Source organism: Miscanthus floridulus, chromosome 16 (assembly GCF_019320115.1).
Source record: "Miscanthus floridulus cultivar M001 chromosome 16, ASM1932011v1, whole genome shotgun sequence".
Classification (NCBI taxonomy): Eukaryota; Viridiplantae; Streptophyta; class Magnoliopsida; order Poales; family Poaceae; genus Miscanthus; species Miscanthus floridulus.
The window spans coordinates 20,751,636-20,821,634 of NC_089595.1; the positions used below are offsets into that span (position 1 = coordinate 20,751,636).

The 69,999-nt window shown below is 45.9% G+C and overlaps 5 protein-coding genes and 1 pseudogene across 10 annotated transcripts in view; 4 read left to right on the top strand and 2 right to left on the bottom strand.

The window, feature by feature from the left end:
- Positions 1 to 23,001: 23,001 nt before the first annotated feature.
- On the bottom strand, positions 23,002 to 27,271 carry LOC136512564 (uncharacterized). Of its 3 annotated transcripts, none has more exons than XM_066506536.1 (12): positions 27,105 to 27,271; positions 26,756 to 26,826; positions 26,168 to 26,296; positions 25,944 to 26,068; positions 25,534 to 25,655; positions 25,350 to 25,432; positions 25,013 to 25,111; positions 24,626 to 24,739; positions 23,780 to 23,968; positions 23,608 to 23,702; positions 23,418 to 23,515; positions 23,002 to 23,188 (listed from the first exon to the last, which is right to left on the bottom strand). In XM_066506536.1, exons 2-12 carry the CDS (start codon positions 26,756 to 26,758, stop codon positions 23,058 to 23,060), a joined length of 1,188 nt encoding a protein of 395 aa, XP_066362633.1. In that variant the 5' UTR covers positions 26,759 to 26,826; positions 27,105 to 27,271; the 3' UTR covers positions 23,002 to 23,057. The 3 variants fall into 3 exon arrangements, with proteins under 3 accessions (XP_066362633.1, XP_066362631.1, XP_066362632.1); XM_066506534.1 differs by having other exon boundaries at positions 23,780 to 23,971; XM_066506535.1 differs by having other exon boundaries at positions 23,780 to 23,971; positions 26,950 to 27,271.
- A 1,755-nt stretch (positions 27,272 to 29,026) lies between these two features.
- On the bottom strand, positions 29,027 to 33,798 carry LOC136512710 (eyes absent homolog). Of its 2 annotated transcripts, XM_066506695.1 has the most exons (7): positions 33,598 to 33,798; positions 33,430 to 33,506; positions 32,047 to 32,296; positions 31,531 to 31,698; positions 30,668 to 30,761; positions 29,813 to 29,968; positions 29,027 to 29,569 (listed from the first exon to the last, which is right to left on the bottom strand). In XM_066506695.1, exons 3-7 carry the CDS (start codon positions 32,287 to 32,289, stop codon positions 29,319 to 29,321), a joined length of 912 nt encoding a protein of 303 aa, XP_066362792.1. In that variant the 5' UTR covers positions 32,290 to 32,296; positions 33,430 to 33,506; positions 33,598 to 33,798; the 3' UTR covers positions 29,027 to 29,318. The 2 variants fall into 2 exon arrangements, with proteins under 2 accessions (XP_066362792.1, XP_066362791.1); XM_066506694.1 differs by having other exon boundaries at positions 33,430 to 33,798.
- A 1,476-nt stretch (positions 33,799 to 35,274) lies between these two features.
- Positions 35,275 to 36,725, top strand: LOC136510387 (probable pectinesterase/pectinesterase inhibitor 58; annotated as a pseudogene).
- Positions 36,726 to 38,398: 1,673 nt separating this feature from the next.
- LOC136514389 (uncharacterized) lies at positions 38,399 to 53,343 on the top strand. 3 transcript variants are annotated; one of them, XM_066508355.1, is made up of 6 exons: positions 38,399 to 38,946; positions 39,038 to 39,271; positions 39,576 to 39,612; positions 40,121 to 40,273; positions 40,789 to 40,856; positions 53,241 to 53,343. In XM_066508355.1, the coding sequence occupies exons 3-6, from the start codon at positions 39,576 to 39,578 to the stop codon at positions 53,292 to 53,294; spliced, it is 312 nt and encodes a 103-aa protein (XP_066364452.1). In that variant the 5' UTR covers positions 38,399 to 38,946; positions 39,038 to 39,271; the 3' UTR covers positions 53,295 to 53,343. The 3 variants fall into 3 exon arrangements, 2 of the variants coding, with proteins under 2 accessions (XP_066364452.1, XP_066364451.1); XM_066508354.1 differs by having other exon boundaries at positions 39,038 to 39,612; XR_010773632.1 differs by lacking the exons at positions 40,789 to 40,856; positions 53,241 to 53,343 and having other exon boundaries at positions 39,043 to 40,473.
- A 3,242-nt stretch (positions 53,344 to 56,585) lies between these two features.
- Positions 56,586 to 59,691, top strand: LOC136513854 (cysteine-rich receptor-like protein kinase 2). The gene is made up of 6 exons (XM_066507830.1): positions 56,586 to 57,473; positions 57,744 to 57,860; positions 57,942 to 58,292; positions 58,401 to 58,635; positions 58,750 to 58,903; positions 59,011 to 59,691. Exons 1-6 carry the CDS (start codon positions 56,663 to 56,665, stop codon positions 59,353 to 59,355), a joined length of 2,013 nt encoding a protein of 670 aa, XP_066363927.1. The 5' UTR covers positions 56,586 to 56,662; the 3' UTR covers positions 59,356 to 59,691.
- Positions 59,692 to 64,401: 4,710 nt separating this feature from the next.
- The window catches only part of LOC136510388 (UDP-glucosyltransferase UGT13248-like), an 8,033-nt gene continuing 2,435 nt past the window's right edge, over positions 64,402 to 69,999 (top strand). The window contains exons 1-3 of the mRNA XM_066504854.1: positions 64,402 to 64,443; positions 64,753 to 64,996; positions 65,113 to 65,771. Of these exons, the coding sequence (XP_066360951.1) occupies positions 64,402 to 64,443; positions 64,753 to 64,996; positions 65,113 to 65,771 (945 nt within the window). The remainder of the gene's footprint in view (positions 64,444 to 64,752; positions 64,997 to 65,112; positions 65,772 to 69,999) is intronic.

Here is a 69,999-nt window from a genome sequence, read left to right on the forward strand (position 1 = left end):
CCTCACCATTGAGGATGTGACATGCCATCTGCAGGCAGTGGACGAGCGCCTGGAGCAGGCGACAGCAACGAAGGATAGCGGCAAACTGCTGCTGATAGAAGAGGAGTGGGCTGCTCGGAGGAACTCCGGGAAGGCAGCCTCCTCCAGCCGCGGTGGTGATGGCAAGCGCCGCGGCAAGGCTTCTTCAGAGAAGAAGCAGGTCGACCCCAACACCTGTCGGCACTGCGGGAAGACGGACCATTGGGCACGGGAGTGCCCAAATCGCAAGCAGGAGAAGAAGGCTGAGGCTCATCTAGCGCAAGCTGATGATGATGATGATGAGACCATTATCCTAATGGCGACGTTCTATGCACTGCACGACATTGAGGCTAAGGAGAAGGAAGATGTGACGACGGTGGAAGGACCTGGGAAGGCCCTAAAGGCTGTCAACCTCGACGAACCACGCGTCCAAGTCCACCTCGGACGTGTGGGCGCCGACCAGGAGCAGCGGTGGTATCTGGACTCTGGTATCAACAACCACATGATGGGCTCTAAGGCATCTTTCTCCGAGCTCGACGATGATGTTACCGGTACGGTGAAGTTTGGTGATGGCTCAAGGGTGGCAATCTAAGGGCACGACACCATCATCTTCAGGTGCCAGAACAGGGAGCACCACGCGCTAACGGATGTATATTACATCCCGTAGCTGTGTTCCAGCATCATCAGCATTGGTCAGCGGGATAAGTGCGGTAGCAAGGTATTGATCAAGGATGGAGTCCTTAGGATTAGGGACCGGGAGCAGCGACTTCTTGCCAAGGTGAAGAGGTTCCAGAACCAGTTGTATCCGCTTGACCTAAAGGTAGAGCAGCTGGTGTGCCTGGCGGCAAGGCACACCGAGGAACCGTGGATGTGGCATGCTCGGTTTGGACATCTCGGCTTCAACGTGCTTGGTCGGCTAAAGAAGATGGTCCGAGGGCTACCCCACATCAAGCACGGAAGCGAGCTGTGTGACAACTACCTAGCCGAGAAGCATAGGAAGCTACCATTCCCAAAGGCGGCCAAGTATCGCGCGAAGGAAGCTCTCGAGCTCATCCACGACGACCTCTGTGGGCCGATCACGCCAGCTACAAACAGTGGTCGATGGTACTTCCTCCTGCTCATGGATGATTACAATCGCTACATATGGCTACAACTCCTGACGAGCAAGGACAAAATAGCAACGGCGATCAAGAAGTTCAAGATGCGCGTGGAGGCCGAGAGCGGCAAGAAGCTCCACGTGCTGAGGACTGATTGCGGCAGTGAATTCACTTCGGTGGAGTTCACTGCGTACTGTGCGGATCTAGGTGTGGTGTGACACCACACCGTGCTGTACTCGCCACAACAGAATGGCATGGTGGAGAGGCGGAACCAGATGGTGGTCGGCATGGCTCGATCCATGATGAAGGCCAAAGGCATGCCGACAAGGTTCTAGGGTGAGGCAGTGAACACGGCGGTGTTTATCCTCAACCGTGCTCCGACCAAGGCTCTAACGGGCAAGACGTCGTTCGAAGCTTGGTATGGACGCAAGCCGAGCATGTCCTTCCACCAGACATTTGGCTACATCGGCCATGTCAGGAAGATAAAGTGGATCATCACCAAGCTAGAGGACAAGAGCACACCGATAGTGTTCCTGGGCTACGCGAAGGGTACCAAGGCATACCGGCTCTACAACCCACACGGAGACACGCAATGTCGTGTTTAATGAGAAGGTGGCTTGGGACTGGAATAGTCCGAGCATGGGGGAAAGCTGGCGGCTTCACCAGCACCTTCATCGTCGAGCACCTAGTCATCCACGGTGGTACAGACGCTAGGGAAGATGTGCCGAGCACTCCAGGAGGAGTACCGAGCACTCCAGCGATAGAGCCGAGCACTCCTAGGGCAGTGCTGAGCACTTCAGGAGGGATGCCGAGCATGCCATGAGTGGTGCCGGGAGGTTCTACAGTGGTGGCGACCACTCCAGGGCCAGTGCCAAGCACTCCCGTAGTGGAGCCAAGAGGTCTTGTAGTGGTGCCGACCACTCTAAGACTGAGGCTGAGCACTCCTACAGTGGTGCCGAGCACTGCAGAAGTAGTGACGAGCTATCCAAAAGTAGTGTCGAGCACTACAACCAGGGTGCCAAGCACTCTGGCAGAACAAGGAACTCCATCAACATTGATCAAGTTCGCCTCACCTCCAAGTGACATCACTGAGTTTGTGGATGCCTTCTATGAAGGTGAGAAGGTATGGTTCCATAGGCTGGATGACATCGTCGGTGGCATTAGGCCCTAAGGTTTGGCTAGTCGGCTGCTCAATGATCAAGAGCTACTGCTCGTCAGTGTAGAGGAACCACCCACGTTCGCGCTGGCCGAGCACAATAGAAACTGGCGATGGGTGATGCTGGAGGACATGAAGGCGATCAAGGAAAACAAGACATGGCAGCTCGTCAATCCACCTCCAGGATGCCAGTCGATTAGCCTAAAGTGTGTGTACAAGGTCAAGCGGGATGAGCTCGGTGCCATTGTCAAGCACAAGGTGCGTCTCGTCGCTCGAGGCTTTGTTCAGCACGAGGGCATCAACTTCAAGGAAGTCTTTGCGCCAATAGCGCGCATAGAGTCTATCTACTTGCTACTAGCCTTGGCAGCAGCAAAGGATTGGCATGTTCATCACTTGGACATTAAATTGACCTTCCTTAATAGCGAACTAGCGGAGACGGTCTTCATCAGACAACCTCGAGGTTTCACCGTCAAGGGAGAGGAGCACAGGGTGCTTCGACTGTGCAAGGCGCTCTATGGGCTGCGGTAGGGCCCACGAGCATGGAACGCCAAGCTTGACGCCACACTAGGCGAGCTTCCAGTGGTGCGCAACCGAGCATGCGCTCTACACCCGACGATGGGGGAAGGAGGAGCTCATCGTTGGCGTGTATGTGGATGACTTGATCATCATTGGGGCGCGCATGGAGGACATCAACAGCTTCAAGCGTGAGATGGCGGCTCATTTTTGAATGAGTGATCTCGGCGCACTCTTCTACTACCTCGGCATCGAGGTGAGACAGGGTAATGGGGAACTCACGCTCAGTCAGAGCGCGTATGCCTCGAAGCTATTGGAGCGGAGCGACATGGCTGAGTGCAAGCCATGCGTGACTCCGATGGAGAAGCGGTTGAAGCTGATGTAGGCCAGTACCACAGTGAAGGTGGATGCAACACTCTATCGGAGCATCGTCGGTGGCCTACGCTACCTAGTCCACATGAGGCCAGACATTACGTTCGTCGTGGGCTACATCAGTTGCTTCATGGAGGATACTAGAGAGGATCACTGGGCTGCGGTGAAGCGGCTACTATGCTACATCAATGAGACTGTAGATCAGGGGATCATCTTCCCCAAGACCGGTGGGAGTAGGCTGTAGCTCACTGTGTTCAGCGATGCAGACATGGCGGGGGACATCAACGGACGGCGGAGCACCTCTAGAGTGCTCATCTTCCTTGGGTCGGCTCTAATTTCATGGCCGTCGCTGAAATAGAAGGTGGTAGTGTTGTCTACGTGTGAGGCAGAGTATGTAGCAGCAGCCACAACGGCGTGCCAAGTTGTGTGGCTACGCCGGCTGCTGGGTGAGCTAACTGGTGTGGAAGCTCACCCACCAGCCCTGATGGTGGACAACCAGCCCGCCATCGCCCTCGTGAAGAATCTGGTTCTGCACGATCGGAGTAAACACATCGACGTGAAGTTCGACTTCCTCAGGGACTGTGTTGATGGAGGGCAAATCGTGTAACACCCTCGGTGTTATATTGTACTATTTTTTCCAAAACACCTCATGAGCATCATACTTGTGTGTAATATGGGGTATAAATCAATATACGACACTTGAAACGTTCATCTGAAACAAGAAACAAATGCTACATTTCATGTCGCTTTATAGCGTTTAGGGTTCTAAGTGAATTTTTATCGAACAAAAATGCTATCGAACATTTATGCAAAACTTTGATAAAGTTCATAGTACGAACTTTGTAGGCGATGATAAAATATGTGCGGTCGAGGATGGGGTTTGCTAGCTAGTGTATTGAGTGGCTCGGGAATGGAATTCGACGCGAAACCGTTTGAAGTTTAGGCATTTCGCGTAAGTCTAAAAATGGGTCGACGAAGCCATGTTCAACAATTTTCATAGAACGATCAGGTTAAGAAGTGGCTAGATGTTTTGGCTTAGTTTAATAGCCCTATGTACCCTCTTGAGGATAGAAGAGCTGGTTTAGCTACGGGATCATCGGGTAGGATTTTTCAACATCTTTAAAAAGCATGCAAGTCACATTTTTTGAACGGAGCGAGCACTGGTCGCGGTCACCGCCTCTGTTTGGCCTGGCACCGCTGCTGGCCGCCCAGCGTGCGCTACCGCGATGGCCGTGTCCTCATAGCCGCGCTTGTGCAAGCATGCCCGCACGCATGGCCCTTACGCTGCTGGCCACGACCGTCGGCCACCACGTGCTGGCGCGCAGCTCGTACCGCTGCTGCTATCGTGCCATGTTCTAGACGCCTGCTCGTGCCCTGCCCACGCACCGGCCGAACTTGCCGCTGGGTCCCACATTGCAGCTCACGCTGTCGTTGCTGTCCGACACACCACGCACACATACGCACGCACACGCACTACGCCAGTGGACCTAGCTGCTCTGCCTCACCATCGCGTCACACGGCACCCCGGTCGTGCTGTGCGTCGTCCATCGCTGCTGCGCGGTACTGCTTCCATTGACCCAGCATGGCTACACACGCATGGGACGACTTCCTAACTTTGCCATGGCATTCGTGTCCGTTGCCACGCTACGCCACTGTCTTCCCTGACCTGCCATCCTCTGTGGCGCTCAGTGTCGAGCCAAGCCGTGCCTAACTTCCCTGTTCCCCAGTCATCATATCATCAGGATTGCTCCTCCGATTTCACCATAGTGGAGCCACTATAGTGCAATTAACTCCGCCCTCGGCTCCGCTGTGTAGTCAGCTACCCAACCGACCCCACCTTGCAGCGAACCTTGCCTTGCCAAGCCCCAATTTGGAGCTGTCGCTCCGCCGAGTCCTTAAGACTGGACGGGCATACGCCATCGGCAAGCCACATATCCAAAGCGTCTCATGGCAATTCCTTGCGCTGCTAGCCTCATCTCCACCTGCTAAGCACCCTGCGCACCTCAGCTGAAGCGCTATCATAGCCCAGCCTTCCCTAACGCGGTCGTGCCATCACCGTGCGCCACCGCACTGTCATGCGCACGTGGCCAGCTTGGCTCGGGCCATCTCCAAATGAACCACCGCCTCGAGGGGTTCTGTGGTGAGTCACTTGAGCTCACTAGCTACCCATTTTGCCCCGGCTTTGCTGATATTCACCAGAATGCCACCGCCGTGACTTCAGGGTCTCTGCCACCATGGTCTGACCTCGCTGCTACGTCCTGGCTCATGCTTCCTTTGCCCGGCGCTTCATGTTCGCTCCTAGGTAAGCATCGGTCCCATAGTTACGGCGGGGAGGGGCTGTGCTCGCCGGCGTAGCCACCCGGTGCCAGCGCCGGTGCGCGCGTGGGTGCCCGGGGGGTGTCCCTGTCATGAAGGTAGGAAGTTCCGGGGGTGTAGCTATAAGATGTTAGACTAGCAGAACAGTGCGCTTAGCTCTCGCGGGATTACAGAGTAGTCCGAGGGTGTTTTGCATGTTGACCAGCGCACGCGGGTCCTCCCCGCCGTGGGCCATCGTCTGGCTGGGCCACGTCATGCGCGCGCGCGTGTTGCGCCAGGTTGGGCCGAGCCGCTCGAGTTGGGCCGCGAGATAGGAATCAATTTTCATTTTCCAGTAAATTCGTGAATGTTTATTCAATATTAGTTTGAGCTGAACTTTAATAAATTGTAGTAAATCGTGTAGATGTCCAAAAATAGTGAAACTAAGTTTATTAGACTCACAAAAATACCATCCACCTGTTAGTGTAGTTAGATTATAGTTAGCTATGACAATGGTAGGTTCATAAATTCAAACTAGATAGCTTAGTATTATGTAGCTTAATCTTTGTAGGAATTTTTGTGGTAAATTGGTGTTAGCTATAGCTATGAAAATTTTACAGTAGGCTCACTAGATTATTATGTACTTGCTGTAAATTTTGTAGCCCTAAAGTAGGTTGCTAAATAAAGTAGCTATTATCCTTGCTTTATCGTATATATAGTAAATCAGCATTAGGAGTGAGAATGCATGTAGTTGCTATAATAATCTATGCCATGCTTCATACTTGTTAGTGGTAACAGTAGGTAGTTTGATAGAACTCACTTAGAACTTTGATAGATGTATTCTTATTTTAAGAGTTGCTGGTGCCGTAATATTAAGTGTTACATTATCATTTCATGCATATAGATCACGAGTTGGTAGAGTTCGTGTCGGTGGATGAATAGGAGTACGAGGAGGTCATCGAGGAGTACGAGGAGGAGATCCTCGTGTAGGAGGGAGCCCCCGAGCCTTTTGGTGCTGACCTCACTGACCCATCGCCTGCCCAAGGCAAGCCCTGGTGTATAACCCCTATTTTAATGATCACTGAATATATATCTATGATGTGCATTTATGTTACAAGCATTTTATGGAAACTACATGCATGAATATATCTACCTATGAGTCCTACTAGTACAAGTCGAGTAGCTGCTATGCTCAGGATTTCGGTAGCGTGGGTAACCTGTCGTTACTCACAAATAGGTGATAATTATGATCACTCATGATAAGTGATGGAAAGGAAAAATGGCGATCGGGTAGGGATATGGTTTGGTTACTAGTGGGTGTAAGGGGTTGTGTCATGCGGCAAATAGGGCATAGCTCGGTTACACTTTTTCTCTATCTGTGTCAATTAAGGACCGGTCATTGCATAAGGCATAGTGGACAAGTCACAGATTTATTATCCCGAGCATATACTTGGGTATGGGCGCAGGGAAGACTCGTTGCTCTCTTGTCGTGGATCTGGCTCTTCCTGGACCGACTGATTGGAGACGGAGATAGTGGAGGTCCTTGCACTGCACTGAGTCTGGGACTCAGGAGTGGGGGCTTGGAGTCCAAGTTTGGATGGGGACCTGGACATCCAGGACAGGAGGGTGATGGGTTAGTCTTGCTTGTGCCTGGGGTGCAAGCGGGGCGTGTGTTTTCGGGGTACCCAGCTGGGGGCATTGATTCGTGAATCGCCAGGCGATCCAGTACGGCTTGTTTCGTGTCTAGCACCGTAGTAAGAACTGAAAGATGAAAGGTGATGAAATGAAACTGATTGCTCAACTCTTGCTTGAAAGTAGAATAGGTGCTTATATAGACTGGATAGATAATAACTTAATGCGGTTGATAATAATAACATAAATAAGGACTCACTATTAATATTGCTTTCTGCTAAAAGAAAATCCATCAACCATAAAGCTTATTATATTCCTTGGAGTCGGGAAATTATTTTCACTAGTCGGATAAGTCTTGCGAGTATATTGTGTACTCATTATTTATTTACCCCTGTTGCAGGTGATGCATGAGAAGTACCTTTGTGTGGAGGATTCTTTTGGTGGGTGAAAGGATCAAGATGCCCAAGAGGGAGGGGGTGAATTGGGCTAATTCTAAATTCTCTTGCAATAATCAAATCCTACGGATAGCCCAATTAACCCCTTGTGCCTAGAAAAGTGTTTCTATCAAACTAATGCACAACGAACTCACAATCTATGTTCCAAACTTACTCTAGCAAGCAATTCTATGGATGTAAAACAAGTATTGAATTGCTCAAGGTAAATACTCAAAGTAAGTGCTCAAAGTAAATAGAGAGAGAAAGAAACGCGGCGATGTTTTGCCGAGGTATCGGAGAGTCGCCACTCCCCACTAGTCCTCGTTGGAGCACCCACGCAAGGGTGTAGCTCCCCCTTGATCCGCATAAGGATCAAGTGCTCTCTACGGGTTGATTCTTCGACACTCTGTCACGGCGAATCACCCAAAGCCGCTCACAACTTGAGTTGGGTCACCCACAAGCTCCGCCGGGTGAACACCAAACTCCCAATCACCACCAAGCCGTCTAGGTGATGGCGATCACCAAGAGTAACAAGCACGAACTCTCACTTGACCACGCGAAGCCTAATGAGAAGATGGATGCACACTTTGCTACTCTTGATTTACTAGTGAGGCTACTCTCTTGGATTCTCAAATCACAAACACCTCACTAGGACCTTGCTCTTCTTGGCACTCACAAACATGTTTCTCAGCTATTGGAATGAGCAAAAGTTTCTCCACTCACGAGTGGAGCTTCTATTTATAAGGCAGCCTGAAAAACGAACCGTTTGAGCTTCTGCGGGGTGACCGGACGCTCCGATCGTTTTGACCGGACGCTCCGGTCAGTTCAACCTGCGCAACAGTTTTCACGTGATGACCGGACGCTGTTAGGGTCCGGTCAGCAATGATCAAACGCGTCCGGTCGCTCTTGGATGCTTACTGTACTCGACCAGACGCTGGATACTCAGGGTCCAGTCAGTATCGACCGAACGCGTCCGGTCGCACTTTCTCAAGTCTGGACCCTTACTGGAGTCGACCGGACGCTGGCTCTCAGCGTCCGGTCACAATGACCTTCCAGCGTCCGATCACACCAGACTTGATCTCCTCGATCAAATGAACTGACCGAATCCTGCGGCCAGCGTTCGATCGCACCGGAGCCAGCGTCCGGTCAGTATTTGACCCTCCATTCACTTCCAACTTTCGAACATATGTGAATGAAGTTTGCTCCAAAGGATCTTAGGCATTCATAGGAGCTACCTAGAGCTAGTTTAAACAAGTGTGCACCACACCTAACTCACTAGACTCAACTAGGTCAAGCTACCCGTTCATACCCTCCTTCATAGTATGGCCAAAGGAAAAACAAAGTCCTAAACTACTCTAAGTGTCTCTCAACTCCAGTTGACACTTAGAACTAGTTATCCTTAACCTTATCGTCCATCCTTTGAAAACCGAAACGATTCTCATCGTAGGGGCATGACAACCTCGATTGCCCAGTCGATCTCCATTACCATGACCTAACTTAATTGCCTCTGCAAAACACACGTTAGTCATAGTAATCTTGTATTGACATTAATCACCAAAATCCAACTAGGGGCCTAGATGCTTTCAATCTCCCCCTTTTTGGTGATTGATGACAATACCACCTCGAGTATGTTATGGAGTGAGGTTTTTGACGGGCTTGGTTCATATAAGCTTTTGTCGATAAGAACAAACGAGTTAGGCAAGCTTATATGATCCAAGCCAACATAATGTACTCAAAGGATATGAATTAAGCATGAGTACTAATAACAAAGCTCATTTGCTTCGAAGTATAAACGCGGAAGCAAAAGGCAAATGAGCATTACACAAGTGATATGACATATAGATAATGCAAAGTAGAAATCACACATGTCAAATATCACAATCACGTAGATAGCACTATCACATATATATAATAGTATGCATGAAAGTAAACACACGAATGCATAAGTAATAGTGTATCACACAAATAAAACTCCAAATGTATATAATAAGCTAATACTATATAACTAGCTCCCCCTAAAACTCGCTCCCCCTGAGTCTACATACTCAAACCCTCTCCCCCTTTGGTGTCAAACACCAAAACCTAAGGGTCGGTCGGCGGGGCTGCAGCGGACGAGTCGGCGGCGGCGCAAGCTAGGGCTCGGAGGATAGGTCACGGCACGATATGAAAAAGGATGCGGTGGTACGGTTAAATAGTCCCGCAAAACACGACAGAAAAGGAAATGGAAAAGAGTCCTGAAAACGAGCGAGATCCACTGACCAGACGCTCCGGTGGTAGCGACCGGACGCTACCACCCAGCGTCCAGTCGATTCCAGAGAGGTCCAAATCCTCTGGAATCGGGACCGGACGCATCCTGTGGTCTATGACCGGACGCAGGCAGGGTCCAGTCAGTACAACTTGGTCTTCCTTCGATCGACCGGACGCTGATCCCTTCCTGACCGGACGCACAGATGTAGCGTCCGATCACTCCTTCACCAGCAGTTCACCTCCTGTGAACTGACCGGACGCTAGACAGCAGCGTCCGGTGCAGCGTCCGGTGCACCTTTTCCAGTAAATCTTCAAACTTCCTTCGCGCTGCCTGTTCCCAATCAAGTCCCAACTTGAATAAGATCCAAATAAACACCAATTGGGACTGATGTGAGTGACCTCTCTCAAACCCTCAAAATTTTCAAAATATTTTGCCTTAGGCTATAATTCTTTTTAAGAAAATAGGCAATAAGAGGGCAAATGGAACAAAACGACAAAACAACATTCATGCATATGCAATACTTGTAAGTAAATCTAGTTGCTTGTCAAGTTTGATCCAAGGTTAAGCTTCTTCACACGCTTTTCGGCGGTTATCTTAACCATGTTAGACAAGCCCTATATGCATTGCCACAAATTAAGCATGTTGTATATTACAATGAATGCAAGGGACAACACAAGCTCAATTTTTAGTGAAGTTACTAAAATCAAGTACATTGAGCTCATTTCGCAATCTACAAAATGTAGCCTCATGTAGCGGTTTAGTGAAGATATCCGCTAATTTATCTTCGAATCTTACACCTTCTAGTGATATATCATTTTTAGCCACATAATCTCTTAGAAAGTGATGGCGGATATCTATATGCTTGGTGCGAGAGTGTTGAACCGGATTATTTGCAAGTTTTACCGCACTTTCATTGTCGCACAAAAGAGGTACTTTCTCTAGAGCTACTCCATAGTCTAGCAAAGTTTGTTTCATGTATAATATTTGTGCACAACAAGCACCCACGGCAATGTATTCCGCTTCGGCGGTGGACAAAGCCACACTATTTTGTTTCTTGGAGGACCAAGACACAAGTGATCTACCAAGCAAATGGCACCCTCCGGATGTGCTCTTTCTATCTACTTTGCATCCGGCGTAATCCGAATCAGAATAGCTAATGAATTCAAATAAGGCTCCTTTGGGATACCAAAGGCCAATGCTTGGTGTGTGCTTAAGATACCTAAGGATTCTTTTTACGGCAATTAAATGTGTTTCCTTAGGACTAGCTTAAAATCTAGCACACATGCACACACTAAACATGATGTCGGGCCTAGATGCGATTAAATATAACAAGCTACCAATCATAGAACGGTAGAGAGTTTGATCAACCGAGTTACCTCCCTCATCTAGGTCGAGATGTCCATTGGTAGGCATTGGTGTCTTGATTGGCTTACATTCATCCATCTTGAATCTCTTGAGAAGATCTTTTGTGTATTTCTCTTGAGAGATGAAGATGCCTTCTTTCATTTGCTTGACTTGAAAACCAAGAAAGAATGTAAGCTCACCAATCATTGACATCTCGAACTCCTTCGACATCAATTCACCAAATTCTTTGCATGAGTCTTCATTTGTTGATCCAAAGATGATATCATCAACATATACTTGACAAATGAAGATATGCCCATCAAGCTTCTTGGTGAATAGTGTGGTGTCGACCTTCCCAATGGTGAAGCCCTTTTCAATGAGGAAGTCCCGAAGGCGCTCATACCAAGCTCTTGGGGCTTGCTTAAGCCCATATAGTGCCTTAGACAACCTATAAACATGATTAGGATATCTAGGGTCTTCAAACCCGGGAGGTTGATCAACATAGACTAGTTCATTAATAAAGCCATTTAAGAATGCACTTTTCACATCCATTTGATATAGTTTCATTTCATGATGTGATGTATATGCAAGAAGGATACGGATGGCTTCTAATCTTGCAACTGGTGCAAAGGTCTCTCCAAAATCCAAACCTTTAACTTGAGAGAACCCCTTTGCAACTAGTCTTGTCTTGTTCCTCACAACAACACCTTGATCATCTTACTTGTTACAGAACACCCACTTCGTTCCAATGACTCTTGCACCTTTTGGTCGCTCTTCAAGAGTCCAAACTTCATTGCAAGTGAAGTTGTTCAACTCTTTATGCATGGCATTGATCCAATCCAGATCTTTAAGAGCTTCTTCTATCTTGGTAGGCTCATAGCAAGAGACAAAAGAGTGATGAGCAATAAATGACGTAAGTTTTTGAGATCGAGTCATCACACCCTTTGTTGGACTCCCTATGATGAGATCTTATGGATGATCTTGTAGAAGAGATGTATTTCTTCTATTGACCACTTGAGGAGGAGGTTGTGGAGCATCAACATCTTGTGCTTGTACCACCATTTGCTCTTGAGAGATATGAGTATCTTCATTTTCTACTCTCCCATCTTTTTTACCATCTTGTGGTACATTTGATGAAGAAGGTTGGTTAATGACTTGTACATCATCTTCATCATCTTTTGGCTTGATGTCTCCTACCGGAATATTCTTCATAGCCTCCCTCAATGGTTCATCACCTACATCATCAAGATTCTCATGTGCTCCTTGGGAGCCGTTAGATTCATCAAATTCCACATCATATGTTTCTTCAACCAAGCCGGTGGCATGATTAAATACTCTATATGCTTTGGACTTCAATGAGTAACCAACAAGAAAACCTATATCACAACGTCTTTGAAACTTCCCTAGGTGTTGCCGCTTCTTATAGATGTAGCACTTGCAACCAAACACCCTAAAGAAGGAGACGTCCGGCTTCTTCCCATTGAGCAACTCATACGGTGTCTTGACAAGGAACTTTTGAAGAAATAGGCGGTTGGATGCATAATATGCGGTGTTGATTGCTTCCGCCCATAGAGCTTCGGGGGTGTTGTACTCATCTAGTATTGTCCTTGCAAGAGTGATCAAGGTCCGATTCTTCCTCTCAACTACACTATTTTGTTGAGGAGTATAGGTTGCGGAGACTTCATGTTTGATTCCAACTTCATCACAATAAGCTTCTATGTTTGTGTTGTCAAACTCTTTGCCATTGTCACTTCTTATCTTCTTGAGCTTCACTTCAAATTCATTTTGAGCTCTCTTAGCAAACTTCTTGAAACAAGATGCAACTTCGGATTTGTCATGAAGGAAGAACACCCATGTATACCTTGAATAGTCATCCACAATCACAAGACAATAGAGATTTCCTCCCAAACTCTTGTATGTTGTTGGTCCAAATAAATCCATGTGTAGGAGTTCTAGCACTCTTGTGGTTGACATGAAAGCTTTGGTTGGATGAGTGTTTGCAACTTGCTTGCCGACTTGACATGCACTACAAAGCTTGTCCTTCTCAAACTTCACATCCTTCAACCCTCTCACCAAATCATTCTTCATAAGCTTCTTGAGTGAGCTCATTCCAACATGAGCAAGTCTTCTATACCATAGCCACCCAAGTATTGTTTTGGTAAATAGGCAAGTCTTCAAGTTTGCATCTTCAGAGGTGAAGTCAACTAGATATAAGTTGTTGTATCTAAATCCATTGAATATCACTTGATTATCATCTACCTTGGATACAACAACCTCCTTCTCAGTGAATAAGCATTGGAAGCCAAGATCACACAATTGCTCAACGGATAGCAAGTTGAAGCTTAATGAAGCAACATAGAGCACATTGGAGATGGAATGATCATTTGATATTGCCACTTTGCCCAATCCTTTAACTTTGCCCTTTGAATTATCTCCAAATGTTATTTTCTCTTGTCCATCTACCTCTTCATCTAGTGAGGTGAACATACGAGGATCACCGGTCATATGTTGAGTGCAACCACTATCAATAACCCAATAACTTCCACCGGTCTTGTAGTTCACCTACACACAAGAGATTCAAGCTTTAGGGATCCAAACTTGTTGAGGTCCCTTCACCTTCTCAATAAGTGACTTAGCCACCCAAATCTTTTTAGGCCTACTCTTGTTAGGGAGTCCTAAGAACATGACTTTCATCTTTCCACTAGAATCTTTTCTAAGCATGTAGTGAGCATTGAAAGCAAAGGGTCTAGCATGCTTAGGCAAGGGTTGTGGTGGTGGAGTTTGACACTCATGAGCAAAGTGGCCTTCTTGTCCACACTCAAAACATCTCTTTGGCTTTGGCTTTGGCTTTGATTGTTGGTGTTGAGCTTGAGCCTTCTTCTTCTCTACACTTGCCATATATCCAATGCCACTTCTATCCATCTTCATGACGGTATTCATGAGTAGCTCACTTTGGAGATGCTTGCCTCTAGCAAACTTGCTCAATCCCACCTTGAGATGCTCTTTCTCCATCTTGAGCTTCTTGTTCTCTTCCTTGAGAATATCATTGTTCTTCTCTTCCTTGAGTTTCTTATTTTCTTCTTTGAGCTTCTCATTCTCAAGGATCAACTCTTTGTCATGATCAAGAGTTTCTAGCACAATGGTGTTGTGACTTTTCATCTCTTCAAGATCTTTCATGAGCTTCTCATTGTCACTCTTGAGCTTGACATACTCATCATAGTCATTGCACTCAACCACTTGCTTGCCTTTGCTACTAGATCCATGCTTAATGCTCTCATCAATTAAATCATCACATGAGGTAGCTATATCAATCTTAACAACATGGTTAGTAGCATCATGTGGCTCATTTGGTAAGAATTCTTGTGCAATAACAAGGGTATCATAATTGATCTTTAGAGTTGTATATTCATCTTTTAGCTTGTTGTGACTAGTGATAAGCTCATTGTGCACCCACTCAAGTTTATCATGTTTATCTTTAAGCTCTTTCTTAGAAGATTTGAGCTCCTTGAGTTTGGATGATATGGAATCATTTGTTTCTTTGAGCTCATCATTAGCCTTTTTTAATGTATCACACTTAGCTAAAAGTGAATCATTTTTAGCATCAAGTTTTTCATTTGTAGCTCTACTCTTTCTAATGATCTTAGTGTATTTTCTTAATATTTTGATAAGATCATCATATGTAGGTGAGTCATCATCGCTATCGCTATCATCATCACTAGCTTGCTCATCATCACTACTATCATCACTCTTAGTTACCTTGCGTTCATCCTTGGCCATAAGGCATAGGTGTGTAGAGGATGATGGCGATGGTGGCGGTGAGGATGCACGATCAATAGCAATGGCGGCCACCTTCTCATTGTCACTCTCATCATCGGATGATCCACTTGATGAATCAATGTCCGTGAGCCAATCACCGACAATGTACGCCTTGCCACTCTTCTTCTTCTTGTAGAAGTCTCTCTTTTTGCCATCTCTCTTCTTGTATGGCTTGTTTTTTTTCTTTTCATCTTCATCACTTGAATCATCTTTCTTGCCCTTGTTCTTGAACTTGTCTTTCTTGGGCTTTGTGCATTGATGAGCTAGGTGGCCAAGTTCACCATAATTGTAGCAATCAATCTCGGAGATTGGCTTTCTTCTTGAGCTGGTGAAGAACTTCTTCTTCTTGCCGTCAAACTTGATGCCACTCTTGTTTAGCCTTTTTAGCATCTTGGTGGTCTTCTTCACCATGAGAGCAAGGCTTTCTTCATCACTTTCATCACATGAGCTCTTATACTCAAGTCTTGCTTTGCCCTTATCTTGGCTAGCTTTGAATGCTAAGTCCTTCTCTTTCTTCTTTGTAGAGGATGAGCCATCTTGTGGCGTGATGTGCATGTACATCTCATGAGCATTGATCTTTCCCAAGATTTGTGTCGGTGTAGCGGTGGAAAGATCACCTTGATGTAGCACGGTCATAATGTGCCCGTATTTGTCAATGGGGAGGACACTCAAGATTTTTCTCACAACGTCGGATGGTGACATTTGAGTAAGTCCAAGCCCATTGACTTCCTCTACAAGAACATTTAAACGAGAATACATCTCATTAGCACTTTCTTTGGGAAACTTCTCAAAAGAATTTAGTTTCTTAATTACAAGATGATAGCGTTCCTCACGCTCACTCTTGGTTCCCTCATGGAGCGCACAAACGTCCGACCATAGTGCATGGGCGTCTTTGTGGTTCCTTACACGATTGAACACATCTTTGCAAAGGCCTCTAAAGATGGTGTTGCGAGCCTTTGCATTCCATTTTTCATAGTTTACTTCATCACCTTGAAGTTGTGTGGCATTCTTAGGTGTTGGGAACCCTTGAGAGGCGGCTCTAAGTATTCCAACGTCTAGAGCTTCTAGGTATGCCTCCATGCGATTTTTCCAATATAGAAAATCATCTCCCTCAAAGATAGGAGGAGGTCCATCCCCATGAGACATCTTGCTCTAAGCGATTAGGCTTAAAAACGTGAGCACGAGGCTCTGATACCAATTGAAAGGATCAAGATGCCCAAGAGGGGGGGTGAATTGGGCTAATTCTAAATTCTCTTGCAATAATCAAATCCTACGGATAGCCCAATTAACCCCTTGTGCCTAGAAAAGTGTTTCTATCAAACTAATGCACAACGAACTCACAATCTATGTTCCAAACTTACTCTAGCAAGCAATTCTATGGATGTAAAACAAGTATTGAATTGCTCAAGGTAAATACTCAAAGTAAGTGCTCAAAGTAAATAGAGAGAGAAAGAAACGCGGCGATGTTTTGCCGAGGTATCGGAGAGTCACCACTCCCCACTAGTCCTCGTTGGAGCACCCGCGCAAGGGTATAGCTCCCCCTTGATCCGCGCAAGAATCAGTGCTCTCTACGGGTTGATTCTTCAACACTCTGTTAGTGTAGTTAGATTATAGTTAGCTATGACAATGGTAGGTTCATAAATTCAAACTAGATAGCTTAGTATTATGTAGCTTAATCTTTGTAGGAATTTTTGTGGTAAATTGGTGTTAGCTATAGCTATGAAAATTTTACAGTAGGCTCACTAGATTATTATGTACTTGCTGTAAATTTTGTAGCCCTAAAGTAGGTTGCTAAATAAAGTAGCTATTATCCTTGCTTTATCGTATATAGTAAATCAGCATTAGGAGTGAGAATGCATGTAGTTGCTATAATAATCTATGCCATGCTTCATACTTGTTAGTGGTAACAGTAGGTAGTTTGATAGAACTCACTTAGAACTTTGATAGATGTATTCTTATTTTAAGAGTTGCTGGTGCCGTAATATTAAGTGTTACATTATCATTTCATGCATATAGATCATGAGTTGGTAGAGTTCGTGTCGGTGGATGAATAGGAGTACGAGGAGGTCATCGAGGAGTACGAGGAGGAGATCCTTGTGTAGGAGGGAGCCCCCGAGCCTTTTGGTGCTGACCTCACTGACCCATCGCCTGCCCAAGGCAAGCCCTGGTGCATAACCCCTATTTTAATGATCACTGAATATATATCTATGATGTGCATTTACGTTACAAGCATTTTATGGAAACTACATGCATGAATATATCTACCTATGAGTCCTACTAGTGCAAGTCGAGTAGCTGCTATGCTCAGGATTTCGGTAGCGTGGGTAACCTGTCGTTACTCACAAATAGGTGATAATTATGATCACTCATGATAAGTGATGGAAAGGAAAAATGGCGATCGGGTAGGGATATGGTTTGGTTACTAGTGGGTGTAAGGGGTTGTGTCATGCGGCAAATAGGGCATAGCTCGGTTACACTTTTTCTCTATCTGTGTCAATTAAGGACCGGTCATTGCATAAGGCATAGTGGACAAGTCACAGATTTATTATCCCGAGCATATACTTGGGTATGGGCGTAGGGAAGACTTGTTACTCTCTTGTCGTGGATCTGGCTCTTCCTGGACCGACTGATTGGAGACGGAGATAGTGGAGGTCCTTGCACTGCACTGAGTCTGGGACTCAGGAGTGGGGGCTTGGAGTCCAAGTTTGGATGGGGACCTGGACATCCAGGACAGGAGGGTGATGGGTTAGTCTTGCTTGTGCCTGGGGTGCAAGCGGGGCGTGTGTTTTCGGGGTACCTAGCTGGGGGCATTGATTCGTGAATCGCCAGGCGATCCAGTACGGCTTGTTTCGTGTCTAGCACCGTAGTAAGAACTGAAAGATGAAAGGTGATGAAATGAAACTGATTGCTCAACTCTTGCTTGAAAGTAGAATAGGTGCTTATATAGACTGGATAGATAATAACTTAATGCGGTTGATAATAATAACATAAATAAGGACTCACTATTAATATTGCTTTCTGCTAAAAGAAAATCCATCAACCATAAAGCTTATTATATTCCTTGGAGTCGGGAAATTATTTTCACTAGTCGGATAAGTCTTGCGAGTATATTGTGTACTCATTATTTATTTACCCCTGTTGCAGGTGATGCATGAGAAGTACCTTTGTGTGGAGGATTCTTTTGGTGGGTGAAAGGATCAAGATGCCCAAGAGGGGGGGGGGTGAATTGGGCTAATTCTAAATTCTCTTGCAATAATCAAATCCTACGGATAGCCCAATTAACCCCTTGTGCCTAGAAAAGTATTTCTATCAAACTAATGCACAACGAACTCGCAATCTATGTTCCAAACTTACTCTAGCAAGCAATTCTATGGATGTAAAACAAGTATTGAATTGTTCAAGGTAAATACTCAAAGTAAGTGCTCAAAGTAAATAGAGAGAGAAAGAAACGCGGCGATGTTTTGCCGAGGTATCGGAGAGTCGCCACTCCCCACTAGTCCTCGTTGGAGCACCCACGCAAGGGTGTAGCTCCCCCTTGATCCGCGTAAGGATCAAGTGCTCTCTACGGGTTGATTCTTCGACACTCTGTCACGGCGAATCACCCAAAGCCGCTCACAACTTGAGTTGGGTCACCCACAAGCTCCGCCGGGTGAACACCAAACTCCCAATCACCACCAAGCCGTCTAGGTGATGGCGATCACCAAGAGTAACAAGCACGAACTCTCACTTGACCACGCGAAGTCTAATGAGAAGATGGATGCACACTTTGCTACTCTTGATTTACTAGTGAGGCTACTCTCTTGGATTCTCAAATCACAAACACCTCACTAGGACCTTGCTCTTCTTGGCACTCACAAACATGTTTCTCAGTTGTTGGAATGAGTAAAAGTTTCTCCACTCATGAGTGGAGCTTCTATTTATAAGGCAGCCTGAAAAACGAACCGTTATGAGCTTCTGCGGGGTGATCGGACGCTCCGATCGTTTTGACCGGACGCTCCGGTCAGTTCAACCCGCGCAATAGTTTTCACGTGATGACTGGACGCTGTCAGGGTCTGGTCAGCAATGATCGGACGTGTCCGGTCGCTCTTGGATGCTTACTGTACTCGACCGGACGCTGGATACTCAGGGTCCGGTCAGTATCGACCGGACGCGTCCGGTCGCACTTTCTCAAGTCTGGACCCTTACTGGAGTCGACCGGATGCTGGCTCTCAGCGTCCGGTCACAATGACCTTCCAGCGTCCGGTCACACCAGACTTGATCTCCTCGGTCAAATGAACTGACCGGACCCTGCGGCCAGCGTCCGATCGCACCGGAGCCAGCGTCCGGTCAGTATTTGACCCTCCATTCACTTCCAACTTTCGAACATATGTGAATGAAGTTTGCTCCAAAGGATCTTAGGCATTCATAGGAGCTACCTAGAGCTAGTTTAAACAAGTGTGCACCACACCTAACTCACTAGACTCAACTAGGTCAAGCTACCCGTTCATACCCCCCTTCATAGTACGGCCAAAGGAAAAACAAAGTCCTAAACTACTCTAAGTGTCTCTCAACTCCAGTTGACACTTAGAACTAGTTATCCTTAACCTTGTCGTCCATCATTTGAAAACCGAAACGATTCCCATCGTAGGGGCATGACAACCTCGATTGCCCAGTCGATCTCCATTACCATGACCTAACTTAATTGCCTCTGCAAAACACACGTTAGTCATAGTAATCTTGTATTGACATTAATCACCAAAATCCAACTAGAGGCCTAGATGCTTTCAGTGGGCTCAGACGGATCCTCGTTTTTATCGCTAGATGTTTATTTTAAATTCCGTTGTTTATCATTCCGCACTCTGACATTTGGTACTGTAATAATATAATTTTTAAGAAACTCTGATGTATGAAATGGACAAGTATTGTAACTCGTTCTCATTATTGGATCCTTGGAAAAAATGTGGATCTTTCGGGTTCTCCCTTGGGGTGTGCCCGACGGATACCGCCCGCTGTAGCTTGCTTTCGGGGTGCTTAGTGTCTGGTGGAAGACGAGCACCTCCATAAGCGTGTTATTTCGGGCGGTTCTGCCATAGATCGTCATCGATTTCGTTGAAACTGGTCGGCAACTCGCGGATGTCCTCACCAAGCCGCTCGGACGTCTTCGACTCACGGAGCTGAAGGAGATGATCGGCATGGAAGGGGTACAAAGGATAGCAGTAGGATTAGGGGAAGAATTGTTAGATAATCTACTGTTTTCTTGTATGAACACACATCAAGGGAAGACGGCGTCGAAAAGGCTCCCTGTTGTGGTACTGTAGCCGTTGTAGAGGCAGGCGCCGAACAGCTCACATGTCGTACTGTAGCCACATGCAGGGACAGGCGCAGAAGTCAGTCCTGCTACGTTATCTAGTCACTGTTACAGTAGGGCAGCTGTACTAGGACTACATGGATAGAGTTGTATATATAGTTTGTCACTGCAACTCAACAAAGATGAGTTCAGATTTGCCATCTCCTATACAGGGCTCCGGCCAACGCTGGTGCCTGTACTGTGTGTGTGTATGCTCTGTTCTCCCTCTTCTTCAACCTCTAGCCATAGTATGTGTGGTCGGACAACGCTTGTTCGTGGTCGGCTTAACTAGTGGGTGCTCAGCAACACTAGCGGGTGCTAGACAAGACTGGTGAGTGATCAACTTACCTAAGCCGGTGATTCTGTGGGCTAAAGGACAACACAGCTGTTTTAAGGCTAGCGGTGGTTTTGCTCGAAGGTTTGTTGAGGTAGAAGAAATTAATCGTGCATATATATAACATCCTGGTTCCTGAAAGGGAGTAGCCACGCTTTATCACTTGATTCATGTAACTTTCAATCAAGAACGAGGCATGCATAGATTAAAACAGAGATTGTGGTCACCCAGTTCAAGCATGGCGTCACAAAGAGCAGACAACAGGGCAGGGGTGAGCAAAAAAACACCAGTAGTTCGTAGCAGTGTAGACTGACATGTGATGTGATTCTTGGTTCCTGTTGAATTCTAAGCAGTGTATGTGTAGCCCAAGGTCGTACTGGAGGAGGACTGCATTTGTGGTGACAGAGAAGATATCACGCAGGATCAGTATAAACAGCACATTTATACTGTCACTCATTTCTGCCCATCGAGGAACAAGCTGCGGATCGGATGATGGAGCAGATCATGATACCAGCGCTTGCCAATGCAAGCTTCTCCCTGATCGCCAATGGTGAGGCATCGACAAGAAGAGGTAGTCTAGATAGAGAGACGTAACCAAAGTTAACCCGGATCATTCATATTTCCCAGATTCGGTGGCCCACGTCAATTTGACAGCTGGTATTGTTGGTTAAGGCTTCTTTCTTTGTTTCTTCTACTGCTAGTTTTTTTTTTTCATTCCTTTTTTTCCTGCCATAAAATCTACTACTAATTCTCTTTTAATAAATAAATTGTTATTTCCCTATTTGTTCAGAACTTCAGATCCTTTTTGTTTCCAATAAATACTTGTGGTTCGCTTCTACTCCAGGACAGTACATCAAAATTCATTGTGAAAAAAAACATGTCAAAACATAGACTAATTTTGTTGCATCGATGGCTTCGAATTTAGTGCGAAAAAGAATGCTACCGGAACAAACAGATGGAACAACAGTCATCATCCAATGGAACATTACGGACTAGAACATGTTTTTCAGTGGGTTCAGAGGACACTTTTACGTTTCTTTCTGTTCATAAAAACCAAAGTGTACATTTAATTTGTTTCCCCAAGCAATGATTAATTATCAAACAAAACATATTTTTGTTGTAATAGTACAAGTGAACAATGTTTTTTTTAAAGGACAAGTTAACAATGTTACAAGCTAATGGAAACATGTATGTTAACTGTTTTTTTTTTTTTTGCGAGGTGTGTGTTAACTGTTATAATGAGTTAGAACAAAATCAATAACAAACTAACTAGTGGAACATTTTGTGACTTAGTGGAATATATATTGAACTAGTTTCTCTTTCAAGTTGAAACAGTTTTCTATTGAAGCTAATTTTTTGTTTATTTAAGCCGGAACATCTTTTAGTTCAAGATGGATTTTTTTTTTCATGGAGCTAGAACGACTTTCTCGTGATGCTAAAAATTCCTCTTTATATCTTTTTTTAAAGTAAATTCCTCTTTATATCTTTATAATAAATATTCTAACCTCATAACAAATGTCCGGTTGCAATGGAAAATGTTCCTCTCCATAAAACAAAATTATTCGGCTCAGTAAAAACATGTTCAAATGTTCTAGATAAGATAACAAAAAACTCTTCCTCTCGATCAAAAAAAAAACTCCTTCGAAACACTCTCCTTCTGCCAACGATACTACAACATCCTGGTCATGGCAGGCTAGGCCCAAAACAGATGGTGGGCGCCAGCCACAGGGTCACTCTCTAGTAAACAAGGCTATTGGGCCGAGCATGTTGTGGGCTGGGACGAAGAGATAGAGCATGGGATTTATGGTGATCGGATCATCACATATCTGCAAGTTGCAACCTGCAAGCACAGCCAGTCCAGGCAGCAGCACTGCTTTGGAAGAGAAGAGAGGCTTTTGCAGACCTCGGCTCCAACAGACCAGAGCTCAGTGAGGACAGGGTGGTTAATGGCTGCAACTCTGAACTTCCAGCTACTTGCTTTATTTCTACACCTAGCAACTAGGATGCAACATCAGCCAGTGCTTTGCAATTTGATCATTCGGAACACATCAGCGCTTTGCATGATCGGAAGCAGGATGTTCAGGAGAAGGTTGTGGTGTGTGTGGACTGTGGACAGGTGAGGATCATCACAAGACTGAGCAAGGACTAGTACCTACAGACATCTGGGCTTGGAGGAATTGTGCCTGCGTCAGGAATCCGGCAAACCAGCACACAACAATGTGGAAGCAGGAGCACAAGACACAGTAGCAGCAGGCACAACGACCCTTTCATCTCAGCAAGGCACAGCAAGAATCTCACAACCATTTGCAGGCTTGCAGCCAACACATGTTCCTACACTAAACGCTTTAAGTTCGCTACATCCAGTGGGCTTAACATTTGACAGGCACTCCAGAACAGATGGATGCAAAAAGATCAGTTGGGAAGCCAGCAAAAGGTTTTCTAATCATCAGTCTTTACATCATCATCATTGATTTAACTCAAAGTGAGCATGCTATCCTGCCATCCTCCCGGAACGTATCTCCCTCGCAGCTGCTTAAGAGCTCCCATCTGATCAGCCGATGCTTTTTCAGCAAGGAATACTTGATCCCATATCTTCCTCAGTTCTGAGCATCAATTAGAAGCTTTCATCAAAGGCTGTTTGTGGAACTATTGGACAATAAAAAAATAATAACCTCTATGCACTTTTAACTTGAATCGTCCTAGAAGGACAGCACAACTTACTCACCAATTCCTTTTATGGTTTAATCAGTATATACAAGTCGCACCACTCTAAAAGATAGCCAAACATGATGGGGAAATAAAAAGGAATTCAGTGGCACAAGTTCAACTCACCAGATTTGTGCATGGATGAAAGGCACATGATTATCAAGTCAAAGCGTGGAACTCGAGCCAAATTCTCCAAAATACTGACAGCTAATGCCACATCATCCCTGAGTATGTAAACAATAGTTATGTATAACAAGTTAAAAACCATGGGCCCAGACTGGCATAGGGCAAAAAGACATATAACAAGTGAGCCTACCAGAAAATTGAGGCTGCACACTTCACGATGTCAATAAGAAAAGGTGCAGAAAGTGCGTTCTTGAAAATCTCTGGTAAGCTTGCTGGTGGAATTGACTGCTTGAAAACAAACAGGCAGGAAATTACACATAAAACAATGGTGCCAATAAAAAAATAGGTAGCTAGAAATAAACCTTTAATAACTGTATTTGCTGGGCAGTGTCATCAGAAAGAGCTCTCCAAGAAACTTCAAAGTCATAAGCTGTTTTTGGTGTCTTAATGCTTTTTACAGTGCTGGCCATATACCGTGAAGCAGCACGGGCTGCAAGATCTTGAACTGAAACTTCTGGCCCAGGCTTCTGGTTAGCATCTTGACCTTGGGGCTGCTGAATCAAGTGTTGAAACATGTGACACACAGAAACAGCAATACTTCCAACAAACTGTGTAAAAAAGACACATCTGCGCCATTGCAATTGCAGTAATCTCTTAAAATGTTAAACAACAAACATGGCATTCAATACAGAACTCTTAAGAGTATTGTCAGTTAAACAATAAACATGATCCAGAACCCTTAAGAGAATTCAGTTGTGTATTTCCAGCTTGCAGTGGGTTGCGGTAGGTTCTCTAATCACCCAAACCATCATGCTCCACTCCAATGTGAATAGCACATAGCTCAAAGGTAACTAGCCAGCGGTCTTCTCTTTTCTCATTAAAATGGGAGGCCATCTATTAAAAGCTAGTTAGAACCCGTTTTAAACAAGTACGCAATTTCAAACCTGTTTCGGTTCCAGATTGGTGCGTGAATGTGAGAACTCTAATAAATACATTGCAAGTTATTCTATTATTTAAAGGAGTCAGTTTTTTCAAGCAAAATAAATAAATACACATTGTATCTCGGAAGTATTGCAAGAAAAACTGCCCAAATGATATACCACGTACATCCTAGGTGAACTCTTACTTGCCATGGTATGACAACTAGTACCAACACTGATACCACAGATGGGTATTATAATGGTCAGAAAGGCTACAGAAATAAAGACCTGCATGGTATTGTCATTGATGATTACTCCAGATCCTCCGTTAGACCTGCCGCCTGCACTCTCTCTGATCTTCATTGCATCTCTAACAGGCGGATCAACTTCCATGATAGTGTCCTGTAGAATTATAATCGGACATCAGGTATATATGTTCAACAAAATAAACAAGCAACAGCCTAAACAGATATTCAGTGGAATCAGGAATGCGACCAACTCCTTAAGAAACACAGCAAAGGCCTTGTTCAAAAGGGCAAAGTCATGCCCATGACTTGCACTATGTTTAGGCAATGAAGTTACTAGCAAACTGTATTCAACTGATATTTATTAAACATATCAATTTTCCACAAAAAAATAACTACTATGGCCCTGTATAACTGCAGCTGAACCTACCTTCTGGGAGATGGTCGGTGGGTGAGAAGTGACATCAGCAGTTTTATCAATTCCAGAAACTGCAAGTTTAGCTGGCATTGGAACCTTTTTAGCCATTTTCTGCAGAATTAATAAGCCCATCAGTGTTATTGAGAGGTATAAAAACATTTATAATCTCTGCAGAGATCATCCACATGGTTATGGCACCGAATCACACATAGGCCATGCCATCTCAAAAGCCCATGTTTTGTCATTATTACAGTTCAAATGAGTGAAAGTGAAATGTATAACCAAAGATTAGTAAATTGCTAAAAAACTAAGATGTAAGCTGAAACATTATGAAGTAGAGTTTCTTCACCTCCATGTGCAAAGCTTTTATCTCAGAATACTGCTTCCTTAGCTCTGGATTGTTTGGATCAAGACTGATGGCAAATTCAGCATCTATACACATAATTGGTGTACAATACGGATCAATATTCAGAAAGTAAAAAAATAAAGAGATTAAAAGAAGATAAAGACTTTAGGATTATAGCATGGAATACCATCCATTGCCTCCTTAAGCTTCCCAAGTTCTTTTCGTGCAGTAATTCGGCGTGAGTATGCTTTAATATAGCGATCATCCAGATTCAGAGCTTCAGTGCAATCATCCTCTGCCTCCTTGAATCTGATGAATTCCATATCTATAATATAAGATTTCACCAGAAAAAAAGGTCTTGGAAACATAACTTCCAGGTTCCACAGGACACAGCAGATAGGTAAAAATATATCATAAATAGCACCGATAGCAGACCAAGAATACAGAAAATATGCCTTATTCAACAGTCTCAAATAGCTGGTGACAACCAAAACATGGTTTCAGATTCAATGGAGATGGGATACTTCCACTAAAAGCAGAACAAATGAAGAAACGACATAAGGTGAACTGAATGCATACAGTCTCAGAGTAACTTGCCTTCTTAGTTTAAGATACGCCATAGCTCTATTTGCAAATGTGATTGCTGCAGGAGACAGCCCAATACTTCTGGAATAGCACTCAATAGCATCAGCGAACTTCTTCTGTTTGAAATACTCATTTCCCTGGAACCAAAACACAGGAAACAACAGGTCTAGCTTCACCAAAGCTTGTTTATGCAACAGACTAGGAAGTTGTAACAAAATGGGCCTGGGTATTCCAACCTGCTCCTTTTCCGATGTAGCATCCGGCATCGGTTCGTCGTTTAAGTAGCCTGAGTACTTCATATTGTACAGATCACGGAAACTTTTAGTGGAAGTTCCTGAAGTCCCAGTAGATCTCGCCTTATATTCCTGCAGGGGTATTTTTCACTTTTAAGCCAGAGGTTCAAAATTAGGAGTGCGAAGCTACCATGTCCAGCTCGACAAAAACGGAGTGGGCAAGGCTGCAATAGAAATTGAAGTTTCAAAGAACCAACTACAGATATTAAGTTGAAATTTTGGACACATGTCTTCTCTGGCAATCACATAGAGGATAGACTCCAAGAACTAATGCTTAAAGTTAAAGTCAGATAGTCAGCAAACAACATCTCCACATCAAAAATCTGCATTAGCCCGAAGCACAAAAGGAGACAGTCAATTTATCATTACAAATCTGCATTTGGCACATCCACCGGAGAGACAGTCAATTTATCATTACAAATCCTCATTTGGCACATCCACAGGATTCCACTAGCTATCTAAACCTCTTGACTGAGAGCAACAGTCTCACACTAGTCAATTGAGGAGGGGACAGTCCATGAGTGTTCTTACCATATTGCCGCCGCCTCCTGCTCCAAAATCACAGCCCCAAAACCTTGCGGATTTAGTCACCCAATCAGCCCCTGAAATCCGTACCAAGCAACCAAATATATAAAGGAGGGCTCGTATACATCTTAAGAGAGGAATATCACAGAACCGCCGCACACAGAATCAAACAGAGAAAGAGGAACAAGAGGAAGCATTACGTGGGCGTACGGCGGTGGTGGGCGGAGCTGCCGGCGGCGGGGACGACTCCCGTTCGGATTAGGGGAGGGCGGTGGGCAGTGGGCGGCGGGCGGCGGGGGAGCAGTGCGGCTCAAGGAAGGAAGAAGAAAGAGAGAATAGTTCCAAGTGCTGGTACCTGTGCTGCGCGCCGATAGAGGGCTCCCACGACTCCACGAGCCACGAGGAAGGGCTCAAGGGAGGTGGAGGCGGGTTTCCGTCGCGGAGGGTTCTAGTGGAGTCGAGCCGTCGCCCCCGGCCGTCGGGGAAGAAGAACGCTCGCTGCTGCCTGCTGCTTTCGGGTTGTGGTTGTGGGCTCAGTTTTGAGCACGTGATTTTTCAGCCCAATAACTATACAGTACTGTAGCTTGGAAATGATGAGTAAAAAAAATGCAAAAAATATAAGTAAAATCGTCTACATGTTAAATGATTTTTCTTTATTTTAGAAACCTCGTTCTAAGTTAAAAGTGATATTGGAAGTCGTTCTTCTATTAAATGACTTCTGAGCAATCAACTGACTTTTAGTAGGTAAACAAATTTAAGAAAAATCGTTTCACAGGTAACTATTTTATTTAAAATCGTTTTCCAATAGTACAACTTTTTAAAGTCGTTTAGAAAACGACAATAGGTTAATTTCAATATTTAGCAAGGACATGGTATATTTTTTGTAATTTGCATAAAAAATTGTACTTAAAAATAAAAAAAAATGTTGATGCCACTACTACCAGAACCATCATGTAAAATATTGCCACCATATATACCATTTCTACTTGAAATGATGCATTTTTATATTAGTCAAAGTATCATTTTGTAGACCGTCGTGATTCCCTAAGGGCTCGTTCGGTTATCACGGATCTGCTCCCTGGAATAATTTCTGGCTAAATTGCTTATCTAATTTGTATAAACTTTCATCATCTGAAACAATTCGTGAGGAAATCTAGACTAACCAAACAGGGCCTAATGGATTTACAGCTAGGATCAGATGAAGCTACTATTTAGTGTTTTCTCTTTTTCCTGTCTATTATTAAATCGAATGAAAATGGAAATTTAAGAAAACCTGGATTGCACCCTGCCAGTATATGTACGGGATGTACATGTAGGGCTGGATATCGAGCTAGCTCGGCTCGTTAATATTATGAGCTAGAGAGGTAGCTTGACTCGGCTGGTTACCGAGCTCGAGCTGACTCGTTTAGCTCGTAAGCTACTAAAAAATAGGATACACATGTTTATAATATTTATGCTACATTAATTTCAGAAGGTGACATCCACCATTATACAACCATACATGATTAATACATATCAGGTTCATAAAAAATATCAACCATGCAACATAGTTGGTCCATCCATGATCATGCAGTTCCAGCATACTAATTAGTTGCTTGCCACCATAAACTTAGGAAAGTTCACAGATTCAATGTCAGCATCATCGTCTTCTCCCTAAAAACAATTCATAAAATCAACATTTAAGTACCACAACAATTATAAAATTAAAATTCATATGAAACAGCTAAAAATAAGGATTACATACCAATAGAATAGATGTACACTTTTATGTCAGTATCATCATCTTCTAGATTCATGGTCGTGGACTGATAAGCCTAAGCTCGTTTCAGCTCGTGAGCTGGCTCCTTAAAATAGCGAGCTAGACTTCCAGCTCAACTCGTGAAAAAGTTAAAACGAGCCGAGTCGAGCCAGCCACGAGTCGAGCGAGTTAGCGAGCCGCGAGTATTTTGTCCAGCCCTATGTACACATAACCAATTTATATATTAGCTAAACAAAACTAAATTATTTTTTCCCATAAATTTCATAACCTCAATCTCTGGTCTAACTAGCATAGCTGCAAAGGCATTGCCGCCTGCCTCCTGTGCTGGTGAACTATGAGCTATGTATATCAAAAAAAAAATGTATGGAGTACTATCATGACATTTGGACAGGAGACGGCTACAACATCGCAACACAGTAGCCTAACTTATGGTTCTAACCTCCCAGAATAATGCATGTACCACCTCCTGTTTAAACAAGCGGTCGCATCCACCTATAAACCTAAGAAACATATACACAGAAATTGAAAATGGCAAGTTGGCAATGCACAAAACGGGAAATAACGCCCGGACACAACACACAATTGCCTGAATCACAGTAACATGGAAACACAAGACAGGATCTATGACAACATGGACGAACTAGCAAGACTCTTATTTATCACGCCTGCCTCCTAATTCGCCAAGGTAAAGATCGAGGGAGGACGACATGTTCCTTTCCCACGACATCTCTTTGCTTACAGTTTCCTCAAACAAGGGCTCCATGGGTGCTGGAGGTCAGAGGAGAAAACGGAACCAACATGAATTGTTGGTCAACCATCTTTGCTTGATGACTCGTATATCACATCCATGTAGGTCTGCACTGTGGGTATGTCTAGGCCAGGGAACCTGTGATGGGCTTCAGGGCGGAACTCAATCTTGACGAATGGCCATTTCATGATCTGTGCTGCACTGCACTCTTCGTGCCCGTCACCGATTGCACAGAAGCGGACATTTGGACCATCAAAGCGCTCCTTGATCCATTTGAAGCACTGCAGCTTCCCCACTTCCCATGAGCTGTAAACTGCAAAACACAAGCAAACTGTTAATGCCAACTTCATCTATTTGTTTACAGCTAACCTCATGGACTTTATGTATGGTCTGATTCAAATAATGCAATTAGCAGATAGATTAGTAATGTTGGTTGCCATGGACAACATTTTGTCAAACAGAGAAAGCCAATATCACTGATCTGATTCATGGCTTGCAAAGTGCCATATACAACAGAAAGTAAGTGCTTCAAGGAAAATTGGAGGCATTAGCATACCATTCTCAGACGAGACTACATCATCCAGGTGATACAGCAAACATTTGGCAAGGCTTGGAATCAGCGACCCTGATGTAACTATGCAATTGATGCTTGAAGAGTTGGCAGTAGGTGCTGATGATGATTTGCCCAATGCTTCTTCCAATAGCTTATGAGCTGCATGATAGGAGAATAATGTTAAAGAATCTAATGATAAAAAAGATAAGATTTAAATTAAGTGCAGACACTAGTCCACAAATTTCAGTAAGTTTATGAACCCAACCACAAGCCAAGCTAAATCTACAGTTCAGTGTTTAGACCACCCTTTTTATTGGTGGGGAAAAGGCTATTGGGCTAACAAGCGTGTCAGCAGGGGAGAAAGCTGTGAGCAAGGTAACAGGAGACAGCATGCATGCAAGGATTACACTATTATAAAGAAATAGATATGCTGGATTGGTTGTCAAGCATCAATTCAACTCTAACACAATGAACCCTCCATAGCAATCCAAGTACTTCATGTGTACAGACTAATGGGGAAAAAACAATGGATAAATTCTTCAGTTCGCTAGAAGCAACAATCTCCAGTAAGCTGGACACATATTGTAAAACAGATGAGGTCTATATTCATACTATATTATTATGTAATATTAAGTTCTGGAAGATTGTCCACAGTTGTAAGATCTTATAGCTTAGATGATACTAGCTCATATTTGGTTTCATCAACAAAACTGAAAGACCTAATACTTTTCTCCACTAACTCTAATTAGAAAATCAGAGGCACATCATTTTGGAGATGAAATAAGAAATATGCCTATTGTCAACATCAAGAATAAATAAAAATAATTATAAAAAAAAAACTAGTTCAAATGAGAATACCTGAAGACAGCCAGCCATCAGTATATTTGTCAGTCAAACTGTACTGATCATTGCAGACTTTGACCATGTGTTGGTCCAGAATCTTTTCCAAACCCTGGAAGCACAAAAACAGCCCAATTTAGCAATCACAGACATCCCATTGATAAAAGTACAAAAGCAATAGAATGACATAAGAATAATACAAAAGCAACAGAAAGGTTCTTATCCGATAATAATGTTGCTCTGAAAATATTTCCAGAACTGAATTTTTTGGATCCGATTACTTATCATTACTAAACTATTTTTTTTAAAAAAAATATCCTCATAGAAGGGCCTTTCAGCAATGCATGCTGCCCAGTGAATTCTGTGGAAGGGGACCTTCATATGTTTAGGAGATCAAGCTAGGAAGTTCAGCTGTCCTTAATACTGTAATCTACAAGATGGCAGGCTTTTTTTTGACATATTTCCCGGCTTCCAGCTTATAAGATTATACTCGAAACCCATTTGGCACAGTGTAGCAACTCATAAGTATACAGACAAGTGCATATATATTACACAGAAAACACGGACTCTTATTACCATAGACACACATCTAATTAAATAGGATGTACATTTCATTCTCAAGAAATGAAAAGAGAGTTACAGTAGTTCACTACAAGAGTGATCTGAGCACTGCATCCCGCTATATATTTACAAGGTTTGCTCTTGAATACATTCATAGAGTTCCTGTTGCAAGGTTGTCACGTAACTTTCCATATCAAGCAGAAATGCAATAACATGGACACCATAAAGAGAAAAACAGATACCAAGCTGAATCATCTCATGAAGGAAACCCTTTAAAGAAAATATTGCGAGATAGGGTAATTCTTGTGACAAACTGACACCTTTGCATATTTCTCTCCAATAGCACGATGCCTGTAAGCAAGCTTCTTTTTGTTCGCATCATCATAGGGTGAACTAAAACAGTCAGCCTCAAAATCATATGAGGTCAAGTCTCTCCCATCATCATATTCATTCAAAGCATTGAGATAGGGTTCATTGTAGTTCTCAATCTGCATTAGTGTGAAAATGACCAGATCAGTTGAAAAAAAATAAAGAGATGAGCATAAAAAAGAGAAACAGCATGTCCAAAAATAAGCAGCTAAATGACTTATGCAGAACAGTGAAGGAAACAATAGGCAGTAACTGAGCAGGCAAGCTAGATGAATGATGTGAAGTACAATGTCATGGAAAATTTCATGTACAGGAAAAAATGAAAGTAGCTTTCAAAGGGATAATCCTAACAAATTTGTGTACAATTTTGGTATGTAGTTCTGGAAAATATAAATGGCATATCATTTGTTCATTATCTAATAGGTACTTGGCATGTATGGCAGTACCGAGTTTAGGTGCTAACTGACCTCCTCATAAAAGAAGTGCTCATCACAAAGTTCAAGAATGAGGTTCTCCCATCGCTTCCCTATTTCAGTGCTTTTCTCATGATCCTTGAGGCCGTCAAAAGCCCCAGCATATGAGCCATCCAGAAGTGACTTGAGCAAAATTAGTGTCTCATCCATGTCCCATATGTACACATTCACAGGCTGCTCCGTCACGGCATCAGTTGAAGCTTGGCCAGTAGCCAAAGCAGGAACAGCCTCGTCCATTCCGCTCCTGTTATAAGACCAGACACGTCATGCTGTAATCCAAAATTACAGGCAACTACCTAAAATCACATGATTTCAATTTGGCATATCATGAAAACATGTCCCTGACAGTTACAAAATTACTATTTGTGCACAACATATTATTGCCAGAACATGATATGAGGTGCCATATCTGATAACGGAACTCCAAAAGAAAAGCGATACACAAACCAACCAAAATCAAGGAGGAGATTCTATTTGTCTAGCACTCTATGCAACAATAATTCGTTCTTAGACATATGACAAGACCCGGAAGGGCAGGCCTGGTGCAAGCGGTAGAGTCTTACCGCCTGTGACCGGAAGGTCCCGGGTTCGAGTCGCGGTCTCCTCGCATTGCACAGGCGAGGGTAAGGCTTGCCACTAACACCCTTCCCCAAACCCCGCACAGAGCGGGAGCTCTCTGCACTGGGTACGCCCTTTACATATGACAAGACCCGCCTAACACGACAGATGATAAATGGGCTTCCCTGACAGATACTAACTGATCCGGTCTACTGAATCCCTCCACCCAATTGGCAGCGACCGTGTGCTCCTGACAGCTACAGAATCTACTATTTGTGCACGGCATATTATTGCAAGAACATGATATGGGGCATTGTATCTGATCCTGAAACTCCAAAACCAAAAACGATACACGAGCCCAACAAAAATCAGGAAGGAGCACTTTAACTGTCGGAACATAAGGATGATTCATTTGTCGGCCTAATTCGACAGCATGATAGACTGGATTCGCTGACTAACTAACTGATCCGGTGTACCGAATTCCCCACCAAATAGGCAGTGATCGCTTGTGGACTGATCGCTTCCCTCCATATCCCCAATTGTCCATTCTACTCCACATATCACCACAGAAACATCTGCAGCTGGTTGTGATGCTACAGATGCCATGGCTGAGAAGTAGACTGTCTCACGCCAGGGGGCGGAGCATGTAATGTCCGCCCGATAATTTTCGCGGAAGAATCTTAGTCAGTAGGCATAATAATACATGTATATACTTGTAATCAGATGAGATCCAAATACAAATAACCAAATACTAGCTTACATTAGGGTTTGGGCGCTCAGTTTCGCACAGCGGGTAGGGAAGAGAAGGGGTGGGCATACCTGATGGGTGCTCGTCGCTGGCGAAGTGGCCGACGAAGACCTGGCGAAGGGGAAGGGCTCAACGAAGACCTGGGCACCTGGCGCAGGGATGAGGCGGAGCTTGCTCAGTCGTCGCCGTCAGCAAGAAAGGCGGCGGGAGAGAGAGAGAGAGAGAGAGAGAGAGAGTGCCTAGTCGAGACGCCGGCGGTGATGACTGATGAGACACAGCGAAGTGAGAGGGAGATGCGAATTCGGGAGATAAAATCAGTCAGAGGATGGGGAGGATGAAGATGAACAGCAGCTGCTGCTCTGCTGCCGACGGGAAAGGCAGTTCGTTGCGTTGGAACAAACCTTTTTTTGGTTTTGGTTTTTGGGCAAAAATCCAAACTTTGCCTCGTGAATTCACCACCCCTTTTTCATTTCGCTTTGCCCGTAACGTACGGGAATACAAGAAAGCTCTAGCTGGCGACGGTGACTAGCTTGCCACATCATCCAGCATCCATCCAAAGGTTTAAAGGCCTTGTTTAGTTCGCGAAATTTGGATTTTGGGATTATTGTAGCACCTTCGTTTTTATTTGGCAAATAGTGTCCAAACATTGATTAATTAGGCTTAAAACGTTCGTCTCGCAATTTCCCACCAAACTGTGCAATTAGTTTTTCTTTTCGTCTACATTTAATGCTCCATGCACGGGCCGCAAACATTCGATGTGACAGGTACTGTAGCAACTTTTTGGATTTTGGGGTGGAACTAAACCAGGCCAAAAGCTCCTTTTGCAAACTGTTTGTTATTACGAGGGTTCGTTTAGTTGACCAAATTTTTAGTGAAATGGTACCGTAGCACTTTCGTTATTATTTGACAATTAGTGTCCAATCATAGTCTAATTAGGCTTAAAAGATTCGTCTTCTGAATTTCGTCTAAACTGTATAATTAATTTTATTTTTTATTTATATTTAATGCTTCATGTATGCGTCTAAAGATTCGATGTGACGGAAAATCTTGAAAAATTTTGGGAACTAAACACTACCCAAGAGCACAAGGAAATTCTCATGTATGTACTCAGTACTGTAGTAAATTGCTCCTCACTTTCTATCCGCATGTTCGATTGGCTAGTTCGTATCATTGATGGTTCGTTTATATAAGAGCCAGTTTAGATGCAAATTTTTTTGCAAAATGTTACTGTAGTAGGTTTCGTTGTTATTTGGCAATTAGTGTCCAATCATAGTCTAATTAGGCTTAAAAGATTCGTCTCGTGGATTTCGTCTAAACTGTGTAATTAGTTTTATTTTTATTTATATTTAATGCTTCATGCATACGTCCAAAGATTCGATGTGACGGAGAATCTTGAAAAATTTTGCAAAATTTCTTGGAACTAAACTGGACCTAAGAGAGAAATACTGCTAGTTCACGTAAATAGTATTCATGTGAGGCTGGCCAGCCGATCACGCTGTATATTTTTCTGCGGATCACGCTGTATATTCTTCTGCTCCTCTGTGGGTGCGTTTGGATCGAAGAATCGGTTCAGCTTCTTTTTGTCTAGTGTGAACGCTTAAAGACTTGCTTATTTATCCGAGAGAACTACGCCATAATGAGTATATCTACTAGCGTTGATCGTCGAGCACCGGTGTCACAGCAGCAAGATTAAGAGTTTTTTTATCATTCTTAATTCTTTCTAAATCATTAGTTAAAAATAAGAGTAAAATACACCGGAGGTATATTAATTTTCGGTGAAGTATCATCTAGGTCCATCAACTTTGAAACTATAATTTTTGGTCAATTAACTTTGGTTTGGTATCATCTAAGTCCATCAACTTTAAAACTATTTTTTTTTTCATAAACTTTTAAAATCATTCGCCGCACATCCACGCATGCATGACTCCGGTCTTTGCGCGCGTACAGCAGCCACTGGACCTCCGGCGGGCGGCGCCACGCATGGACCGTCCACGCTGTACCCGCAGAAGTGCGAGCAGAGCCAGAAGGCCGTAGTGAACGACACCTCCGACCCGGAGGACATTTTCAAGGCCGCGCTCAACGTGGTGCTGGACGAGGTCGCCGCCGCCTTCCAGTGGTCCGCGCACATCGGCAAGGGCGCCACGGACAACCTCATCAGGAATGCCATGGACGTGTGCAAGAAGCTCCTCGACGACTCCACCGAGGACCTCAGGGCCATGGCGAGTCTCAAGCCCGAGGACGTGGTGCGCCACGTCAAGGACCTCCGGGTCTGGGTCTCCGGCGTCATGACCTACGTCTACACCTGCGCCGACGGATTCGAGAAGCCCGAGCTCAAGGAGGCCATGAACAAGGTGCTGCAGAACTCCACCGAGCTCAGCAGCAACGCGCTCGCCATCCTCACCCGCCTCGGCGAGCTCCTGCCGGAGGAAGCCAAAGCTCTGAACGCCACCCTGGCGGGTGCGGGGCACGGCCGCCGGCTTCTTGGCTGGCAGATGGGCGAGGCCGAGGAGGTGACCAGGGGCGGCCGCGGGCTTCTGTCCGTCGATGACAAGCTGGGCGAGATCGCGGACGTGGCGAGCGCAAACCGGAAGCTCCTGTCGGACACGCTGGACGAGATTGCCGGCATGTCCCACGGCGCAAACGGCCGGCGCCTGCTTAGCACCTTGTGGTCTCAGATAACCAGCGCCCAGGGAGAGGACGTCCTCGCCCGCCAGAAAAAGCTGGGCGTGTCGCCCGACGACGAGACCGATCACGCTGCCCGGCGCAACCTTCTGTCGACCGAGCTCGAGAGCATCGCCAGCACGTCCGCCGAGGCGAACCGCCAGCTTCTCGCGGCGGAGGAGCTCCCCGACGAGCTAGCCGGCAAGCGCGAGATGCTGTCCCGGACGCTCATGGGGATCGACGAGGCGGCCACCGAGGCCAAGCGCCAGCTTGATGAGGCAACGATGGAGGCCACCATGTCCGGCGGCCATCCTGAGCACAGGGTACTGACTACGGGCCTCATCGGCACGTTCGACGAGATCCAAGACGGGCGTAGCCAGGTGCCGCCCGGCGACTTCCCCAAGTGCACGCGAACCCGCAGTTCTTCCGCAACTGCGAGGTGCTGGGCACCGTGGACTTCATCTTCGGCAACTCGGCGGCGCTGTTCCAGAACTGCCTGATGACGGTGCGCAAGCCTGGGGACAGCCAGTCCAACATGGTGACGGCGCAGGGGCGGACGGACCCAAACATGCCCACGGGCATCGTGCTCCAGGGCTGCCGCATGGTGCTGGAGCAGGCGCTCTTCCCCGTCCGCCTCACGGTCCCCAGCTACCTCGGCCGGCCGTGGAAGGAGTACGCGAGGACGGTGGTGATGCAGAGCACTTGATGTTTGCTGAAGAGCGTACTCCTACTTTTGACGGCACGTACTGAGCGCGTACGCCGGAGGTCCATGGCTGCTGTACGCGCAAAGACAGTAGGCCGGAGCCGACGTGCATGCATGTATGTGTGAACCTGAATCATTTTAAAAGTTCATGGACAAAAAATACAGTTTCAAAGTTGATGGACCTAGATGACACCAAACGAAAGTTAATGGACCCAAAAATGCAATTTCAAAGTTGATGGACCTAGATGACACTTCACCGAAAGTTAATGGACCTTCGGTGTATTTTACTCTAAAAATAACATCACAAAGGTCTTTAAAAGCCATTATATATTGCGACAGGTTTGTCACAGTGGCCTTAGTCGGAGATGACCATCATCTTGGATTATAAGCATCCTTATCTTAGTAGCCATGCCACGGCGCATGTCTTCCTTATCGCTTTTTTCTCTTCATCCCCCCTCCTGCCGCATATGTAAGAGTATCTCCAAGAGTTTTGTAAAACAACTTCCTATTTTGATCGTTTAGCAAAAAGGGAAAAGGTGTCTTCCAATAGTTTGATTTGGTAAAAGGGCTCCTTAAAAATAAAAGGTTGTATCCCCTTCAACCAATCCATTGAAAGAGGAAAAATGGATCCCCGTGCTTGAGCAGTATATCTCCTCGATTATGTGGTTATTTGTTGTATTTGGTAGTTTAGAAAATGAACTATCTCACCTAAATTTAGGCAATTATGTAGAAATTTGCAGCAATGGAAGTATGATTAGTTGGATTGTGATCTTAGTTTTGGTGGTATTTAGGTTCTGCCCACAATTTTCACATGTAGAATCAGTTGCATTCTCCTTGTACATTAGATTGGTGTAACATGTCTAGTGTTGGTATGTTAGGGAGTGACTGGTTTTAGGACTAGGCAAGCCTGGCTTGCATCTACTAGCCAAACTGGTATTTGGTCGACTGAATTAGAATATATATACAGGTTGAGCTTAATCACTTGTTTGCTAGGTTGGATTAACTAGATACGTGATCTAGAAATACAAGGGATGAGTTTTATTATGTGAAAAAGAATGATTTTTCCTGCATTGGTTACACAAGAATGATTTGCAAACACACAAGAATGTTTCTTGGTTGATTGAATTTTGGCCATCCAAACACGCCCATGATGTTCTTTTTACAAAACATTACCTAAACATACTCAAATATGGGTTTGTTTAAAATTATTTATTGTAGAAACGACAATAGTGCAATCTGAGTGTAATTTGGATAAAAACTCTAGTTTCTAAAAATTTCATGCAAACACGGTGACGTGAGTAAATCCCAAACCACATTCATGCGCTAGCCTGAGTAAACTAGCAGGGGCAGGGGCGCAGGGCTCGACAAAGGGGGAAAAAAAAGAAAGAAGGATAGCTCTGTGTGTCTGGGGCTGGGCTGGGCTGGGCTCGTAAAAGTTCTAGGAAACAAGTCAGCCTTTTCCCTTTTCTTATATGTGTCTGGGCCTGGTCGGCCTCAGCTTGCGCTATTACAGATGGGCCACAGCTTGCGCTATTCCGCTGGATTCCGGACTGGATGCATAGCAGGTCACCATTTGATTTCTGAGCTATATCTCTCACATCACAATCTCATCTCACAAGACAACTACAGAGACTAAAGAGGAGACGCTGTTTTATCTGGGTGCGACAGGAACTTCGCCTCACCCCCTCCCCGTGCGATCGTCGTCCTCCCCGCATGCAACGCCCGGCGTTTCCCACGATCGCAATCAACCCCGCCGTCAACACCCCTCAATCACGCGATCACCTCGCACTGCCAGTTACGCAACCGGTCCTCACTATCGCACACCTCACCCTCGCGCGCCGCCTCGCCACTTGCGCCGCCCTCGCCCTCTCGCGGACATCGCTGTCCTCCGATTCGTCAACAAAGGCAAACGCACGATCTACGATCCGGCAATAGCCATGCAGCAGCGCTCGCCGGCGGCGGCCATCGCGCCGGGCGTCACGCTAGACCAGGTCCCGCGCTGGAGCGACCCGGACCAGCGCATATCCCTGGTGTCCCCCACACCTGCCGGATCCGCGACCCCGCCCTCGTCCTTCCTCTCCTACGACCCGCTCACCGGCGACGAGCGGTCGTGGGGCCGGGGGCCGTGGCGCGTCGTGATTCCCCGTCGATCACAGGGAACCTCTGGCGGCGAGAGCACCCATGGAACCTCGAGGCCGACGCCGTCGTCAACTCAACCAACAAGGTCGGGCCATTTGTGTTTACCAATTTTTTTTTGCATGAATCTCGGCAAGATGGTCGATGGCATTGCTCAGTCTAGCTTTGAAATGTTGCAGTTCAGATGCTGATGGCCAGTACTCCTTTGGTTGCGTACAACTTGGACGAAGCTAATAGCAGTCAAGGGCTTCACGCTGCTGCAGGGCCGGGACTCTGTCGAGGAGTGCGACACTTGGTATTGTTTAAATGGGGATTGTAAGGTGGCTTTTCGTTTGTGAATGGTCTGCAGGGTGGCTGCCACACTACTACACTAGGACGGCTAAGATGACAAATGCTTATGATCTGCCTGCCAGGTATGTGATTTTATTTGATTGGTGTCTTGAGAGGTTGCAGCAAATTACATACCACTGATGGCTTAGTAGTGTCCGCCAACAACATTGCTTTCTGGAAACTGTAATGCTGAATAAGCCCCTTTAGGTGAAACATGAGTCCCATCCCCACAGACAAAGGTCCTGGTAGTATTGCTCATTTGAAATAGTATGAATTTTGGGCAGTTTTTAATGATTTACAATTACAACTTGCCAGTGAACATCTTAATTGTTATGGTTAGCTAGGTCCATTTGTGTTTACCAATTTTTTTGCATGAATCTTGGCAAGATGGTCGATGGCATTGCCTCGTGCGGGGTATATGCAGGTGAGTGCAACACTATGCCTAATGATTTGTATCATGCAAGTTTATCAATCATGCAGGTTTATTCTAATTTTGGCAGTTCTTGGCCTCATGGGTGTGACATAAGAGTAGTGTCCTATCGTGTGTTTTTGCACTGTTTATTCACAAGGGGATCAAAACAGGCCTGGTTTAGTTGGCGATTTTTTTTGGGAAATGGTACGGTAGCATTTTCGTTGTTATTTGGCAATTAGTATCCAATCATATTCTAATTAGGCTTAAAAGATTCGTCTCGTGAATTTCGTCTAAACTGTGTAATTAGTTTTATTTTTTATTTATATTTAATGCTTCATGCATGCGTCCAAAGATTTGATGTGACGGAGAATCTTGAAAAATTTTGCAAAATTTTGGGAACTAAACAGGCACACAATGCGGGTTCATCATGCCAATTGTTTCCCCTCTTACATGCTTATGAGTGTTTGTGCAAATGCCTGTGATTTGTACAAACTAAATTCAATGCCAAAACATTTTGTAGCCCCCCTGTCCGTGTTGTTGCTGGACGTTCTCTTTGTTGCACTGCTGCTGCTGCTGCTAGCGAGAAGTAAGGAGGAGAAGAGATGGAAAACCAGGGCAGAAGATAGAGGAGAGAGGAGGGGTCTCACTGGGTTCCTTCGTTGTGGTGCCGCAGGTTAAGAATCCATGGCATAAGGCCATAAGCTCATTTTCCAACAAAGAAAGGCCTCTTTCTTTTGATATAGATCATCTAATCAGATAGGAAACTACTTGTACAAAAGCGGATCTATGTACCCAGTTATGAAGTTAGCTAATTGCTTGTTTCGCATCCCTGGCTTAAGCTGAAATCACACGTTTTAGCTTTGTCACATTTTTCAGCTCTTGAGAGCATGCTTCCTTTACGACTGCTGCTTGTCCTGAATTGTTTTCCTTCTCTAAATTCATTGCAAATATTCTCAGCTGTTTAACTTATATGTTTCCTCTTACACTAGAAAATTACAATGCCATAGTGGAACTACCAATGGTTCATCTATTTATTACTGACCAGATTAGTCTATAACTTGTTCCGTGCCCTGCATTTTCTAATTATTGGTCCTGTTACCTTTCTAATAATTCAAGTATACTATTATGCTGCCAAATAATTGGTTATTGGTCAAGCAGTGTGAGCCGTTTTATTTTATTCTTTTCCAGAGAACTGTCCTAAAGTTGCAATTTACATTCAACCCACTACATGGTATAGTTATCAGAGCACAACAGAGGTTAGTGATTACCCTATTCAAATTCCTTCATGATTTAGTAGATATAGGGTTGCTTGAGTTAACTGTAGTGGTGCATGTTCAATTCTATCTCCATATCTGCGAAGAGGTATCAGTGTCTGAAATAGGAAAGAGTGATCTGTCAATTGAAAAATAGGATAGCATGCAAATCAAATATTGAGATGCACATTATGAAACCATTGTTGTTTTAAGCGTGAGCGATTTAGAATCGAGATATCTGATTCTTCTGCAAGCTGAAATAAATCAATTGGACTTTGGGAGTTGGGAAATGAATAACACGAATGATTTATGAGAGAATAATTTCTACTTGAATTTACTGCCACAACTATATCCTATACCCTGTCCCAGTCTAGGCATGTAAAGCAACGGGTTGTATTTCTCTATTTTTTTAGAGATATGCTGATGTTTTACCTCTTTTGTTCACTACCTAGATCTAGACATCACTGTCGATTCAAAAATCCCCTTCACTGCCGGATTTTGAACCGACAGTGGCATACTGGCAGTGATGGGGGTTGACATCACTGTCGGTTCTTAAAAACCGATACTGATCTACAGAAAACAGTGTCGGTTTTTGGCTCCACCCGATAGTGTCTAGTTGAACAACACTGCCGGTTTGTAGTCCCAACCGATAGTGACAGTTGCTTCAAGAGTGTAGGTTCTTGGCTAAAGCCAACAGTATTGAGCAAGCCTACACTGTCGGTTCATGGCTCAAGCCGGCAGTGTTGAGCTAGCCAACACTGTCGGTTGATGGCTCAAGCCGGCAGTGTTGAGCAAGACAACACTGTCGGTTCATAGCTCAAGCCGGCAGTGTTTTGCAAGACAACACTGTCGGTTCGTTGCTAACCGGTAGTGATGGCCCATTCGCATTTTATTGTTTTATAATTGATTTTAATTTATATTTTTTCGTGGAATCGGATTTCGCTTTATATACGCTACGTAGACGATAGGTCTATCAATATTAAACATTACAAATGTTACGGTTACAGTTCAAATGTTCTTATCCAGATCTCGATCCCTCAAAATAAAAAAGAAATGTTCTTGGACTTCACAGATTATGCAATGCTTCTCGGACTTCTTACAATAATCTGGCGAGCCGCTCTGAGCCATACTGGTCCTTGTACCTCATGGATTGTGCAATGGAAAATACTCTATCTTTTTCCAATACCTCGGCTAAGATGAATTTTGCGAGCTCCGATTGCAGTGTGACGATCTCCATGTCTAACAGCCTTTGGTGGTTATATTTCTTGCGCTGTCGTTCAAAAAAGATGATATCCAAAGAGGAACAATAAATTATTTTGTTGAATTATTAACATACATAAATGAAATGGGGATTATACACACCAACTTATTGGCTTCTTCCGATTTCCCGCCGATGTAGCGAAGCATTGTCCACATTACATAAAACTCGCATTCATTGTTTCCCGCCGGCTGTGACAGGTACTTCCCCTCCATTTCAACAACCTTGAATGGGACCGGCGTCCCACCGATATGTCTTCTTCGAACACTAAGCAACATTAAAGGGAGAAACATTAGAAAGCGGTATGTGTGATTAGAAAATAATATGTTATTAGGATCGCTTACTAATTCAGCACTGCCACCGGTGCATCTAGATGATGAAATGGTTTTTTCTTCGAGTCCCACACCTCGATCAGATTTTTGGCAAGATTGACACAAATGAAGACGAAATGGTTGCTACAATCACAGAATCCTAATTATCGAATAATCTTAACGAAAAAAGAAGCATAAAATTAAAAGCCGAGAACACATACTCGCAGTTATAGGCTAGAAGTATGTGGGTTTTCTTCTTCATCGTGAATTTATCGAAAACAACAATCAATCTCTGTTTTAGATCTTCCACGTCACATCCATAGAGGCCTAGACATGTCCTCTCATTGACTCGCAAGGGGTCCAAAAAGCCTATGTAATCCTATTTGCTTTTTAGAATACAAAATTTTGCTATACACCTACATAAACTCATGGGAAGTGCTCAAAAGTTAACAATTTGTCTCGAGAGAGTGGTTAATTGTAATATCGTGCATGTAGGGTACTTACATAGTCCATAACGTCAATATTTGAACATTGAGAGAGCGTTTCTGGTATAGCTGAAACAAGCACTCCCACTCGACATCGAACTTCTCTTCTTCAGGATAATGGAAAACATGTGGCGAACGGATAATAACCTCAAAACCAAAGTCGTCCGTCTCTGTTGCTTGAGCCATGTAATATTCATGCAACTGGCGCATATATGTTGTCAAATTTTTATACTCGTCATTGGAAACCAAAAGATTGCCCCTTTCATACTTCATTGCCGGTGTTCCCATCCCTTGTACATCATAATAGATGTTCGCGGCCTCTTCCATGGTTAATCCTGGGTTGTCTTCGACGTACTTCTGTATGTTCCTTAAATCTTTATTGTGTATTTCTTCGTCTCTTGTTGTAGCGTATTTATTCTCTGGTTGCCTTTCGAATTCGGACTTCAACAGATACGAAGGCAGTGAGGCACAGAGATTGAAGAAACTAACACAATCTTCCTTCGAGATGTGTGCTGTAAATTTTTCTTTCATCAAGGTGGTAACGCTGCCACTGAACGACCTTTTTCTTTTCTGTTGGTCCACTTTGGGAGCATTAGCGACCGAATCCAAGGACATTTTCTGCGACTGCGAGGATGTCCTTGATCTTATTTTGGGCTGAGGTGGAGGAGGACAAGGATGACGACGAGAATTCTATTTTCCCGGCGCTGATGAAGATGGAGGAGGAGGGGGAGGAGGAGGAGGAGGAGTCTCTTTTCTCGGGGCTGATAAAGATGGAGTCGGACGAGGAGGAATAGAAGGAGACCTCTGTCTTCTCGGGGGTGATGGCTCCGGATGAGGAGGGGAGTGATCTTTGTTGGGAGATGGTGAGTGATCATCGCGGGTGGGCAAAGACTCGCAGTCGTCCTCATCATCAGAGGACAATTGATGGTCAAGCTTAATGAAGCGCTTGCGCCAGGCCACTTGAGAGCCCTTGTTTTGACTAAGTTTCAGCATGTCTTCCGCTATGGGGTACTCAATGGGTATCTTGTTAAACTTCTTATCAAGTATTCTGTCAATGGTGACACGAGCATATCCCTATGGAATTGGGCGGCCATTAATTGTCCCATCTCCCGCAGGCCAGGCCTGGCCAAGCGCCACCTTGTCCTTTGTCCATTCTTGACAGATGTACAACTTGACATTGACGGGTTCAGTGATACTGTCCACCGGATGAGGCACATTCGCCTCTTCTTCGTCGAGCGGGGTCGATCTGCAGCTGCTGCAACCCCTAAACTGTGGGCTAAAGGCAGTAGAAGTAGGGTTTTGTGGTACTCCTGACCCCTTGGACAACAAAATTTGCTCGACTCGCGCTTCAACAGTCGCCTCAATCCGTGCTTCTATTCTGTCTTCCATCTCTTTTAGTCGCCTCAAATATTCTATCTCCTGTTCCGCTCTACCCCTCGAATGGCTCCGATAAGTGTTAGATTCTTGGGGGAATGCTAGTTTCCAAGGAACAACATCGGTTCCTCTAGTGCGACCAGGTGCTCCTTAGTTTCGAGTGCTTGGGTGAGCACGTCTTTCTCCCTATTAGAAGTGCGAGTCCCTTGCCCACCCACCTCCTCAGTTACCTAGGAAATCCTCTGGATGAGTTCGCTCATGGGTTCATTTGTGGAGCTAAAGCTCCCGTCCTCGGTGTGCCATACATTCCTCCCCATACAGTATAATACCGATCTAGGCTCCCAATCGGCTGTCTCAACCTAAATGCCTTCCTCAGCAAGGCGATCCATCTTTTGAAGTTCTGCTTCAAATTCTGGCATCTTTTAGCCACGAGAGCCAAGATGATGAGGATTCGTCACTTTCTACGAGTTCTCCTTATTCTTCCTGCTCTGTGCTAAGTACTCCTCGGATAACCTGTATTCCTTGAAATCCTGCCAGAAGTTCTTCTGCTTGCTAAACTGTCCACTATCGAAATCTGGCTCTTTATTTTGGAGGACAAAATTCTTGTACAATGTCCCCATGATTTCTTTTGCTTTTTTCTTGACTAACTCCCTGTCATACTCGGTTGGGAAAGTGAAATACTCTGGGATCTTGACATCCCATATGTAATCCTTCTCACTTTCGAGAACCCTCCACGGATCATCATCTTTCCCAATCCACTTTCTGTATCTAATCGGGATGAAGTCCCTAACAAGTAACCCGAGGATAGTCTTGTATTTGGTCAAATCTATAGGCGGTGAGAGTGGATCTCCGAATTCATCGAACTCAGTAATGTGCTAGTGTGCATTCCTACCAACAGAAATCTTTGACACGCCTCACTTGGATCTGGTCTTTCTGCTACCCGAACCCTCTGGCTCCTCGGCCGACGGATGCTCCTGCTAGAGACACCAAGTAAGCTATGACCCTCTCAATTGATTAGCGTGTGTGGCTACATAGTCACATGATACCAAAGTTACCTGGCCATCTTGGTCATTTTGACCCAGATCGAGCAGGCCGGACGGGGTCCATGGCTGCTCGTTCTCACCGACCTGATTGACACCGTCACCGTTTGTCGGATCATGCGGCTCTCCTGTCCCAGCGATATTAGCCGCTTCTTATTGCCGATCTGTTCTTCGGCGACGGGGTAACAGGCGACGATGAGTCATGGCTGTGACACGATCGTGGTTAGTTTTGGCCGCGGACAACTACTAATAGCATATGTTCATATATATATAATATATTTAATGCAAAGTCTAATAATAAGTCCACATACAACAAAGTCAAATAATAGCATATGTTCACCTAGAACAAATTCATTGTTTGATTGACCACATACAACAAAGTCCACCTACTGTTCTACGAAACTAAGCCTACATCAACTTTCAAATAAGAAAAGCGATGACCATAGCCATAAATAAAAGCATGACATCTTTCCAAGACCAAGGAACATTTCTCCTAATCTTCACATCTCCGGTGGGTGGCTTCTCTTCGATCTCCAGTGCCAGCGGATGGCCATGGTTTGCATTCACTGGACCATAGTAGGCCGGTTGCCCATGGTTTGCAAGGTAGGCCGGATGACTATAGTAGGCCCTCAAATCTTCAGCTTTTGTGTTGTATTTTTATGCAAATTACCAGGGTAGTGATTGACTTGAGCATAACAATCTTCCCAGGTTCGATAAATCCCAGGCATGTGACCAACATGCACTACTATCCATGCCATGGTTGCCTATACATTTAAGTAAATTAGGTTGTCATTCAAACATGATGTATTCTTATATAATTTAATATATTTACGAATAACACACAACCATTGCATAGATAGGAGTGTTTAGAAAACAACTATTCACGTGCCTTAGTAATAGTTGTTAGATGTAGGAAAGATATAAAGAATATTTTTTATTCGTTAAAAACCAAATGATGATTTAGAGAGCCAGTTTAAGACTTTTGGATATACTCCTAGAGATGTCTCAGAGTCTTCAGTCTCACTATAAATCCCCCAACCATCGATGTGAGGTTCTTTCACAAGTATCAGTGCAGGTAAGCATATTTCTAAATTAGTGATACTTTGATCTAAAACTTACATGGTTGGTAGGGGTAAATATGCATCTCATACTATCCTAGGAAAGTGACATGCAAAAACTCATAATAAGATAGGATTGTTGGAAAATATTCCCAGTTTAATGCACAAGGCTACATAACTATGTATTACTTGTAATCTTGCATAAGTTAATAATTATGCATCTTTATGCTGATAGCATGGAGAATTCCATGACAAGTTTGGACATATATTAGTTCTATAGGTCTAAAGTATATATACTCCATCCTCACATCCAAAAACATTGAGCATCGATGGCACAGTTCCAAAAACATTGAGTATCCGCCTGATGGGAGCACAGTTGCAATTGCAAGCTATGAGGTGAGGCTAGCCATTGGTTTCACATATGTATCCGGCCAAGCTCCAATGATGCACAAGATGGTTTCACAGAGAAAACGTAAGTTTGTTTCACAGAGAAAATGCAAGTACTCCGAAAACAAACTACCATTAACGTTCAGAGAGCAATTTCTGTCAAGTATTACGAGTCCCTGCTATGTTTATCCTGGTAACTAAAAATAAAATTATGCTTTTGTTCTTATCAGTATACTGATGAATAGAGCTGAGCAACGTGCTACTAAGTAACAATGTACTACTTACTAGCAATGTGTCCAGAAACACAAAGAAACAGACAGCACACACTGTGTGGCAAACCTAGGTTCTAGCATTCACAGCTACATGATCAAACTGTATGATAGCACACACTGCATGATCAAATTGATTCAAGTAAGCAGCTGTGGGACATTTCATTAGACACATAGCAGGCAGTGAGCCACGCACTCACCGTGGGGGTGGGAAAGCAGCTGTCCGCACGCTCCTGAAGGCCTTGGCAGTGGGACGAACAGCGCGGTGCTCTGGCTTGGGGCGGTGGATGGCGTGGGGCGGTGCTCCGGCGTGGGGTGGTGCTCCGGCGGCGCGGGAGGGAGGGGTTGGCGCGGGGTTGAAATGAATTGGGATAATTTCAACCCACGTCACTTTTATAGCAGTAGCTCATCACTGCCGGTTCTGCTTGTAAACCGACAGTGATGGGGTACATCACTGCCGGGTCACTCCCCAAACCGGCAGTGATGTGCTGTAGCAGTTAGGTGTTAAGTTAGGTGTTAAATAGGATAAGTTTTCGTTTTCTTTCGAACTCCTCCTACTGGCACAACGGTTAAGACCCCTCAACTTAGCCCCCAAGACCCGTGTTCGAGTCCCAGGCGGCCCAAATTTTTTTGTTATATTTTATAAATTATTAATTTATTTCGGGAAATAGCCCATCACTGCCGGTTTTGCTTGCAAACCGACAGTGATGGGGTACATCACTGCCGGGTCATTCCCCAAACCGGCAGTGATGTTGTGTAGCAGTTAGGTGTTAACTTAGGTGTTAAGTAGGACAAGTTTTCGTTTTCTTTCGAACTCCTACTGGCAGCGAGATCAACGGTAGTGAACCCTTCGCTGTCAGTGCTGATTTCCTCGAGCCGGACCCACTGGCAGCGAAAAAGAGCTGCCTTCAACGGACCGTAGGCTAGCTCCCATATCTCCTCTATGAAACCATAGTATGTCGCCTACACGTTGTCGTTTTTGTCGTGAGCATCAAAACGAACACCATAATTTTGGTATGTGCTCTTTCCATCTTGCTTTTTGTGTAAAATGTGAATCCATTGATCTCATACCCTTGGTACTTAAGATATGTACTCGAAGGCCCCTTAGCTAAGGCATTCAGTTGATTACCCAACCTTATTCCAAGCAAGCAACGTCGCAACCAGCTGACAAATTCCTCCTTATGTTTTTTATCCAGCCAAGCCTGTGACCTGCTCGAATACAGAGTTTGCAGCGATTGCCTATACTCATCAATGTATGGCATCACACCCTCGGCTTGCTGGAGAACAGCGAACTATGTCTGTCTAAAATAAACAGGGTCATCTATTGTAATAGATTTCTCTCCAATTGTTCCTTTGCCATGTAGTCTTCCCTCGTGATGAGATTCTGGAACTCCGACCCTTTTGATGTCCAGATAATATGTGCAGAACTCAATGGCCTCCTCCGTTGACCATCATTCAACCATGCCCCCTTCTGGCCTGAATCTGTTCCTAACATACCTCCTAAAAACTTTCATCAATCTTTCGAAAGGGAACATCTGATGCAGGTACATTGGGCCAAGGGCTCTAATTTGGTCAACAAGATGAATGAGCAGATGCAATGAGATATCAAAGTAAGTCAGTGGAAAATGCATCTCAAGCCTAACGAGAGTTTCGGCTATGTCCCGCTGCAGCTGCTCTAGCGTGGACACATCAATGACCTTTTTTGAGATCGCGTTGAAGAACAAGCAAAGCTTTATGATTGGGGCATGGACCTTTGGGGGTAGGATACCACGCAGGGCAACAGGGAGCAGCTGAGTCATAATGACATGACAGTCATGGGCCTTCATAGGGCCATAGTTGAACTTGAGTTCTCTCATGTTCACTAGCCTCTTTGGGTTCGCACAGTAGCCCATCGGGACTTTGAGTTCATTGAAGAAAGAAATAAGCGCATGCTTTTCTTCCTTCTTCAATGTCCATGACACAACCGAAAGTTTGAACTGGCCATTCTCTAGCTCCACAGGATGCAGCTCCTTCCTGATTCCCAAGTGTTGTATGTCCAGGCGTGTGGCTAGTGAATCCTTCGATGTCCCCCGGTGTCCATCAAGGTGTTAAGAGTGTTAGCGCACACGTTTTTAGTGCTGTGCATGGGATCAAGACAGTGGCGTATACTCAGAAATGGCCAGTAAGGTAGTTTCCAGAAAACTAATTTTTTCTTCCAAATGCTCCCATCAGGCACTGCTACTGCATTGTCCCCCTTCCCAAGGACAACCTCCAGTTTGTTGAGTTCGCAGGCCCAACTCGATATTTTGGAGCTAAGCATTTCTTAATAGTACCGTTGAAATATTTTATGTTCCTGAGGTAAGGGTGATCCTTAGGTAGGAACCTACGGTGTCCCATATAAACTATCTTTGAGTTATTTGGCAGATTTACCGCATCGGTGTCGTCCAAGCACTCGACACATCCAGTATAGCCTTTTGCCTTCTCTCCGGACAACGAACCTCGACTTGGCAGGTCGGTGATTGTAGCGATAAGTACTCCCTTGATCGTGACATGTTCCTTTTTGTACTCGTCCCAAACATCCGGCACACCCTTTTCAAACATCTCCACTAGTTCATCGGTCACTGGTTCTAGAAACTCTTGGCCCTTGGATCAGTAGTGGCATCTAGATGTACGACCGCTTCATACAGACCCAAGGTGGAAGGTTGTATATACAGAGCGTCACTGGCCAGGTGCTATGATTGCTTCTAACCTGGTCGAAAGGATTCATCCCATCTGTGCTCAAAGCAAACCAAAGGTGCCTTACCTCTCCACCGATGTCCTTATAGAACATAGTATTGAAAGTCCTCCAGTCATGCCCATCGACGGGGTGCCTCATCATTGTATCTTTCTTACGCTCTTCGCCATGCCAGCGCAACAGCTTGGCTGACTTTACACATGCAAACAACCTATGCACCCGGGGAGCTATAGGGAAATACCAAACGACCTTTATGGGGCCTCCTCTGGTCTTGGTACCCTCATCTGACGGCCCTTCCTTGTACCGTGGAGCTTCACACTTGGGGCACTTGTCCAAGTCTTTGTATTTTTCTCCACGGTACAATATGCAATCATTGGAACACGCGTGGATTTTTTCAACCTCGAGACCGATGGGGCAGATCATTTGCTTGGCCAAGTATGTCTTTTCTGGCAACTCTTTTTTTCTAGGAGCATTTTTCTTATTATACCTAACAACTGATCGAAGCCTTTATCGCTCAATCCGTTTATCGATTTGAACTCTAACAGCATGATGTTGGCTTCCAGTTTGCTCATTGGACCATTCCTATGTAATGGTGTTTTGCCATCTTGTCTTATTTTCTCTAGCTTTCTCAGCTGTCTTTCACTAAGACATCCGGTCTCTACATTATGTAGCAGCTGAGAAATGCCATCGTTATCCTCGATGTCATCAGCTAGCGTGTTCCTAAACACATTATTAACTATGGTCATAGGTTCCGTGTTGACACTGGGTTCCTCATTAGCATCGTGGATGGCTACGTCAGGCATATCCACATCATCATCGTTTTCCTACAGAACATTCACACCAACCTCGCCATGCATAGTCCATATCGTATAGATTGGCATGAACCCCCTGGTAATCAAGTGCGATCGTATAGACTTAATTTGATGAAAGTTCCTATGATTCTTGCAATCTTTGCATGGGCAGAAGATAGGGTTTGCATTCCCAGTATGGGCTTTGGCATCGGTGATAAACTGGCTGACGCCATGCATGTACAGCTTGTCCGTTCGGGATAGATGCATCCACTCTCGATCCATCTCTGTACAAAAAAATACTGAGACACTAATTACAAAGAATTAATAAGAAATCGAGCTTCATGAACAACAATTGTAGCTCAAAAGTACCATTTTTGGAAAATATTATTGTACACTAATTATTGGAAAATTGAAATTGGTAGCCCCGGCCCTGTAAATTGAAAATCGTAGTAAAAAACAATTATTGCACAATATTGAAGAACAACTATTCTACTATACTTCTAAGAACTAATTATAGCATCATATACTAACAATGATGATCTTGACCACCATGGAATAATTAGCTAGGAATTTAAATGTGTTCATAGACACCAACCTTTTGGATGATGGATTCACCACAATTTGAGCCTTGCACAAATGTCTAATTGGAAAAGTGTTCTCTAGAATGAAGAAAGAACTAGAATGAGAACCAAGCAATGTAGCCATCAAAATGAAGCTAATTAAGCAACAAAATCAAAGGAGTGGATGTTTGTTACTAACCTTAAAGCAAAAAGATCAAGCCATTCTTCAAAATCCAAGCACTAGCTTCATGGTGAAGAGCAGCCGCAACAATTGAGGGAAGGGTCCAAACGCGTGCCTCTGTTCTCGAGATGGAAGAGAGGAGGAAGGAGAGGACGGTTGCAGCCTTTTTGTGTTGTAGGCTTATCACCATCGGTTCTTGGCTAGAACCGACAGTGATAGAGCCCAATCACTATCGGCTCTTGGCTTAAACCGGCAGTTATGAGTGCCCACCAAAACACTGCCGGTTGAAGCCATAAACCAGCAGTGATGTGGTCCTTCACTGCCGGTTTAGCCTAGCCCCAATCATTTTTTTCATTTTCAAGCTCATAACCAACAGTGAAGGTACATCACCGTCGGTTCTCACAAATCCAGCAGTGATGATGCCGGCAGTGATGTGCAAATCTGGCGTAGTGGTTAACAACCTGGTATCCATATAGTGGCATATGGATATTTACTTGTTTGATTAACAGCTGTTATAAGCTCCTTTGCTATAGTTGGATTTTGTAGTCTCTTGTATTACTTATTTTAGTGTCATTTCTGAATTAGCAACTAACCCTATAGGAATAAATGTGGGCCTGTAAAATGCGAGCAGGGAAAGAATTTGTTCGAATGAAACCTGATCATATGGAGAGGTGAAATGGATCGGTTCAATGGAAGGTGATAAGACACCTCAGATGCCCCTCTATATTTGAACAATTATTATTGCATGGCATATCTAGATAATTTCCCGAAGCCATTTTTCCATATGCCTTAAACAATGAATCAGTGCATGGGATTGATTTGGATCATGGAAATGCACGGCACAGACCATGGCTCCTCAGCGGTGGCAGTGCCTCCACTCTCCCTCCCTCCTCTGCCGCTGCAGTCGTCGGGACACGCAAAGGTGCGATATTGACGTCGGATTCGGCTCCCCCTTGCGCCCCTGCCCCCCAAAGGCATCGCCTTTGCTCTGGTCTGTGGTTTTGTGCGGTCATGAGTTGCTTGTGATCTCTTCTCTGGGGGCGGTTTCCCGGCCGATTACTGACTTACTGTTGCGGGGCCAGAATTGGGTCGCTAGGTTGTGGCTCTTGCCACCGTGGAGCGCCGAATCTAGAGTCTGGAGGAGAGTGGAGGCCTCCGCACCTCGCCAACAGCCGGTCTATCCGAAATTCGTTTAGATACTTTGGTTAGGTTGTGTTCTTTTTCATTCATTGCGAAATTCGTACCATCTAGAGCTTGGGGGAAGGCTGCTATATATGTGCTTAAATCTTGTGTGGACCTTTTTTCCCTCGGATTTTAAGAATTGTCAAGGCTATCCATGCAGAATGAGCTATGGCGTATTAAGAATTTTCAAGGCTATATCCATGCAGAATGAATTGTACTTTGATCAGCTTCATAGCATGTGGTGACTTTGAGTAGTTAGGACTTTCCTGCCAGATATGTTTTGATCTACCTGGGCAATTGGGAAACGACAAAGAACACAGGAATGCCTCCATATTTTAAGTTTTCCTTTTGCATAAATTGTTTGCAACATGTGGGTACAGGTACACATCATGTCCTATACTATATAAAACTTGACTGTGCACAGGGGCCATGGCAGCTTAGGAAGCCGTCTGCAGGGATCATCTCCTATTCCAAAGTCACTAAAAAATGTTCAAGTTACAAAAACTCGAAAGGGATGCGTCTTGCTTGACTACACTATCTATCCCTTCTCCTATATACAACACCGAGTTCTGAAATCTAAATTGCATTGAAATTTTGCTTGCGTCGTGTAACTACTTGTGTTCTAGAAAGGGTGAGTAGCTTTGTTGCAATTTCAAGATATGTGACTTCTTAAGTGTGATGGTCCCATTATAGTATGCTAGAATTATAGTCTGTTCATTACAAGTCTTTTGTATTGAATTAAATAATTGCCTACATCTCATTGAGTTACTAATTGCAGATACTAATAGAACAATGTTCCAAAGCGTCAAATGCATACGAAACTGGATCGTAATTCAATACTATGGGCATATAGTTGAAGGCATGTTATTATCTAAAATATGAAGAATGATGGCCTTGGTATAACAGTCATGTATGAAGGAAACTGATAATTCAAAGAGATTGTTAATTTAAAGGTTAAGGAATCAATTAATCTTGTTATGGTGATATGAACTTTTATGTGCGTATGCACAAATATACAATACTATAAATGCATACCTTGATGATTGCAAACCATCAATGAGAATTTTAGCAATGCGCAAAATTCAATTTGTAATATTGACATTCCGAACATCACACATGCATTATCGTTTTTTGTAGCGATACAACATGTTCATGCTCAAATTATCAGGACATTATAGAGTTGGTGAGCATGCGATACTGCGCTCTCCATAATTTTGTTAATTTCACGAATTTTTTTTGGATTAAATGCCACTTTAATGTCGGTATTTAATTTCACAGTATTATTATCTTATCGTGCGATCCGTATGTTTTTAATATAAAAGTTTAGTTGTCCCGTAGCAAATACAGGTACGCTACCTAGTATAACTTAAAAAAAGGAGTGATTAGTTAGTTAACGGGTGCCAAAAATACGACGAGTAGCATCTTGAGTCGGAGACTAGGACAAATTTCATTCCATGATAGGAACCTAAGCAACCGGGCGCGTCAAGTTTGATTAAATTTTCACTTTGAAAAATGCATCCAAATGAAAAGATAAAATCAGCCGATCCGATGAGGCCATATAATGCAGCGAGATACAATACAACCGGCCTCGACACGCAGGCACTGAGCGCGGTTCCTACCAATCAATCGGCGGCACGGTGGCGGTGACAGGTGAGGGCCGGTACGCGTGGCGGAGCGGTGGCGCGACGCCGTCCACACACACGAAACAGAGATATAGCTAGAGCTAGCCGCCGCCCGCCGCAACGCGGGGAGACACCCACGACGCCAAGTGTGCTACCAATATGGATCGGAGCTGCACTGCACGTGCCACGCCACTCGTAGTATCGATTAGGCGGCCGGCCGGCCGACCCGCCGGTAGATGGTTGCCATTAATCCGACTCGGTCTATTTGCTTGTTGGTTTTTAGGCTAATAAGCTCAGCTGATACTAGTTTGTTGTGAGAGAAAAATATTGTTAGCTGACTGGTTGAAACCAATAAGCGAACATGCTGAGTATATATACTTGATCAGATTAATAATAATGACTTTAATAACAATATAACATGGAGACTAACGCAGGGAAAAAAGTACGGAAACAAAATAAACACACTTTATCACTGTAATAACCTTGCTCTTATAACTGGTGGAAGATGTCACAGGAACCTTGTTTGGAATACTAGTACTATCACGTGGTCGCTGTACCAAACAGTTTTAAAAAAGATTTGCTAGCGCCCCGACTCTCGATCCGGGGCGTTAGCGTCGGACGGTGCTTCCACGCACACACGTAGATCCCTCACTCCGCATCAATCCCGCTATGGAGGTCGCGTCTGTCCGTATGGAACTCCGGCACCTCGCCCAACGCACGCAACTCGCTCGCTGAAGCCCACGCATGCGCGGGGACCACTTCGAACCTACTCCGTTTCCCATGCTCACGTTGCACGTAGTAGCAGCACAAGCAGGCTACGCGGTGATCCACGACGGCGCACTAGCAGCAGCAAGCAGCTGCGTCTAGCCGTTGTCCGCCAGCCACTGCCGCCATTGCAATATGTGCTCACCCGAAATCTACTTTTGAAACATCCAAATAAAACACTTGCAACATACGTCTACAACCGATGAAACATTTGAAACATGCATATATAACCATAGCAACATGTGCAACACCACATCTACTTTTGCAACATATAGATGAAACATTTGCAACAAACGTCTGAAACAGATGAAACATTTGAAATATGCGTGTATAGCAATTGCAACATTTGCAACATCAAGATTTACTTTTGAAACATCCAGATAAAATATTTGCAACATACGTCCGAAACACCTCGAACACTTGAAACATAGCCTTACAGCATGCATATTTTGTCATTGCAACATATGCAACATTCCAGATCTATTTTTTGCAACATCTAGATAAAACACTTGAAACAAAAGTCTGACATGTCTAAAAACACTTGAAACACAGCGTTCGCCGCGCAGGCACGGCCTACCTGGTGGTGAACTGTGGGTAGATCGGTGAGGAGGACAATGAGCGGATGGAGACCGCCCTGGCGGGGGCGCTGGAGTGCCAACGGTGAGGCCTAGCTGAGTAGGGGGCTGAGGAGGGCCACCACCCAGAGGGGCCCCGTGAGGAGCGTCGTCTCCTAGGCCACCCCCGATGTCGTGGGCTGCTCTAGCACCCTCGCCACCGCAGACAGCACGTACCCCATTGGAGCCGGCTGGCCGGGCTGTGACGGGGTGGGGGAGCAGTATTGTGTGTTTAGGGGGGAGGAGATGAGGCGCGGGGCGCGGCGCAGGATGGAGCACAGTCCGGGAATGGGGAGCCAAGCGTCGCGGGTGGATGCACTCGTCGTGGGAGGGAGGGAGCGGCAGGGAAAGGCGGCAGCAGCGAGGCGGAGTGCGGGCGCGGCGGTGATTTGAGAATGGGTGCGGTCACGGCGACGATTCGAGCGGAAAATGAGCGGATTTTTTAAAAAAAAATAGCAACGCGAGCGATCGTGGATTGATAGTGGTGGGCCGTTCGGGCGAGCGAGGCCCGCTACCATGGGTGTCCGGACGATAGGATGTTTTATCCACAACATTGCTGTTTAAAAATCGTCTTTTTTTTAGAATTTTGATTAAATAAGATCTTCTATGTATTCTGTTATCTACAAACAGTATATACACACACTCACTAGTAACGGATGACCAAACAACTATACCCCGTTATCTGAAAATTCTCTATATCCTTGTCAGGTTGTCTCTACTGCTCAACATTCTTTTTCTAAGCTAATTGGCAGCATTACTGAAGAATAATATGCCGTTGAGTCTTTGACCATAGAATGACTTTTTTTTTTTGGGTTCCTGAGCAAGTGAACAACATTCAGCAGTCAACACACGACCTAGAAAATTTTAGAATAATGGAATCACCTGTTTGAAATGTCCACATATGCGATTACAGGATCACGTTCTAGATGTACAGACTATGAATGAATTCTTGGATTGATTTTCTGCGGAGGTCAAATTCGTCACTGGCTAACTCAGCACTGTAGCATTTATATACTTTTGTTACTTACATTACACCAATACATATACATACAATAATTAACCAAATTTTTTAAAAAAAATGTCAATTCTTCGACGTCACACTGTCGACCAGTTCAGACTGTCACAAGCTCCGATCCAGAGCGGAGACCGAAACTGATAAAAACTCGCGCGAGGACCTATGACTCCTGCTGTGCGGCGCCATGCAGCGGCGGCGACCAGGAGCAGCGCACCGGCGCCCCTTCCTCACGGCGGCGGCGGCGGCCGTCCCGATCCACCTCGCCCTTCTCCTCAGCGCCGTCGTGGCAACCGATGACGCGGCGGCGGGCACTCCGGCGATCCTGGACACGGTGTGCGCGGCGACGCAGGCGGCGGACCCCGAGGCGTTCGACGTGAGCTTCGTGACCACGCTGGAGATGATCTACCAGAACGTGACGCGGTCCGGGTTCGGTGCCGCGGGCTCCGGCGCAGGCAACAACACGGTGTTCGGGCTCGGGCAGTGCATGAGCTACCTGTCCCTGACCGACTGCCAGCTCTGCTACGCGCAGAGCCGCGTGAAGCTGCCGCACTGCCTCCCCGCCGACGGCGGCCGGATCTACCTCGACGGATGCTTCCTCCGCTACGGCGCCGACAACTTCACCGCCGAAGCCACCGACGCCAGCGACACCGCGGTGTGCTCCAACGCCACCGCCACTGTCGCGACGGGGTTCGCGGCGGCCGCCGCCGCGCTGGTGCGGAACGTCACGGCCGCCGCGCCGGGCGCCAAGGACTACTACTACGCGGCGTCGGCGTCCGGGCGCGCGCCGCCGGCGTACGCCGCGGCGCAGTGCTGGAGATCGCTCAACGCCAGCGCGTGCGCCGCGTGCGTGGCCAGCGCGCGCGACCGGGTCCTCCGCGAGTGCCTCCCCGCCGCGCCCGAGGGGTACGGCCTCAACGCCGGCTGCGTCGTCAGGTACTCCACGCGGCCGTTCTACCTGCCGGCCAACGCCGCCGCTGGCGGCGGCGGGTCGTCCGGTGAGTACATTTTCCGCCTCGTACCGCCCTTTGAATCTCCCCACTTCGTTACAGAGGAAAAAAGGTCATCTGTTAGACTTTCTTGTCTGTTCTTGTTTTGGTCCAAAAAGTTTCACGCACGGGGACGATCAGAGAAGCGTGCCGTGTCTGAACTTTTGCGATAGCAACTCCAACTCCTACTCGTATCATGCAAATGCAAAAGATCCAGAGGGCTAAACTGCAAAATGAGGAGACAAATTCTCACAGATTTGTGGGTTTTCTTCATGGCAGGGCGGCGCATTGCTGTGATCGTGGTCGCTTCGGTCTTCTCGGCAGTGGCGGTGATGGGCATAGCGTTCATCTGGACAAGAAGGAGGTCCAGAGCAAGAGATGATCTCCTCCATGACGGTATGCAGCATTGCAATGCAAACCTGAAACCCCTCCGGTGACAAGTCTTTGACGCCGTGCGTGATGATGTGCGTGCGACAGACATGGACGGGTCCGGCGAGATGATCCGCGCCATCGCGGCGTCGCAGCTGGGCTTCAAGTACGGGGAGCTGCGCGCGGCGACGGACGAGTTCAGCCAGACGAACAAGCTCGGGCAGGGCGGGTACGGGTCCGTGTACAGGGGCGTGCTGTCGGACGGGCGGGAGGTGGCGGTGAAGCGGCTCTTCTTCCACACGCGGCAGTGGGCGGAGCAGTTCTTCAACGAGGTGAAGCTGGTGAGCCAGGTGCAGCACAAGAACCTGGTCAAGCTGCTCGGCTGCAGCGTCGACGGCCCCGAGAGCCTCCTCGTCTACGAGTACCTCTGCAACACCAGCCTCGACCACTCCCTCTTTGGTAGGTGTATAGCTACTCAATTGGTGACACAACACGCATGCAGATGCAATTTGGATGGATTCTGAGTTTCTGACTGACATTTCTTCGATGCATGCGATTGCAATGCAGACGCGTTCAAGAAGACCGCGCTGGACTGGGAGAGGAGGTTCGAGATCGTGCTTGGCACGGCGGAGGGGCTCTCGTACCTGCACAGCGCTTCGGAGGTCCGGATCATACACCGGGACATCAAGGCCAGCAACATCCCGCTGGACGAGAGGTTCAGGCCAAAGATCGCCGATTTCGGCCTCGCCAGGAACTTCATGGAGGATCAGAGCCATCTCAGCACCGGCCTCGCCGGAACCTTGTGAGTCCTATCCAACCAAAATTCATCATAAAAGCATATCAAATCTTCATTTCCCGACTGAAGATGAAATACAACGAACTCTTCCTCATTAATCTGTTCCAATTTCTTGCACAGTGGATACATGGCTCCAGAGTACATCGTCCACGGGCAGCTCACCGAGAAGGCCGACATCTACAGTTACGGCGTGCTGGTCCTCGAGATCATCACCGGCCGTAAGAGCCACAACTCGGTGGCGTCGTCGGCAGAAGGCCTTTCACTCATGGCACTGGTATAGTACATCCATTCAACATCACACCTATTTGCAGACAGGCACTTGTTGCAGACACTATAGCATTTCAGAAAAAAAAATCTGATAGAGGTATGTTTTTTCTTCAGATATGGAGGCACTACAACGCCGGCACCCTGATGGAGCTGCTGGACCCGAACCTCCGCGAGCAGTGCACGAAGGAGGACGCGCTCCGGGTGTTCCACGTGGGCCTACTCTGTGCCCAGGCGTCGCCGAACCTCCGGCCGCCGATGTGGAAGGTGGTGGAGATGCTGAGTGGCAGGGATCACAAGGTGGTGCTTCCCCGGCCGACCCAGCCGCCGTTCATCAACGTCAAGGGGTCGAAGAACGCCAAGAGCGACGACAGCTCCGGGTCGGCGTCGCTCCTGTCCAACTCCGACAAGTCGCCCTTCTCGCTGAACCAGCTGTCAGTCAGTGGGGTTCAGGCCAGGTAAAAGGTGTGGACGTGTGGTGTCTAGTGTGGATGGCGTTGTGTTTGTAATTAACATTTTTGAAATTGTAGAAGTAGAGGATAGGGTTTGACTTTGATTTTCTGGCCATGGGTGTTTTCGCCCTGTTCGCTTGGCTTATAAGCCGTACTTTTTCAGCCAACAAACAATATTTTTCTTTTACAACAAATCAGCCAACAGTACTTTCAGCCATGACTTCTCAGCCAAACGAACAGGGCATTTGTTGATTTGGTGACGTGCTTTGATGGCTATGTGTAAGTCTTCGGAAGAAAGATTCCTGTTTTGTAAGTAAAACATCCAGAAAAATGTTGATCAGCGACCTTTAGTATTCAGCAAACATTCAGAGCAGTACAGCTAGTCTTGTGGAACATTGTTGCTAGGAATTTTCTCCTGTTATGTAGTATAATTATTTTTTTAGGAAATATGTAGTACAACTGTGACCAACTGAAAGAAACTAATCTATTTCCAGGTATAAACGTGGATGTTTAGTACTCCAAAAAGGTGTAGTACAATTTGCAAATGAGGCATTTTTTTAATTTTAAAAAAAGCATCACTTTTGCCATGTACCATTCACAGGGATTCAGATGTATCACCTAACAACAGAATAGACAGTTCCCAGACTTCTCCATCATAGATGAAAAAAGTCACAAGAGTCCACATACAGATTGGAGCATAAATGCCATCATCTCATGAATACATAAACCAAGTGAAAACCAGACAAATCATGCTGCTACAACGCAAATTAAAACCAATTAGACGCCGCAGTTTCCGTGAGAAGCTGGAGCAGTAATGAACCCCGGTTTCGGTTTGGGAAAGTCAAGCACACAGATAAGTTGAGAGAATTGGTACTACTTGGGAGCTAGAATTGGTCCAGATGGACGGGCAATTTGAGTTGAGAGCTGAAACAGCTGTTACTCTCATGGTCAGTTCAGACAGAGATTCAGATTTCAGAGGTGCTGGTGCTGGTGCTGCCTGGAATGCTGAGCTTTCTGTCTGTGCGATCCGGTCAGGTCGTTGTCGAGTTGTTTATGCAAGTTTGTCAAGATTTGCTGCTGAGGAGAGTGAATGGGCCAGCAGCCAAATGGCTTGGCTAGTGAAGCGATAGAACATTGATGAGGAAGCTAGGTAGCTTGATTAGCTGTTAAGTGTTCGCCGCCGCCGACGGAGACGGTTCAACAACTCGCATCAGTGTTCGTTGAAACTGAATACAGGACGCAACGTGTAGGCCTAAGCAAAATTTCATGAACAGAACAGAGGACGGCTGTCACAGTGTCAGGCTGTCAGTCTAGAACAATGCTGAAGGTGTGTTTGCACAATTGCAGTATTGCGCTGTCGAACGAGAAACTAGATCATTTTTTTTTAGATATACAAAACATAAAAGGGATTGAACTTGAACGTGAGGTTTTGCATGAAAGAACATATAAAAATGGTAAGAGAAAAGATCTGAAGTCTTTTAGGGGGTGTTTGGATCTTACTACTAAAATTTAGAAGGTGTGTCGGAAGGATGTTGCATGGGATGTTCGGATACTAATAAAAAACAAAGGGGCTCTTGTGTTCTTGCCTTTACTTTGATGTGCAATTGTGATTTTGCCCTTGTTTTTCTAACTTTGTGATTTTGCCCTTAACTGTTCACAAGTCAACGTGATTTTGCCCCTGGTCAACGGAAAAAACAGAGGCAAATTCGCGTTGACCAGGGGCAAAATCGCGTTGACTTGTGAACAGTTAAGGGCAAAATCACAAAGTTAGAAAAACAAGGGCAAAATCACAATTGCACATCTGTGTAAGGGGCAAGAACACCATTTTCTCAAAAACAAATTACATAACCCGTCAGTACTCTACGAGACGAATTTTTTAAAGCCTAATTAATCCGTCATTAGCATATGTTACTGTAGCAAAACATTGTCAAATCATGGACTTATTAGGCTCAAAATATTCGTCTCGCAAATTAGTCGCAAACTATATAATTAATTTCATAATTAGTCTATATTTAATACTTTACACATGTGTCTAAACATTTGATGGGACAATGACCAGGACGCCTTGCTTCGGAACCTACCGTTGCAGCAAGTTTGATTTGTAAACAGAAAGTGCTCCTTTTTCCCTCTGCCCTCTGTTTCTTGTTCCTGGGCTTCTAAAAGCCTAGCCCAGCTACTCGGTCCATGAAATCCCATAAGATTAGGGCTGGACGCTGCAGCCCAGCGCCCCTGATAATTTTTTTAATATTTTTAAATCCGTTTTTTCCCAAAAATAAATTATCCAAACAAAAAAATTTACATAACTATACTGCTACCTTCGATTGATGGAAATGCTAGCGTGAGAACGTCCGATCCTCCGGACGCTCCCGTTCGCAGGCTCCAACACCAGTCCAATGGTCCAATAGTTGTAGCCTCCCGTTCACAAGTCCTTAACCATAGCTTGCCGTTTCCATTCTCCAGAAAAAATCTCCACAGCTCGAGCGGCCGCCGCACTCCACTGCGCCGCCCTGGCGTTCTCTACGACGGCCGAGGCCCGACGGCCAGCATCTCCACCATGCCAGAGTGCGGTCGCCCGCTTTGATCCCTCTCCATCGCACCTCCTGGCTGCCCGCCTTCCTCCCTCTCCACCGCGCCTCTAGCTCGCAGCGGCCTTCTCCAGCTCGTCGGCTACCTTCTCCATTAGAGCAATCATAGCTCCCGCCAGACCCGCCACGGCCTTCTCCAATGGAGCGGCGCCAGCTCGCGCCAGCACGAGATCAGGAACGCCACCATCCAGCGCCACGCCGATCCACCTCGCCTGCCGCGGAAGGGGAAGCAAGGGAGGCATGCGGCTGCGCTTGCACCCCATCCACCTCACGTCGTCGGCAGGAAGGGGAGGCCTGCGTCACCGCAGTCCCCACCAGGGAGGTCACGGGCGTGCGACGATACTGTGTTTCTAGACGTTTTTCAAACATGTTGCAAGCTTATGTTTCAAGTGTTTTAGTTATTTCAGATGTATGTTTCAATTGTTTCATGTGAATATTGCAAAAGTAGATCAAGGTGTTGCATATGTTGTAATCGTTGTACACGTATGTTGCAAGAGTCTATCCCCAATGTTTCATCTGTTTTTTTGTACACGTATATTGCAAGTGTTTCATCTGGCTTCTTTTGTATGTTGCAAGCATTGCATTTGGATGTTTCAAAATAGATTGGGATGTTGTACATGTTGCAATGATGTTTCAACTGTTTGTCTCAAAATGGCTCATCTGTTTTTGACATATGTTGCAAAGGTTTGATCAGGATGTTGTAAAAGTAGATCTGATGTTGGAATGTTGTAGTGGGACCCACCTATCACAGCCACTTGCTTGTAGCTACTGAGCCCGAGTGCGTGTGCGTGGAAGCGGAGGGACACGAGTGGCAGGCGCGAGAAATGAGAGCTGGCGCAGATCGAGATGCGGCCCCACGTGTAAGCCTGGGCATGAAAAAATGAGAACTGAGAACCGAACCGACCTAACCGGAACCGAAACCGAAATATTCGGTCCCAGGTTCGGTTCTAGGTTCCCAGGAACCGAAATTATTACGGTTAATTCAGTTCCAGCACTCGGTTAACCAAATTGACTTGAAATAAACGAACTAAGTTGTTGGACCACTTGTTTTTTTTACTGCAGGCTTGAATATTGGTCTATGCTTGAATATTTGAGAGAACAATAACATATATGTGTTGTACTGTTGTTTTATGCTGCATTGATGTTTAAATTGTCCCTTTTAACTGCATGAAAATCAGGCAAAATGCTGCCAAAATTTGCAATTGAATGTGTTGTTTCCTGGTTCCTGAAAAATTCGGTTCCATCGGTTAGAACCGAAAACGAACCAAATTAACCGAAACCGAAATTCCTCGGTTCCGCATTTTCAAAGTAACCGATCGGTCCATTCTTCTCAGGTAACCGATCGGTTTCGGTTAACCGAACGCCCAGACTGACACGCGTGGACGCGCATGCTCGGGAAACGGAGCAGCATGAGCCCTCGTGCGAAGCAGGCGCAGGCACACTGCTAGGACACGCGAGCAGATGTAGCTGGCGTAAGCGTCCGGACGCTAGTGGTTCCCTTACCGAATTTTTTACTTTTTAGCCCTTTTTTCGAAAGTTTCTCTCAAATAAACCCCTGGCGGAAAGAATTCAGAAAATGGACCCTAGCTCGGCGCCATCGATGCTGGCGCCGAGCCCCTGGGCTGGGGCGAGCTTACATGGAACGAAGCTCGGCGCCAGTCACTCTGGCGCCGAGCTCGGCGCCGTAGATGCTGGCGCCGAGCTCGGCGCCGTTGACGCTGGCGCCGAGCATGCAGTTTTAGGCACCGTTAACGACGTGCGTCGTCAGGTCGATTCGAATTCGAGGCGGCCCGAGGAGAATCTTGGTCAAACGACGACGGACGAGCCGGGGCTGGTGAAGAAGAACTTTGTGGCTAAATAAACTAATCCGTGCGCCGGTACCGGCTTTGCTAAAAGGTACCATTTTTAGATGCTGATACTCTACCGGCCGCGTGCAGATCTTGTAACTGTCCTCTGGCACTGTAGCATTGTTTGGAATATATGCTCTGGCCTCTGGACAACACCAGTCACTAGACGAGTGAGACCAGATCAGATCATCAGACGCACGCGTGAATAGCAAAGTACGACGTGCGTGATTTTACAGTAGAGGCCAGAGGGCCAGATTACGCCAGAGGGGAGGAAGGAAAGAAGAATCCACTGGATCAGGGACATGCAGCCGGGCGGGCAGGGCCATGCCTTGCCGTCCGTGTGCCGTCCTAGACGGGCAGGGCTGAATACCAGACCAGTCTGTCGATGGATCGATTGATGCGCGAGCAGAACAGAAGGGTTGACCTTGCCCTTTGGAGGCCTACGTTTGGTGAGGCCGATGGTTAGCAAGCACATCAAACACCCTAGTTTTACCGTGAGATGGATATATAAAATTAGCCAAATTCTAAGTTGCCCATCTTATGGTAAATTTAGGGACTTAACCAAAATTTTATATATCCATCTCACGGTAAAACAAGCCAAAATTTTATATATCCTGAAACTGCATGCTCGGCGCCAGCATCAACGGCGCCGAGCTCGGCGCCAAAGTGACTGGCGCCGAGCTTCGTTCCATGTAAGCTCGCCCCAGCCCAGGGGCTCGGCGCCAGGGACGCTGGTGCCGGGCTCGGTGCCAGCATCGATGGCGCCGAGCTAGGGTCAATTTTCTGAATTCTTTCCGCCAGGGGTTTATTTGAGAGAAACTTTCGAAAAAAGGGCTAAAAAGTAAAAAATTCGGGTTCCCTTATATTGAACCAGTGGAAAGCACTTACCACCGCTAGAACCCCACGTGCCTGCCTCCTCCAGCGCCGGCGCCGTGCACCCATGTGATAGCGCCACCGTCCTCTGCCCTCCCTCAGCGGCGCAGCACTGCAGTAGCGCCGACCGTGGCCTCCAGCGGCGGCGACGCACTGGAGCAGATCCGCCCTGTCTACGCTCGGCGCGCCGCCCCACTTGCGCCCTCCGCCAGTTGCACGGCGCGGCCGCACCGCCCTGCAGCAGCGCCGCCGCGGCGTGACCCGGCAACAGCGACGAGCCGCCTCCAGCCATCTCTCTCGCCCCCATGCCCGGCGTCGCCCCTCTACCGCGCCGCCCCCGTCGCCGGTCGCCCCTTTTCATCGTCGCCGCTCCACATCTCCTAAATGCATCTGAATCGACGGGTTCATGATGAGGTAACCACATCGATTCGTCATGTATCCATTGGTTGATTGTTGTTCTAGATTGTACCACATTTTCTGCCTTAACTCTCCACGTCCTCCTGCTCCCGTACACGAGCCAAGGCCACATCAATCCGATCCTCCAGTTCGGCAAGCGCCTCGCGGCGCACCGGGGCGTGCGGTGCACGCTCGCCGCGACGCGGTTCGTGCTCAGCAACAGCCAGCCGTGCCCCGGAGACGCCATCCGCATCGCCGCCATCTCGGACGGCTGCGACCGAGGCGGCCGCGCTGAGGCCGGCGCGGCCGCCGCGTACCTGTCTCAGCTGGAGTCGGCCGGGTCGGAGACCGTGGACCAGCTCCTCCGGTCCGAGGCGGAGCAGGGCCGGCCCGTGGACGTGGTGGTGTACGACGCGTTCCTGCCGTGGGCGCAGCGCGTGGCGCGGCGGCGCGGCGTCCCGTGCACGGCCTTCTTCACGCAGCCGTGCGCGGTGGACGTGGTGTACGCGCACGCGTGGGCCGGACGGGTACAGCCGCCGCTAGTGGGCGAGGAGCCGGTGGAGCTGCCCGGGCTGTCGCTCGGGCTCCGGCCGGTGGACATGCCGTCGTTTCTAGCCGATTCCAGCGGCTGCCACGCGTACCTGGACCTGCTGGTGAACCAGTTCGACGGCCTGCCCACGGCCGACCACGTCCTTGTCAACTCGTTCTACGAGTTGCAGCCACAGGTACGTCGTACGTTCTCTAGGTATCACTATTAATCACGCCGGCTAATTAACAACATCACACAGAAGCTAGTAATCCTGGATAAGGTGGTGACCAATGAATGGATCGTTGACATCGTTGATCTTTTTTTTAGCTCCACCATACTGCTGATTCTCAGAATTCTGGGGTTTCTTTCCCTGTGAACTGGAGGAAGAGGACTTATTCCACTTAGGTTTCCCTTATGGTTTAGAATTTTTGCCATTAAAGTTCTTTCTTTTGTTGTCCTTCACAAAATGAGCAGATTCACCTTGTGAGGACTTTATCCTCTCCTCTTCTTGAGCACACATTGAGATGAGCCTTTCTATGCCCCATCTTTCAGGCTACATATTGTAGTTCACAATAAATGTGTCATATTCTTTTGGCAAAGAAGCAAAAATCAAATGAATCAGGAAATCCTCCTCCTTCAAATTCATTTCTTTTAGCTTAGATGCCGTAGTGTTCATCTTCAAAATGTGCTCTCTTATGCTACCACCAGTGAATTTCTCATTCACAAGCTTCTTAATCAGTGAACTTGCTGTGGCCTTGGTAGACCCAGTAAACTGACTCTTGATTTTCTCAAGATATTCTTTGGCAGTAGCATATTCAGGGATTGAGCCCCTTATCTGATCTTCTATGGTGGCTTTGGCTACCAACAGGCACTTGCGGTTGAAGAGAGTCCATTGCCTATGTTCAAGGTCATATTTCATTCTTATTTCAGCATGATCACGCTTCCGAGAAGCGAAATCAGCGTCAGATTCATTGTCACCTCTCACCGGGTCCTCTGGCTCAGTAGGACACGGTGAGGTGATGGCAAAATCGACCTCTCCCAACGCAAATTTCAATTCATACTTCTCCCGCCACACACGGTGATTGGTTCCGTTGAGTGTCGGGATGTTGGCAATGTTCACAATGTATTTGCCTCCTGAAATCATACCAGAGTAAGTAAGAAACATTTATACATAAAATTCCATGCTTTAACTCAACGTTGGTCAAATTAAAACTTATAATTCATCCATGCAAAACATTTTACATCACCGTTGGGCAGAAGTAAAATTAATGCACGATTTCTCATGGATCAAAAGTTATAATATTGTTATTAACAACGTTGGTCAGAAAATAACAATATCATAATTGCATCAAAATTATCAGAAATTCATTTCTCTTAAAATTAAATTATCCCGTTGGTTCAAATTTAATCAAAGAGAACAATAATTATCATGCACAGCAGAAACATTAATGATCTTTTCATGTTATTATTTTCCAGAAGCACTAAAAAATTCATTCTGGGCAAAATATCGTTGGATAAAATTTGCACAGAAAATTGTGTCAAAATCATTCAAATTCATCAAAATATGCATTTAAAATTGTTTCTGGAAAATAATAAGAAAAAAATTTCTTGTTCTTCTTTCATTTTTCAGCCCAGCGCGGCCCAAGACGCGCTGAACCGGCTCGGTCCGGCTTGCCTCGCGCGCACAGGCCGCACCCAGGCCGCAACCTGGGCCTGGGCCGGCAAAACGCCGCGCACGCTCGATCCCGCCTGGGCCAGCGAGTTGGCCCAGCGTATCGCGGCCGTCCGTCTCGATCCGACGGCCGAGCGGCCGTTTCGCGCGGATCAAAACGTCGCCGCGACCGACGCCCTAGAAACCCTAGGCATTCGGCTCTTCCCCTCTCTTTCTCCTCGCTGCTTTTCTCTTCTCAGCCACAGCGGAGACGGCCGCCGCCGAGCAGCCGCAAGCGAGGAAAAGCAGAGCGGGCATTGGCGCCGTCGCTGGCCCCCTCGCCGGCGCGCGTGCTCCCCAACGGGTGAGCACGCCGCCGTCGAGCGGCCTAGCCGCGGCGCTTTCTTGGCCGAGCCCGGCGAGCCGTTTCTTGGCCGAGCCCGCGCCCTCGGCTCGGTTTCTCCTCCAGCGCCGGCGAAAGAACCAGTGCGTTTCTTCTTCTTCTTCCGCGCCGGTGGAGGTTCATCCCCGACGAACCCTAACCCTAGTTTTTCCCTTTCTGATTTTGAGTTTGTTCTTTTCGGTTTTATCCGAATGGGGAAAACTAGGGTTAGGGTTAGGGTTAGGGTTAGGGTTGTTTCTAGCCGATTCAATTTCTTTGCTGTTTATTTCTTTCTTTCGTTCATCCGAATGAAAAATGGGATTTGGGTTAGGGTTTGACCCTTCTTCTTTCTTCTTCCCCTTTTCCCCTCTTTCGGATTTGCGTCTAGGGTTCTTGGAATCCGACCCTCCCTTTTCCCCTTCTTCAATCCCTTGTTCAATTTTGTTTTTGGGAATTAGGATTAGGTCTTAGGGTTCGGTTTTCTACTTTCTTTCCCGATCCGCATCTGATTTCTTGACGAACCGTGGCTCTGATACCATTGTTAGCCTTAGTGTTCTTAGGTATGTTCATCGGATCGGGATACTTAGCACAGTAATAGAGCATTCGGATTTCACAAAGAGATTGAGAGATGGGTGATAGGTGGTAAACCGTCAAATGCCGTAGTTGTTGAAGCTTCGGCCGGGGTTTCGTTGACGGACGCCATCTGCGCGTCGGCAGCGACGGTCGGTGGAGAGGGAGTGGCGCTGTGGCGTCCTCGGCGGCGGCGTGAGCGTCGGGTGGCGTTGCCGGCGTCGGTGGTACTTCCCGTCGCTGGCAGCGCCCCTACTTTCGATCGGGTCTAGGGTTTAGGATGTCGGTGGGGTGACTGGCGGCGCGGTGAACTTCGTACTGCGAGCCCCGGCCCCCACCTTCCTTTATAGCGCTATGCGACGGGGGCCCACCAACCATGTAGGGTTGGGCGCCCCCGATCAGGGCGCGAGGACAAGGCCTAGTTAGGCCGTTGGGCCTAACTGGTGGGAGATCAATACTAACATTCTCCCCCTTGATCTCTCATCTATTCTTCGTTCTTTAATTTCATACTCAAAACTTTCAATTCATATTTTTCTTGCTTCCATCCTATTTCATCACAGATTAGTGCATAGAACTGTCCCATCGTCACAGCAATTAGAGCTGTTAGACTAACAGCCACAATACAATTCTCCGTTTTGAAATGTAAACTTTCTTTGGGCCCTTCGTATGTTCGGGTATCATAGGCTTTCCATTAAACCCATGCCGGCTACGTGTTCTCTGAACACGTTGGGTGGTAAGCCCTTTGTGAGCGGATCCGCGAGCATTTTCTCTATACTTATATGCTCAAGATTTATTATATGATCCCGAACTTTATCTTTCACAACATAGTACTTTATGTCAATGTGTTTGGCAGCACCACTTGACCTATTGTTGTGAGCATACTGTACCGCTAGATTGTTATCACAATACAATCTCAGTGGTTCATTTATATCATCAATCACTTTCAATCCGGGTATGAATTTCTTCAGCCAATTCACCTGCCCCGTTGCCTCATAGCATGCTACAAACTCGGCATACATTGTCGAGGATGTAGTTACGGTTTGTTTGGAGCTTTTCCACGATATAGCCCCTCCTGCGAGAGTAAATACATATCCTGACGTGGATTTTCTTTCGTCTCCCGCATAATCAGAATCTGAATACCCCTCTATCTGCAGGGAATTAGATCTTCTATACGTAAGCATGAGGCCTTTCGTACCCTGCAAATAACGCAGGACTTTCTTCACTAATTTCCAATGTTCAATTCCTGGATTCTTTTGATATCTGCCAAGTAACCCGGTAATAAAAGTTAAGTCAGGGCGTGTACACACTTGAGCATATTGTAAACTTCCAACAGCTGAAGCATATGGTACCGCTTTCATTCGGTCAATTTCATATTGGTTCTTGGGACACTGATGTTCCCCAAATCTATCGCCCTTGACTATAGGAGCAGGTGAAGGACTGCACGCATGCATACTAAATTTCTTCAAGACCTTTTCTATGTATGCCTTTTGCGATAATCCTAGAACCCCTTTTCTCCTGTCTCGGTGAATCTCTATTCCCAAAACGAACGAGGCCTCACCGAGATCTTTTATATCAAAGTTCGAGGACAAGAATTTCTTCGTTTCCATTAGTAGATTGATATCACTACTAGCAAGCAAGATATCATCCACATACAAAATTCGGAATATGTACTTTCCATTCCTGAACTTTGCATAAACGCAATTGTCCTCAACATTTTCTTCAAACCCAAAACCTTTTATCGTTCTATCAAACTTCAAATACCACTGTCTTGAAGCTTGTTTCAATCCGTAGATTGATTTCTTCAGGCGGCATCCCATATTT

Excerpts from the sequence above, each read along its gene's own strand:
- LOC136512564 (XM_066506534.1), bottom strand. Across the intron at positions 26,069-26,167 it reads CTACATCGGAAAAGGAGCAG|GGAAATGAGTATTTCAAACA; the intron begins GTTGGAATACCC and ends TTTTGGTTCCAG. Across the intron at positions 23,972-24,625 it reads TCAATGACAATACCATGCAG|CAGCCCCAAGGTCAAGATGC; the intron begins GTCTTTATTTCT and ends CACTTGATTCAG.
- LOC136512710 (XM_066506695.1), bottom strand. The coding sequence starts at position 32,289 with ATGGACGAGGCTGTTCCTGCTTTGGCTACTGGCCAAGCTTCAACTGAT. Across the intron at positions 29,969-30,667 it reads TGATGGCTGGCTGTCTTCAG|CTCATAAGCTATTGGAAGAA; the intron begins GTATTCTCATTT and ends CCTATCATGCAG. Across the intron at positions 29,570-29,812 it reads TGTAGTCTCGTCTGAGAATG|TTTACAGCTCATGGGAAGTG; the intron begins GTATGCTAATGC and ends TGTGTTTTGCAG.
- LOC136514389 (XM_066508354.1), top strand. The coding sequence starts at position 39,561 with ATGAATCTTGGCAAGATGGTCGATGGCATTGCCTCGTGCGGGGTATAT. Across the intron at positions 39,613-40,120 it reads CTCGTGCGGGGTATATGCAG|CCCCCCTGTCCGTGTTGTTG; the intron begins GTGAGTGCAACA and ends AACATTTTGTAG. Across the intron at positions 40,857-53,240 it reads GTTATCAGAGCACAACAGAG|ATACTAATAGAACAATGTTC; the intron begins GTTAGTGATTAC and ends TACTAATTGCAG.
- LOC136513854 (XM_066507830.1), top strand. The coding sequence starts at position 56,663 with ATGCAGCGGCGGCGACCAGGAGCAGCGCACCGGCGCCCCTTCCTCACG. Across the intron at positions 57,474-57,743 it reads TGGCGGCGGCGGGTCGTCCG|GGCGGCGCATTGCTGTGATC; the intron begins GTGAGTACATTT and ends TCTTCATGGCAG. Across the intron at positions 58,904-59,010 it reads GCCTTTCACTCATGGCACTG|ATATGGAGGCACTACAACGC; the intron begins GTATAGTACATC and ends TTTTTTCTTCAG.